The following is a 55,660-nucleotide window of genomic DNA, read 5'->3' as shown; positions in this document are numbered from 1 at the left end:
AGAAGGGGGAGGGGAGAGAAGGGGGGGGAGAGAGAAGGGGGGGTAGAGAAGGGGGAGGGGAGAGAAGGGGGGGGGGGGGAGAGAAAGGGGGGGGGGGGAGGAGAAGGGGGAGGGGGAGAGAAGGGGGGGGGTAGAGAAGGGGGGAGGGGAGGAGAAGGGGGGGGGGGAGAGAAGGGGGGGGGAGAGAAGGGGGAGGGGAGAGAAGGGGGGGAGAGAAGGGGAGGGAGAGAAGGGGGGGGAAGAGAAAGGGGGGGGGGAGAGAAGGGGGGGGGAAGAGCAGGGGGAGGGGCGAGAAGGGGGGGGAGAGAGAAGGGGGGGGGGGGATGAGAGAAGTGGGGGGGGGCAGGGAAAAGTGGACCCCGCAGCAGCATCCGGGTCACTGGAGTCAAGTGGTCCACCGCAGCAGCGCTGGAGAGATCGGCTGCAGGGGGGAGGAGAGAGAGGGGGGGAGTGTAGAACTTGCTTGTTTTAAGTTTTTTCGGTAAAGTCACGTAGGTAACATTTTTTAATAAAATTAATGAAAATAAAAGAAAATAAAAAGCACGACGTGACTTTACCGAAAAAAACCTAGAATATGAATCCTTGCAGTCACGAAAGCTTCAAATCTAGAATTTGCTTGTTTAAAAACAAACTGCTGCGATGGGACAGTATGAATCCGTGTTGACACAAATAAAACGATTATAGATTCATGGCGACTACCAAATGTTGTGGGTTTATTTTCAAGTGGAGAAATCAGACTCTGTGTAATTACATTATTGTTCAAAGCCTCACGGACAGTTCATACAGGTGAACAAAACTCTACCTGCTTATGTTTTACCTCGAAGGTGGACAGTACGGAGGAGCGAATCATCTCCCGACGATTCGATAAAAATTGTGGAAAAAAAATGTTTCACCGTTTTTGGCAATAAAACAGGAAGCGTTAGAAGGCTCAAACACAAAATATAAACCTTTTGGCAAGGGGTCAAGTACTGCTTTAACCACACGTGCTTTGTGGGTCAACATGCAAACACAAACATGCTCTGATAATATATGGGAATTGTCTTTGAAACTGATTGGCCTACACCGAAGACTTTTTCGGGCCTTGCCTCACCAGTGTCAGACTAGAGAACGTCAGAAGGCGTTCCCCACAAGGACTGTGTGTGGTTAATGCAGTTCTTGATTCCTTGAAAAATGTATCTATTTGGTGTTTGAACATCTTAACACCAGTTTTATTGCCAGAAAGGGTAACTTATTCTTTTTTTCATAAACTAACGCTTTACATCTTACCTTAGGGCCTGGTTTCACTATCAGGGCATTTATAGCTCGTGTGTTCTTCCTGGTTCAGCAGTTCCACTGCTGGATGATTTTGTTCCGCCTGAGGACGACCGCTTGTGTTGCGATCGAAACGTCGCGAGATATTATTTTATTTTTCTACCTACGTGACTTTACCAAAAGATCTCAAAGAGTATTTTAATAATTGCCTCCTCCTTACCGTCTCCTTTGTATTGTTTGTATTCTTTTTCTCTCTCTCTGCCGTTGACACAGTCTTGTTCGCTCCATTCGTGTCTACGTCGCATCCATCGAATGCACAATTTGCATGAGTTAAAATAAAACCCCGTCGTCGATTCGTGCTGTGCGTGCCCGCGATTCGGTGCGTGTACAGCGAGGGCAGTTATCCGTCGACAATGCACGCTACACGCAAAAGCGGAAATCAGGTGTGCGTGTGTGCACGACCAACACATATCCAGGTCGAAGGGGTAATTCTGACTGTTAAGGAAAGCACCGCGGGCTTGGGCAAAAGCTACGTCGTGGTGGTGGTGATTATCGATGGCCGATGGTCAAGGAGAGTGACAGTCGATTGGAGGGAGAACGCACATGAGGACCATTCGCTGTGGGGAGATGGCACAGTGGTGGTTAGGAGATGTAACTACCTCGCATCGTGTACAGGAGGTCGTGGGTTCGATCCCGACCTTGATGATGCCTGCTGTGTATTTGGAGTTTGTGTGTCACTCTCTCTCTCATCATCACGGTGACTAGGAGATGTTTAACTACCTCGCCTGGTATACAGGAGGTTGTGGGTTCGATCCCGACCTTGATGATGCCTGCTGTGTATTTGGAGTTTGTGTGTCACTCTTTCTCATCATCACCACAGTGGCTAGGAGATGTTAACTACCTCGCCTCGTGTACAGGAGGTCGTGGGTTCGATCCCGACCCTGATGATTGCCTGCTGTGTATTTGGAGTTTGCGTGTCTCTCTCTCATCATCATCATCACGGTGACTAGGAGATGTTAACTACCTCGCCTGGTATACAGGAGGGTCGTGGGTTCGATTCCGACCCTGACGACGCCTGCTGCTGTATATTTGGAGTTTGCGTGTCTCTCTCTCTCCCCGTGGTCGCATGGATTGTTCTCTGTGTCCTCCAGTTTCCCTCTCCAAATTTAGAAACGTGACTTTAGAGTACAGTGTCTGGTTGCTAAAAAATGTCCACATGATAAGCCACTTCGTTATCATCTATGGCCAGGTCGGCTTCTGAAAAAAGAGTTATATAAATTACTGGGCCTTACCTGGTAAAATATAAAAATATATTTTAGTTTTATTTCGCAGGTGTTCGTTCGGTGGATTGAAACGGCGAACGACTTGCGGAGGCCTTCATCGCATGGCGGCTGCTGTAGACGCAGAAACGAGAGCTCCTCCAAGTGCACGTGCACAGGTGGTCAAGCCAGACGACCGCGTCCAGAGTGTGTCGCTGGGATGTCTCTCCTTCGTATTTGTGGATCGAAAATTGCGTTGCCACGTGTTGGCATCGTCTGTTCTGGGTGGCCACAAGTCGCACCTTGAAGAGTTTTTATTTTATTTTCCGTTCATGCATCAGGTGTCCCCATCTCTCACGATTCGCACGGTTGAGGTGGATTGGGCATCGGTTGATGCTGATGATGATGACGATGAAACACAGCAGATGCACGTGTGTCGTACGTTTGTACTCTTTATTTTTATAAATAGTTACGACCTAAAGACATCTCGAAATGTTCCCGATGACGACGTCAATTATACACACACATATATATAGAACGCTAATTCGAAAGCGGAAAAAGCTGAAACAGATTTTATTTTTTTAACGGAATCCAAAAAAAAAATGTTACCAACCAAATTCTCATAGAACGTTTCATTAGTCTGCCGACGCGAAGTTGCAGAGAGAGCAATACTAAGTTGGCATCGTGTTAAAATAAAAAAAGCGTCGTAACCTTTATTAATAATTAAAATAAAACATCATACAACACCTGGCGGTAATATCGGATGGAAACAAATGTGCTCTACAAAGGAAGCTATGCTGCTATTGCTGTATCAATGATCCCCCCCACCCACCCATCCAACTGCCCGCCGTAAAATAGACCACGCCAAATAAATACAAAAGATTTGAGTTCCGCGCGTAATGGATTGCGAATGCAGAAGGCACACATACCCACACGAACTCTATTGTATATATATACACACACACATACCATATATACTGCTGTATATTATGTACAATACATGTCCGAGCATATTTTACAACGTTTTTTAAAATTTCATCTTTTATCGCAAATGCAGAAACCAACTTACTTAATGGGACGGAATTTTGTGAGATTGTCATAGAAATGCGAACAGTCAACTCTCGAACGGAAAACACGGATAATGCAATGCACGTTAAATTCGTCTGGAGCAAGTACCGTATGTATTGTTTGCGTAGAATGCTGGAGTGAACACGTAAAAGGCACCGTCTTGTGTATTTTATTGCGTCTTAGAAAGAATCAAAGAACAGTACTTGCCAACATGTTTCGCGACACCGTGTGGATGCAGAGTCACCGGCCCTCAACGAGTGAGCAGCAGCGGCGGCTACCGATCGCTACATCACCGAGCGCTTTTAAAATGTGCGAATAAACGCGGGTCATTCCACCAATTGTAATCATCCATCCACGGATAATCGAGAGTATACGTTTTAAATTCTCCGCGGAATGTACGAAGCTCCTAACTTCCAAGCATAGGCACATCCGTGGGGTGCTTTGAAAAGGCACATTCTTTCAACGTGTCAAGGCACTTTGCTGTCTTGCTGATGTGTGACGGGTGTGTGAACGCACTGTGAACATGTAGCCCACAACCTGACACCGTAGACCCACCGCGCGTCGCATTTAGTAAATGAGAACTATTAAGGCACGGGCTGCAAAGGTTCGTGGGGTTGTTGGCGACGATTTCTCGCGCCCTCTTGCGAATTAAAATGAATCGCCACAAAGCCACCGAGGAGCGATTCAATACAAAGCATCGATTGTTGTTTTAACAGTGTGATTTAATGCAGCGGCCCCTAGTGGCTGGAGGGATGGGCACGCGAACCGATTCGATTGTATGCAATATCGGCACGGTATAGGAATCCTAAAAAATAAAATCCCATCGATTATTCCGCATGCATGCATGTCACGTGAGTTTAAGAGTCGATATGAATCGATAATTAATCGTCCCCCCTTCCTATTATAAACGTCCCTTCTAAAGTATCGTGGTGACACTTTGTATCGGTATGTTTTAAATTATAATAATTTAAAGCGCTGTGTCAATCCACTTAGTTTGAGAAATAGGCGAGTCGCATCCACGCAAAATCGCACAAACCGAACCGGCATGGCGCGAGGGAAAGTCCGTAGAGTTATGAACTCTACGGCCCTTTTGTCAATCCACTGCTGGATGACAGCCACCCCACGCCGTGTCAGCCGCGAGGTTTGCTCGGCCATCCTTCGCCCTGCTGGTCAACTGCAGGTGGGTGAAAGAGGGGGGCCATATATCAAACACGTTTGGCTGCAAAATTAAATTCAGGTCGCCGGGTTTAATAACGGAGCAGTGCGCTAACCACTGCGCCACCGCTCCAACCCCACCACCAACCCCCCCCCCCCCAAATAATGTACTGCAATTGTACGGGATCGTAGAATAATCATGTTGGACCGCACCGCTATTGCACCTCTCATTCGCATGCACGAACAGCGTCTCATGTCCTGGACACACGAGGTTTGACATCGAGTCGCGCTGGCATGCTCCAAGGCACATACAAACATCGGCTGTACAATGCAAAGCTCTCGTAACACGTGCCCCTTACGACAACAACAACAACAACCCAGCGGTAATGATATCGGTTACCGTTTGAGATTTTAAAATCAACAACAAGAACGACGCAAAAAACATTTCAACAAAAAGTAAATACGTGCATTTCGATTTAAAGCTTTCGTGACTGCAGGGATTCATCTTCTTGGTTCTTTCGGTAAAGTCACGTAGAAGGTAAATAATAAAATAATACAAATAAAACATCGTGAGAATTATTTTATGATGTTTTATTTTTTTATTTTATTATTTCCCTTCTACGTGACTTTACCGGTCGCCACACGGCGAGTTATTTGTCCAGAAGAGAGCCTCACTACCGAGTCCAACGACTCCCTTCTTTTCGTTTGTTTCCAAGGAGGGTCACCCTGCGGTTGTTCTCAACGAATTAAACGCGTTATTTATATGCGCGGGAGGAAAAGCGGAGCACTCCGGAGGAAAAACCCAACGCTCGCGTCGAGGCAACAGTCTGAACCCCGTACAGATGGAAAGCCGAGACGAGTTTCACACTCGCTGCGCTGCCTTTCACAACGTGGCGTGCGGCGATCCACTAACACTCGCCTCCTGCACGGCGCTGGGTCGCGAAGGCCACGTGCATAGCCACCATCGCCTGGCGTGTACACGTGGGCCCACGTGAACACTCGTGCACGCCACATGTGAACACGTGGGTGGGCCCAGGCGGAGGGGCACTTTAGAGCGTAGCATGGCTTCATTCCAAATTGCTTACCGGCCCGATCTGTTGAGAGCTGGATTCACGCGTTTTTCGATTGGCCCCGTCCCCGTCGCAAGACCAACTGGCTTCGAGGCAGAAGTTTATCCGATTATCTCTGTAGTTAGCCAGGGTTCCCGGAAGGCACTTGAAGACCGAAGGCATTTTTTTTTTTATGTATCATATAAGGTTTTAGTGATCTTGCCAGTACTGCATTGGCGGTGTTGCCATAGACACAAATAACAAAATTCAACGCGTTCGTCAATAACACCGTGGCCTTAAAAATGTGAAAAAAATACATATTTGCATTAAGGGCCATTGCCCGAAACGTCGCCTTTTATACCTCTCCTTTTGGGGCAAGTGCTATTTCACGATTGTGTTCAGTTCCTTATTTTGTAATGCACAGTGTAGGCAGTGTGGTCCGTATATAGATACCCCACTAAAATAACGCAGATTTATCCACAAATATTTCAACGCATCCCACCAAACACATTACGGCTAGATATTTAATCTGTTATCTGATCTCCTCTGCTAAGCTACGGAGCCATCGCCTCCACACATGTTTAGTCGCCGGATCGAGATAAATACAGGGCCGTGAGGAATCTCATGGGTGGGGTATCTATAATTGGATCACGCTGTATGTATGCACAGGTGGTGCATCAGCCAGTCATCTCGGTCATCTCGATCAGTCGACCCGTGGCACCTGGGTCTGCCCCGTGACCTCCTGCCAGCGGGCGTTCGACACTTCACGTGGCCTCAAGGTGCACTTGGCCTGGCACAAGCGTCGTGGTGACGTCACCGCCACTTAGTGGCGAATGGCGGTTGTTGTTGTTGTTGTGTGTGTGCGGCAAAGGCACAGCGGGTTGGCACGGCAGGGGGCACGGGTGGTGGTGCATCGGCCCCTTATCTCAGTCAGGCGACCCGTGGCACCTGCCGGGTCTGCCCCGTGACCTCCTGCTGCCTGCCGGCGTTCGACCGCTTCGCGTGGCCTCAACGTGCACCTAGCCTGGCACAGGCGACGTGAACCGCCACTTAGTGGCGAGTGGCGGTTGTTGTTATTGTTGTGTATATTTATTCTGCACCCTCCCTCCCCCCACGATTGAACGTGGCTGATGGTGATGTCGGTGATGATGATGACCACGATGACCCATCGTTGACCGGGTGTGGATGCAACTGGAACACTTTCGAAAACTAAATTGAAAACTAATTTAGAAATGTGAGTTGGGGGGGTTGGGGGCGGGAAGTTCGGGGGGTGAGTTGGGGGGAGTTGTGGGGGTTGGGGGGGAGTTGGGGGGGGGGAATTGGTGGGGTGGGGGGGGGAGTTGGGGGGGGGGGTTGTGGGTGATTTTGGGGTGAGTTCGGGGGAGTTGTGGGGGTTTGGGGGGAGTTGGGGGGGGAATTGGGGGGGTAGGGGGGGGGGGAGTTGGGGGGGGGGGGTTGGGGGGTGAGTTGGGGGTGAGTTGGGGGGGAGATGGGGGGGGGGAATTGTGGGGTTGGGGGATCTTTGTCGTTGATGGCCACCCACCACCACCACCACAATCGGCCCCGGCCGCAGCGTGCAGTTCGTCGTCTTTGAACTCCTCGCCGCGCGACTCACGACTTGACGGATGAAGGAGTCGCTCGAAAACAGCGCGGGGGGGAGGGGCCCGCGGGGGGGGGTGGGGGGGGGGCGATGTCCGGAGCGAAGTCCGACGGTGCGGGCGCTGCCACCCTGGCGATGCGATGCGGGGAGATTGGTTCGTCTTCTTCCGTGCCGCGGGAGCTTCGGGCGGCAGCTCCTAACGCGGCGGCACCCGGCACTTGGAACGCAGCGACACAGCGGTGGGCAGAGCCCCGGGACACGCGGGGTGAGCCACGGCACACTCGTGGTGTTCCCCGACTCATCGTCAATGTGCGTGCGTGTGTGAGTGAGTGTGTGTGGGGAGCGTGCGTGTGTGAGTGAGTGTGTGTGGGGAGCGTGCGTGTGTGAGTGAGTGTGTGTGGGGAGCGGCTAAAGCACAGCAAGTCGGCACAGTAGGGGGCACAGGTGGTGCATCAGCCAGTCATCTCGGTCATCTCGGTCAGTCGACCCGTGGCACCTGGGTCTGCCCCGTGACCTCCTGCCAGCGGGCGTTCGACACTTCACGTGGCCTCAGGGTGCACATGGCCTGGCACAAGCGTCGTGGTGACGTCACCGCCACTTAGTGGCGAATGGCGGTTGTTGTTGTTGAGTGGGGAGCGGTGGTGTAGCGGTTAGCGCGCTGCGCTATGAACCTGGCGACCCGGGGTTCGATTCCCGTTCACGGCCAACACCGGTGACGATTATCTGAACCGGTCCTGGGCCTCCCCTAGGTCGACTCGGCCTCAAATGAGTACCTGGTGCGGGTGTGTAAACGTTGTCACGAGGGAGACAAAGGCGGCCGGGCGTGGTAATGGCCACCCCCACCACCTCGTGTTCATTGTCGGCCTTCATAGGTCCTTCACGAAATTTACTTGCCCCAACAGTCGGGTAAAGGCTATATGGGTTATCTTTATCTATTTTGTTATTTATGTGTGTGTGTGTATATATATATTACTATGCTACCTTCAAAATCCAGTCACTCGTCTCTGGAACAAAACGAGGCTGATCCAACTCGGCATGCGTCACGTCAAAGAGTCACTTGACAATGCGTCACCGTCAAGGGCGTCCGTAGTTCCATGTACACGCGATGTGCAAGCGTGCCCCAAGTGATTCACATCACAATGGTGATGATATAACAGCCCGTGGGGCTTGTTTGACCTCGCCTGTTTGACCTCGCTGGCCAGTGCGAGTTGGTGAAGGAAGGGGGTGGGTGGGCGAGGGGGTGCCCGTTTAGGAACCGGTTCTTGATACGTACTTTGTGCACGGGTTCGGTTGGTCACTTGGTCATGTTACGAGGCCTAACCCATAAACAAATACCCATCATTGCATTGGCTACGAACGCCTACGTTTTAAGTTTAAAACAAACAAAAAAACCTTGTCCCTTATATCGCTCGCCAATGATGTTGGCCGTGGCCGATAATTATAGATTATAATCTATAATTATCGATTATGATAGATAATGATCGATTATTATAATTCTCGATGATAATATGTAATTATCGATTATGATCGATAATTATAGATTATAATCGAACTCAGGTTGGCGGGTTCTTAACGCGTGTGCGCGCTCACAAATGCGCACCCGCCTCGTCACCCCACCCCCCTCCCCCACCCCCATCGTGTGATTTAGCCGCGTAGGCCATCGAGTGCCTTTATATAAGTGCGATATTTCAAAATTCCATACAAACACCGCGCGCGCGTGGACACGCACACACACACACACACTCTCTCTCTCTCTGTGTGTGTGTCTGCCAGCCAGTAGGGTGCCGTGGTTCGAGCATGAGCCCTGGCGCAAGGCGATGGCGTGGAGGGAGGCTCGCAGGACAATATCACTCCTCTTCACGGGCACCTCCCCCGGTGCGATGAACTTCTTCCGCACCGTAACGTAGCCCGCTGTGCTCTTCGGAGCCGCGCACCTCTGCTCTCGAATCATCCTCTCGCGTGCCCTACAGCTGCGCGTGGTCGTGGCCGCCACCACCACCACCACCACCACGGCCCTCTCGCACGCGAGGTTGCCAGTCGCGTCAAGCCGCCAGGCGCCGTTCAAAAGACGAGTCTCGGGTTGTGCGTCAGACTGTGCCGCCGCAGGTCACAGTTGCGTCGGAACACTTTGCCGCACTGTTCGCAGTTGTAGGGCTTGATGTCTGTGTGCGTTAGCAGGTGAGTCTTGAGGTTACTCCTCTGGTTGAAGGTCCGGCCGCAAGTCGGGCACTTGTGCGGCGACTCCTGGTGAGAGAGCGGGGGCCCCCCCTTCATCGGGTGCTTAAAGCTGCACACCGCAAACAACCACCGCGGCCCCCAACACCACAGCGCACGCGACCCGCTTTGGGCTATTCCTTGAACGGAAACCTCGCACGCTGCGCCGCGCAAAAAACCACCACCACCAACCAATCAACCACCACAAGCATAAAAACAACAAAAACCGGGTCCGCAACCCCGAGAGGCGATGAGTTGCGCAATCTAATCGCTCGACAATTCGCCCGCAACTCGCTCGTCGCCCGCGACCGATTTTTTGGCCACGTCTGAGCGAGTGGCTTGCGCAAGACGGCAATTGAACGGGCGTATTCGAGCGAGTATCGGGCCCACTAAAAACACACACACAAATCGTGCTTCGCAAACGTCCAGCTCGCGTGGCGACGTTGATTAAATCGGTCGCTGCAAATCGCCGAGCAGATCGACTGCTTGACGGCAGGGCTCCGTCTCTCACGCAGAGCGACCCAGACGACGCGCAACTTCTAAGCAACCGGTTGCAGAACGCGTCCACGTGTAAGCGAATCAGCTGCGTGCGTGCGAGCGAGCGAGTTGCGCAACTCATCGGAAGGGCGTGGGACCCGGCTTAGGAGCGGCAGAGTCACGGAGCGTGACGCTTCGCTTCACTTCATTCATGGGTCGCCTAGCCCCTCACTATGGACACTTAACATTTGACTCCTGGCACAGAGCGGGTGATGGTAACGGTCATTGAAGCGAGAATTTATCTCAATAGGGCTCTGTCCGGGTCATCGATCCCGCAAAATATTGGCCTTGCCCGGCACATCGTTAGCGCGGTTGGCTTACGTAGGGTGCGAAAGAAGTTCAACATACGCGTATCACATCCAGTAATGCCTCTCGCTATGGGCTGCGGCTGCTCGCCTACTGCAGGCAGGTTACCAGCTACCGCAGACAATATTCAATTAAGTCACGTCTACAATATATATATACTTTAGTGTTATAATACACACGAAGGAATTCATGTATGGATACATTTTTCACTGATAATTTTCCAGTCACGGCTACGCGAGAGTAGGCACGCGACTCGAAGCGACAGCCACAGCTTAGAGCGTTACTGGATGTGGTGTTCCGGGCGATGCAGTATACTTTACGGTGTCGTTAACCTGGACAAACAAGGCTAAAATAAGTAGCGTACATTACAGAATGTTACTTTCACGATATCATACAATACGCTTATCGATATTCGTTTTTTTGGGTGAGGCCACGTGAAAGCGTTATGCCAAAATGCTTTTTGAGACGTTAACTACCTCGCCTGGTATAGAGGCGTTCGTGGGTTAGATCCTGACCCTGACGTCTGCTGTAGATTTGGAGTTTGCGTGTCCTCTCTCCCCGTAGTCGCGTGGATTTTTCTCCGGGTCCTTCGATTTTTTCCCTCCACATTTAGAACCAACGTGCGTTTAGAGTATTGGATTGCCATAAATGTTTACACGATGAGCCACTTCAGTGAGCTATCATTTGTGATAACCAGGTCGCTTTTTAAAAGGAGCTACATCGCTCAATAGGCCTTACCTGGTAAAATAAAATGTTCGGTTTAGTTTGCCATAAACCTTCAACCACCCGACAAGATGATCACGTTGAGAATTATTGTCTGATTGTATAATAGTTACAATAACAGAATTAGATCATTGGAATGCATAACGATTCTCATGCAGGGTTGCCCAAACTCCAGTCCTTGCGACCCACCACACGATGTCTTTGCGCATTTACCAATTTACTTACCCCCCCCTCCTCCCCCCCAATTTAAATACAAATTAACGCGTGTCACGCTGCACACGTCAGATGATTGTTAAACACGCCCCAGCGGTGACGCGCTGTCAATTTGCTCAAATAAGTGTTGATGGTGAAAGCAGAACAATCGGACCATGTCGCACCTCGTGTAAGAACCGGTGATGGCTGTTTGCATCGCGCACACATGTGGCCGGGTTGCTGATCGTATGCACGTGTTTGTGCGTTTTGTTTGAAGGGGAGAACAAAAAGCGTGGTTTTCCCGTCTGCGCTATCATTGTTACGGTGATTGAGGTTATGGTGTCATTTACAGGTTTGATGTGTCAGTCTGTTGGAAGGGGACTGGCAAGCCGTTCGTGAACGAGGTTTATTTAATAAAATAAATCACGACGTTTCGGGCGCACAACACGCGTGCATGTTCAGGTGGGTAAGCACCTGATGATAGACGCTTGTGTTGCGCCCGAAACGTCGTGATTTATTTTATTTTATACCTACGTGACTTTACCGAAAGAACCAAAGAGTATGGATTCCTGCAGTCACGAAATCTTCCAATCAAGATTGAGGTTATTTAAGTTGAATTAGGTTGAAAGCGTCCACGCAGTTGTTTGTCCGTCCGTCCGTAACACGGGGTCATGTTGACTCTCATAACGATTTTCTTTTTGATGTTTATTTTACCAGGTAAGGCTCACTGAGCTATACAGCTCTTTTTTTTCAGAAGCGCCCTGGCCACAAATGATAGCTCAACGAAGTGTCTAATCATGTGTGAAGGTATAGCAGCCAAATAATTTTAAACGCGCAATGTCGATTCTAAATGTGGTGGGAAACACCGTAGGACCCGGAGAAAAGTCCACGCGACAACGCGGAGAGAGAGACACCCAAACTCCAAATATATATAGCAGGCGTCAGGGTCAGGATCGAACCCACGACGTCCTGTATACCGGGCGCGGTAATTAACATCTCCCAGCCACAGCGGCGCCTCCGATGATCCAGCAACGGACGAAAGTTGAGAGTGGAAAGTTGCGTTGCTGTTCGGGGCTTACCCCCACATTGCTCGAAGGTGCGGCCAAAATTTGGAGACATTTAACCATTTCAAAGTTGACTAACGGACAATCACGTTTGGCTACGTAACGTTGGTAAACAAATGTGGCCGTGGCATCACACCACGTGCTCATTGCCAGGGCCTCGGTGCACATTGTGGGGGGGGGGGGGGGGGGGACACTCCGGTATACTATACTAACAATTATATATATATGTATATAAATGAATTACTCTGTTACATAATAAACTTTTTTTTAAATGTGTCGTTCACTCCAGCCACCAAACCGATGAGACCAGCCAATTAGTAAGGTTTTGTAACGCACACAAAAGGTGTGAGTTGGTTGCTACTTCAGCACACCGCGTTGTTGTGTGTTGTGTTGGAGAGGAAACCCACAACATTTACAACCAGATTCATCGGGCGATTTTGCCGGAATTATTTTGGATAATATTGGTCGCGAAAGCCTACGTGTTAAGCGTACAGCTCCTTTGTCAATCCACTGCTGGATGAGGGTTTGCACATGCCAGCCATGCGAGACGTGGGGGTTGTGTGGCCATACTTCACCACGCTGGTCAGTGCGGGTTGGTGAGAGGGTGGGGTGAGGGGGGGAGGGTGGAAGGGGGGGGAGGGGTTGGATCAGTTCAGTGATTACTGATGTCAGACGTGGCCGGTAATCGAACGAACTCAGTTCGCAGCGCACTAGCGCTAATCACTGCGCCACCGTTCCACCCCGAGGGGATAGGGCATATATATATACACACACATTCGAGATTTGAAGCTTTCGTGACTGCAAGAATTCATACTCTTAGGTTTTTTCGGTAAAGTCACGTAGGTAAAAAAATAATATGAATAATAAAATAAAATAATAACAAATGAATAAATGAATTTAGTTATTTTTCATTTATTATTATTTTCCATTTATTATTATTATTATATATATTTTTTACCTACGTGACTTTACCGAAAAAACCTAAGAGTATACACACACACACACACCGCAATTTGTCTGGGGTTTGTGGAGTAATGGATGGTGAACATCTATTGTTATTCGTGCGTCACGTTCGCCAAGCCTGCTGCTGCTCAGACTGTCACGTGACACGGGACGGTGAGCACACTGCGCCTTGTGATCTCGGCCGTCTGAGTTCCCATTGTGAGCCACGATCAACGTGAGCGGCGAGCGACATCTGAAACGGTCCTAGACCCCTCTACCCCCCCCCCCATTCCCTCCAACCCCCATTCACAAGCCCGAACTGCCAGCGTGGTGAATTGTGGCCAAACAACCCCGTACCAACGACGCCCGCGTGCATGGGCCAGTGTTACGTGACGTCTCGACGGTCGATTGACAAAGGAGTGGTAAATGTGAATTTATATTACGTCTGAAAAGTGATTGCGAGCGAGGCTTCGAGCCGTCGTCAAGTTGAATAATAACAACAATAACTTTTCGATTTAAAGCTTTCGTGACTGCAGGGATTCATCTTCTTGGTTGTTTCGGTAAAGTCACGTAGAAGGGAAATAATAAAATAATAAAAATAAAACATAATAAAATAATATAAAAAAAATTATAAAATAATATCGTTGTTTTATTATATTGTTTTATATTATTTTATTTTATAATGTTTTATTTTTATTATTTTATTATTTCCCTTCTACGTGACTTTACCGAAAGAACCAAAAAGAAGAAAAAAAAGAACAACAATAACAACAATAACGGCGCGATTCGCCAGACTGGAAGATGTTGTATCCGTGTTCTTCACGCACGAAACGTGGGACCGAGTCCGTTTCGTTCAGATCAAGAGCTCACAAAGGTGGCTGCGTAATGTCGTACGATATGAAGAAAAAAATCAACTCAACAGCACGCGTGCACGCTTCGCTTGCGAACAAGAAGGTTGACACGAAACTGCACCAAACGTCTGTGCCAAAAAAATATTATCCCGGAGTTATTTTATGAAGAGCCCTTGTATAGGCGTAACGCGCGCGTATTAAATAAACTAAGAGAAACTATTTGTTTTATTTTTACCAAGTAGGGCTCACTGAGCTGCAGAGCTCTCTATCAAAAGCGACCTGTGGATCACAAATGATGGCTTCACGAAGCGGTCCATCACGTGGATATGTATTGCAGTAGCCAAATCATCTCAACGCAAGTTGATTCCAAATGCGGAGCTGGGGGGGGGGGGGGGGGGACCGGAGGACCCGGAGAAAATTCCACGTGGCCACGGGGAGAGAGAGAGAGAGAACACGCAAACTCCAAATATACAGCAGGCGTCAGGGTTCGGCATCGAACCGACGACCTCCTGTATACCGGGCGAGGCAGTCAACAACCTCGCCGCTGCGTTTTAAACTCGCCGCGGCATTCAGAAGCTTCGTGTCATCTGGGCCACGGCTTTACCTGCATGTGAAGGGTCTTGTGCACGGCCAGTGTCCTCGACTGACAGAAGCCCTTCCCGCACTCCTGGCACTTGAAGGGCTTCTCCTTCGAGTGGATGTACCTGCGCGCGCGGACGTCAAGGGGAGCGCGACGCGCACGATAAGTTACGTCCGCTGTCTCCGTCCGAGGCGTCTCAGCGTGCGGGGTGCTCCCCAAAGGTCGGGGACGCATACGTGCGGCGAGAAGGAAGTTCGCCATGCGTGCGCAACACACGCGCGCACACAGGGTTCCTTCGCTTAGTTTGACAGTGGCGTCACAGTGATATCACTCCTGGCGCGCTTGTCTGGCTTGGAGCACGTGAATGTGAAATGGTCGTCGAGTCAAGATCGGTGGTTGTGAACTCTGCGTCGATATCGGCAGCCATACGAAAGAAGAAGATGAAGAAGAAGATTACAAGTGTTTTTTTTTCTTCTTAAAGTTACTATTTTATCTACGAGCATTGTTAATATCGATGTTTGGTCATGTTCCTGTCGGGGTCACCTCGAATTGTTCATTTACAAAACTTGACCAAGAATCCCGAATGAATGAATAAATAAATGAATTGAGACGAAACGTAATTGTTGAATGTTCAAGGATGACACAACTGTGAACTTTACAACAACAACAACAAAACATCTTAAATTAATTTATAAAGATAATTCATGCATCACGAATGAATGTTGATGGAAATGAGCTCGAATATTAGAAAAAAATTAAATAACCGAATGTGATTTGTTCAAACAAATATAATTAAACTCGATTTGAAGCTTTCGTGACTGCAGGAATTACTCTTTAGTTCTTTCGGTAAAGTCACGTAGAAATAAAAGAAATAAAATAATAATGCAATGCAACGCAGAGAGTCGGCTAACACACAGTTAACGCATAGCCTGGTTGATGACGCTCTCTAAATGTAGAAGTTAATAGAATAACCCGATGTTCCAATGACTTTATGTTGCACGTGTGGCTAACTCTACAGCTGCGAATAACTCTATAAATGTACTCTGCGTGAGTGGTTGTTAAATAAAACTAATTATTATCATTTTAATAATGCTGCTTTAGTTTTCCAAGGAAAGCATCACTTGGGTCTCAAGACTCTTGTGATATTGGTCGCGAAAGCTGACGTGTTAAACTCTTTGAGGCGGGCTATGCATCGGGTTGTTTGTCCAGGAAAAAAAACATGCTCTATTAGATCTGAATGTGCTTAACTCTGACTACAATCAGCATTTACATTCATGCTGAAGCTAAACTATATTTAGTTTTATTTATTTTACCAGGTAAGGCCCATTGAGCTATTTCGCTCTTTTTAAAAAGCGACCTGGCTCTCACAAACGACAGCTCAACGAAGTGGCTTATCGCGTATAAATGTTTCGCAGCCAAATACTCGAAACGCACGATCCTAAATGTGGAGGGGAATACCGAAAGACCCGGAAAATAATCTACGCGACCACGGGAAGAGAGAGACGCAAACTCAAAATATACAGCAGCAGGCATTGTCAGGGTTGGGATCGAACCCACGTCCTCCTGTAGACCAGGCGAGGTAGTTAACATCTCCTAGCCACCGTGTTCATGATGAGAGAGAGACACGCAAACTTCAAATATACAGCAGGCGTCAGGGTCGAACCCACGACCTCCTGTATACCAGGCGAGATAGTTAACGTCTCGCCACCGTGATGATGATGAGAGAGAGAGACACGCAAACTCCAAATATACGGCAGGCATCGTCAGGGTCGCGATCGAACCCACGTCCTTCTGTATACCAGGCGAGGAAGTTAACATCTCCTAGCCACCCTTGCGCTCTGCACTCTAACTGCGCGACTGGAACTCAGTTCCTCATCTGCCTTGAGCGCCTCGCCTGACCCATAACATACCCTTACACCAGCAGGTAAGTACATACCAGGTCCACAAAACACACATCAACATGTTTTCCTTTCGTGCACATGCGCATTGACCAATCATTTGGTTACAAGTACTTATACTTATTTTTTTTAAACGCGTATTATTAAATAAATTAAGATCATCTTCAAAAAAGCACATTCGCCATATGTTACATGCGCCACTCGTCGTTATTTTTTTTTTCAAACGTATTAAACTATAAAAAGGCGCACTTTATGTTGACAGCGCCGTAAAATTGATTTCATATATCGAGTGTAATAACAACAACAACAGAGAAACAATTGTAGCCAGTGGTAGAATAATGCGCACACACACACATATATATATGTATATGCCGTGCGGGTAGTCACCCACGTCGAACATTTGAGGTTCGTGATTCATTCCACTCGACTCCTTCTCAATTCGAAGCCGTCATCCAACAGCAAAGGAACGTGCAACGCTGGGCTTTCAGCAGCAGCAGCAGCAGCAGCGCCACCAGTAACCCACTGCCGTATATGCCGTGTATGTTATATATTTTTATGAGCCTACCGGGATTTTCAATCCATCATTCAGGTTTATTATGGGTTCTTTGGGACCAATTTTCTTCCGTGCTACGCTCCCGTTTATATTCTCGTTACGCCCCTAATGGCGTTGTCAAGTGCGCTCTCGTTTCTAAACGTGGTTAGCGAGAGCGCGACTGAATGAATGTGCGCACAGCCATCGCGCACAGCGGCAGCAGCTGCTGCTGCTGTTGTTGTTGTTGCGTGCTCATTGTCAACAACAGCATGGGCCGCACCGCATGGCTTGGTTGAGCGTTGATCATAAATACGCCTATAGGGGATGACTCATGCATGATTAACGAAGGGGTTTTTAGACAGGCGTTTGAACAGCGTAATTGCAATGTTGGCAACACGTTAATCCCTACTCCTTGAATTTTTTGTTTGTTAATATATATTTAAAATAAAAAGTTCGAGTGATCGTCAACAGAACGGAACACAAGGGGGTTGGAAGCCCGAGATGTTAGCGGAACACAATGGCACACACTCTCAATCTCGACGCGGTGTGAGTCTGGCCAACTCCACGGCGGACACGTGCAAGGGTGAGAGGGATGAGAATCGGTGCTGTATTAGTATTGGTAGTAGTAACCCTGTATATAAATCACGCTGCCAAATGAAGTGTGCGTGAGTGGACTGGCGCGGTGGTTTGTGGGGAGCGGTGGTGCAGTGGTTGGCGCACTGCACTACGAACCCGGCGACTCGACTCCAACAACAGTGACGACAATTTGAGCTGGTTCTGGGCCTCACCTAGGTCGGCTCAGCCTCAAGTAAGTACCTGGTTACGGTGTGCTAAACATCACCACTAGGGATACAAAGTCGGTTGAGTATGATGTTGGCCACCCACCCCCTCGTGTGCCGTGCTGGCCTTCATATGGGCTCTCCAACAGCACTTGCCCCCGAAAGTGTGTTAGGGGCTATGCGGGTGATATTATCTCTTTAATTAACGCACAGACCATTGTCAATATACTGCTGTGTGAAGGGCAATGCCGTGACGTGATGAGGACTGTGGAACCATCAAAGGTGTACCTGCCGCGGTGTGTAAACATCGCCACTAGGGAGACAAAGGCGGCCGGGCGTGGTGTTGGCCACCCACCCCCTCGTGTGCCGTGCCGGCCTTCACATGCGCTCGCTAACAGCACTTGCCCCAACAGTCTGTCACAGGCTACACGGGGCATCTTTTGTCTTCGTGGGTGACACGCAGCGTTGGTGTAGGTGCTTGTAGGGGCGTGTAGGTGACAATCCACTCAGGTGTGTTTGTGTGTAGGTGAGCGCGCTGATGCAAGTGTAGGTGACAATCCACTCAGGTGTGTGTGTGTGTAGATGCAAGTGTAGGTGGCACGGCTTTCGAGAGTGCGCCTGTGAGCCGCGTTGTCCTACCTGTGGTCTCGCAGGTGGTCCTGCCTCCGGAACGCCTTGTGGCAGATGTCACACGTGTAGGGCCGCTCGTCCGTGTGCGTGCGCTCGTGGATCAGCAGGTTGTAGCTCTTGGTGAAGTGGCGGCAGCAGAACTTGCAGATGAACTCCTTCTTCGCCTTGGAGGGCGCTCGCCCGCGCGTCGCTTTGTGCCCCACTTTGTTCTGGATCGCTGGGACGCCGATCACCACGGTCGCCACTGCGGCTCCCCCTCCTCCTCCCCCTCCTCCCCCACCTCCTCCACCACCTCCTCCTCCTCCCCCACCTCCTCCTCCCCCTCCCGCAAGCGCGGCACTCTTGAGCCTCTTCTCCTCCTCGAGGTTTTCGCGTCGGGTCGCTGCCGCCGCGAGATTCGCGAAGTCGAACCTGGGCCGCTCCTTGCGCGCCAGCAGCGAGTGGCGTTTGTCGTCCGCGTGGAAGGAAGAGGAGGAGGATGAGGTGGAGATGGCGTGATGGTGATGGTGGTGGTGGGGCGACAGCGGCAGGAGCGGCAGAGGAAAGCGTCCTTCGAGCACCGCGCAATGCTCAGGAAGCACCGCTGCGGCCGCGGCCAGGCGCGGGTAGCCGAGGGTCCACTGCTGCAGGTGAAGGCCCTGCAAGGCTCCGAATCCGTAGAGCGCTTCGAGACCCGGAGGGAGGGCGCCCACCGCTTGCAGGAGGTTGTAGTTGACGGTGAAGGGCAGCGCCGGGTTGATGGGTATGGGGGCCGGCAGCGCTTTGCTCCCCATGGCCAAAGGGGTCGGCGGCGGCGTGGGTAGCTGGAAGCAGGTTCGCGCCGGCGAGCCTGTGTGTGTGTGCGTGAGTGTGTATGTAGGCACATGTCAGAATGTGTGTTAGCGCTGGAGGAATTCGATGAGCTGCGATGCGAGCTCTTTGTGTGTCCACGCGTGTGTTGCGGTCGTGTCATCTGCGGTGTCATTCGCAACGGTGTCAGTGGCATACATCAGCGGTAATAGTAATAATCATTAGTGAGGTCTCGCATCATCATTAGCATCATCATCATCATCAGGATTGTTGTCAGCTCATCAGCAGCAGCAGCATCAGACGTGGACAATCCACCGATGTATGAAGTCCACTCCCTCCCCCTTTCTTCCCCCCCCCCCCCCCCCCCACAAGCTATCATCGCATCTCACAGCCCTGTAATTGACGTACAGGTAACGTTTTAAGAAAAATAAAAAATAAACAATCCAATCAACTGCGGGGAACATTTCGTCGCTGCATCTCACACGGAGCGGCGCTTTGTGCAGAACACATCACGAGCATTGCACCTCGCAGTCCGCCTTCGATGGTTCGCTTCTGGGGCCACCAACCCTCTGAAGTTTCGATTTAAAGCTTTTGTGACTTCAGGGATTCATCTTCTTGGTTGCCGTGTTCCGAGTGGATCGCTCTGTGCGGAGACCAAATCACCGGAGATGCGCTTCATCTCGTCGCATATCGGGAAGGCACGCAGGTTCGAGGATGGATACAGCGCATTGCCACATCGATCGATCGATCGATATGCCACCAAGGAAGGGAACTATGAACTCGGTTCCAAACGTTGGGGGGGGGGGTCTCATCTGCAGAGTGTAATTCTCTCAAACAAATGCGACCGCTTTGCCACATCCACGTGTTATTGGCATGCGCACCCCATCAACGATCAACGCCACGAAGCACAGTTCAGCGTAGCGAAAGAAAACATCGAGTGCAGTGGGATTTTAATGCGATGGCGTTTGCACGTGAATGTGTCTGAATTTGTGATGGTTGTTTTACGCATTACGTCACAGGTATTTAGTCGTGTGGTTCGTGTTGTTATGGGGTTTTGTTTTGATTTCTCTATATTTTAGTTTGCCTTACATTTAGCATTTGTTGCTGTTGTAACAATGGCAGGCTGGTTGTCTTATTTATTTAATGGATCCCGTATTAAACGCGTTTGTTTTTGCATGGCGTTTTCATTTGACCCGTGTCTCCCCCCCCTCCCCCCGACTAATTTATCTTACATTAACGTCTCGTGCGTTAATGAACGCGCACAAAAGTAACAACCGACCCTTTGCCAATCCACTGCTGAGCGAGAGCCTCCCTAATGCTGTACGGACCGTGGGGCTTATTTTATTTTTTTCTGTAACCATACTTCAACAACGCTGTGTCAATGCGGTTTCGTTGAAGAATATTTTGTGAATGTAGTCCTGCCAATTCCGCCACTCGCCTCTTCCCCCCCCCCTCCTCCTCTTTTGCGTTTAACTTCCCAGCCTCGCTATAACCATAGCTGCAATGTTTGTTGGGGCTGTGTATTCGTGCGCCACATGCAGCTGTATATCTGCGGTGGTACGAGAAGCAGCGGCGGTGATAATCACGTCCTATCGAAGCTCCGCGTGTTACTTATCTTGGCATCAACAAATACCGCGTTTATTAATTCCTAATCCTGACCGATTGGGGACAGATAAAGACTCTTGACGTTCAGGACGCTTGCGACCACGTTGTGAGTTTATGTGGTATAAAAAGAAACGAAAATAGGTGAAGGGTTGACCGGTGACGCAGGGATGAGCGTACTCCGCTAAGACATCGGGCGGCCTGAGTTCTATTATTTGCCGTGGTTGATACCAGTGGCGAGTGGTGATTATCTGGACCGATTCTGTGCCTGCTACCCCCCCCCCCCCCCAAACAGAGTGGTGAAGTATGACCAGCAACCCTCATCTGTGGAGTTTGGTATACGAACATTTGTGTCTGCGTGGGAGTTCTACAGCCCTTAGTGAACCCACTGCTGTAAAAGCAGACAATGGGTTAAACTAAATTAGTAACCTCAAGTCTCCAAAAGGTGACGTGGACGTGGTGCTGTATATTCTCAAAACCGATTTTGTTTCGAACCTCGGACCGGCAATGAGTCATTGCGTGCGGAGGTTCGTTGAATCGAAATACGATATCCCGTTCCCAACACTTCAACAGTCACGCTGTTCAGACGATACGTTTGGCCAAATCCAGTTGATGGTGTTTTGTTGAAGAGTGTGACGCTAAAGCCCACAGAAAGCAGAGAAGAAGAATAACAACTGATGATACTATGTAGTATATACTTTAGTTGTTTACGTGGTGGTTTAGTTACTGCAGCTACATACTATTAACATTCCTTCCCTTTATTAATGCTACCCCTATCTCCTCCCTTTGATGCTGCTAATCCTGCATAATGGACGGGCATAATGACTTTAAACCCCTGGCCAAACCTCCTACGCATTTCACAAGTAGTACCAATCGCATATCTGCATTTCCCATAAATATGCTAAATTCCTCTTGATATGCAAATTATTTTGTCAAGGCGCCCTTCCCCCCTCCATCCCAGCTTAAATAGTCGCTCCAAGCCTGGAGTGTGTCATTCAGATGCTGTCTTTCCGACAGACCTGTTCTTCACCTGAGGACGGCTGCTTGCGTTGTGGCCGAAACGTCGTGAGAATTGTATTTTATTATGTTTTATTTTTATTATTTTATTATTTTCATTCTACTTGACTTTACCGAAAGAACCAGAAAGATGAACCCCGCCGCTGCCGATTAATAAACTATTACGAAACTTTTATTTTTATTTTACCAGTTAAGGCACACTGAGCTGTCTGGCTCTTTTTCAGAAGCGACCTGGCGATCGTGAATGATAGTTCAACGAAGTGGCTCATCACGTGGACAATTCGAGCAGACGAATACGCTAAACGCACGTTTCGAAATGTGGAGGGCAAAACCGGAGGACCCGGAAAAAAATTCACGCGACTGTTGGGAGAGAGACACGCAAACGCCAGATATACAGCAGGCGTCAGGGTCGAACCCACGATCTCCTGTATACCAGGCGAGGTAGTTAACATCTCCTAGCTACCGTGATGATGATGAGAGAGAGACACGCAACCTCCAAATATACAGCAGGTGTCAGGGTCGGGATCGAACCCACGATCTCCTGCATACCAGGCGAGGTAGCTAACATCTCCTAGCCACCATGATGATGAGAGAGAGAGAGAGAGACACGCAAACTCCAAATACACAGCAGGCATCAGGGTCGGGATCGAACCCACGAACTCCTGTACACCAGGCGAGGTAGTTAACATCTCATAGCCACCGTGATGATGATGAGAGCGAGAGACACGCAACCTCCATATATACAGCAGCAGGCGTCAGGGTCGGGATCGAACCCACGATCTCCTGCACACCAGACGAGGTAGTTAACATCTCATAGCCGCCGCGGCGCCATCAAGAGCATGCCACGTGCGCTGTGTGATGACTTCTGGCGCTTGTTGAAGGGCGCTGTCAAGCAGCAGGAAGCAAGCGCCCTTTAAGCGCTCTGTCGGTGCTTGGGATCGTGGAAGATTCCCATTGATCGTACTCAGGTTCAATTCCCGGGTGGTGATGGTGGTGGTGGTGGCTACGCTGCTGCGTGTGGTCGCTTGTAATCCAGCACTGTGGAGGCGACAGCGAGGGTTGTGGGATCACACGCACGGGGCACTGGCGGAGCCAGTGGGGGTGGGTGGGGTGGCACGTCCCCCCCCATTGATCCGATCGAAATCCCTACTTTCGATCGGATCATTGGGGTTTATTAGTAATAAATCGGTATTTTGCGACCCCCACTTCCACTGTGTAGCATATTATTACGTGCCAGGGACTGTATGAGATGATAGGACAATAATCAGAGTCCATAATTGGCAATAAGTAACAACAATGCAGCTATAAGTGACTCACATAATTGTGCGCAGTTGCGTATACAGCTCACGACTTCCCTGAAGGCATCATACAGCTCCAGCGAGCGCGATGCTGATCACACAACGCGGTTCAGATTCGACCCTCGATCGATGGCTGCGCCATCGCCGCACACGCGTCGAATAAAACGCAAGGAACAAGTTGTTACTTACTAACAACTCCTCTATAATTTTTCAATTCTGGAGGGGTTGCCACCCCTACCTGAAAATCCTGGCTCCGCCATTGCGCATGGCCACGGTGTGAGGCTACTCCCTCCCCATGGGAGTCGAGGAGGTGCCATATACAACTCTGGCAAATGAGGTTCCAATGGTGTAAATGCTTACCCCGAGCTCTCATACTCTGATGGTGCATTGTCTTTGAGTTGTGCGCCTTTCGGCGTCATCTGGTCCAACCCATGTGAGACTAGGCTCTAAAGAAAGCTGTCTCGGGTGTGGACCAATCAACTTCAAGGACAGTGCATACATTATCAGAGTTATGTTTTTTGTTTGCATTATGACTGCAAGTATTGTGGTCTATGCAAACATGACTCCTTGTAAAAAAGGTGTCAGTTTTGTTGCCAGATAGAAGGGTAAAAAACCAATTATCATATTTGTTACTGGCAAATGAGGTTCCAATGGTGTAAAAAATAAACCCGTAAAAACAAAGTTTTTCACTGTAAATCCTTTATATGCGTGACATCGGTTTTATTTTATTGTTAATTTCAGTTTTTCTTGAGTAAGAGTTTCATTTTTAGCACATTGGTATTTAAAATTAAATATGAAATTTTTTTTCCTAACAAGTGAAAAATTTGGAAAAAAATTTTGCACGAAAATAAATTGTCACGCACAACGAGTCTGTGTGCAAAATGTCAGCTCGATTGGATCACGGGAAGTGGGTGAAAAAACGACCGAAAGATTTGCACGGTCGTAAGCGTGCAAGCAAGTGAACTTAATATAAAGGATTTAAAAAAAAGAGGCACGACTGGGAAGTGGACGAGTTGCCGTCTGTGTCCATCTCTGCGGGGATAGAGCGTTTCCCCCTCGTGCAAGGCGTGGGTTTTCTGCGGGTGCTCTGGTTTCCCTCACACACGTGTATAATGATATAAACACAACTCGTCATTAGTTGGCTGCAAACTTGTTGACAATGAAAACCCAGTGCAGCATCAGGAACCTCCTGAAAAAGATTCGTGTACGACTCAGTGTGGCTCTCTTGGATAATCAAGTAAATTATTACTCTTACAACAACAACGAAGACGCCATTGGAACCTCATTTGCCAGTAGCAAAATATGATAATAGTTTTTTACCCTTTTATCTGGCAACAAAAAAAGGTGTCAGTTTTGTTGCCAGATAAAAGGGTAAAAAAACAATTATCAACAACGAAGACGGTCATTGCATGGCGCACTTTCAAAAACGCTTCTGCAGCCGTCTGGAACGCTCAAATCGAATTCCTTCCGATTTTAGGAAGCCATTGGAGCTGTACATTTGTAAATCTAAGTTGAAAGCGAATTTCTTTAGAACTGCTTTTGTTGTGTTTAGTTTGTTGTCCCCCCCCCTCCCCCAGCACCTCCGATTAGCACGGTTGCCCACGCACGGTGCGAAAGAAGTTTCAACGTGCGTACGAGACAACATCGGGAGAAAAGCGACGCTCACCAACAGCGAGAATGGGGGGGCGCCGGGCAGGTAAAGCATCGCAAAGGGGTGGCTCAGTGGGGAGCGCAGGTTGATGCACAAGGCAGCTTTGTCACTCGGCCAAGCTGACCCACGACACCCGGCGCTGTCGCAAGACCACGTGGCACCGAAGTGCGCAAGCCACGTGACCTGGAGGCAAGTTCCATGATCAGTGACGTGGCCAATGGCGGTGGTTGTTTGCGTGTCGTGTGTTGTTGTTGTTGTTGATTTTCTCGTGGTTTTACTGATCAACACCGACGCGCGCGTAAGTCACAAACTTTACTTACGGCGTTATATATGTGTGTGTGTGTATATATATGTGTGTCCAGTAATAACGCTGCCTCTCATCAACTAGCAAGGCAGTAAAATTGGCACGTGTAGAAAACAACAAAAATTCCCCTCCTCGGTAAAACGATTTAGTCGTGAATGTATCGCGTTAGTTTATCGAAAAAAAGAATAAGTTTTAATCTTTCTGGCAATAAAACTGGTGCTAAGATGTTCAAACGCCAATCAGATACCTTTTGCAAGGAATCAAGAACTGCATTAACCCGCGCGTGATCTCGTCCATGCGTCTGCTCGGTTCAGATACACGGCATAGATACACGTGCAGCGGTTCACGTACGAGTTCTCATCTAGTACAACTTTGTTAATGGTGCTGTCTGTTGCTGGCCGCTCGGCGTCCTTTTGGGCATTCGTGGCTGTGCTCAGCAACTGAGATTATAATTGTTTTTGTGGAAGTTTAGCCGCGGTCGAATAGAACTAAAGCGAGACGGAAATTCATCGTGCAGTGCGCTCGCTAACCACTGCGCCACCGCTCCCCACTTACGCACACACACATTGGACCCGTCTGTGCTCCCGTGTGCGCCTAAGGTGCAAGTGCTGCTAGCGAGTAGCACCTACGAAGGCGGGCACGGCCCACGAGTTTGTGGGTGGGTAGCCAGCACCACGCCCGACCGCCTTTGTCTCCCTAAGTGGCAATGTTTTTATACACTTCACCAGGTATTGATTTGAGGCTGAGCCGACCTACGGGAGGCGCAGAACCGATTCAGATGTACGTCACTGGTGTTGGCCGTAAGCGAGAATCGAACTCAGGTCGCCGGGTTACATACACACACATATACAAATACAAAAACCCCCCGTATAGCCTTAACAGACTGTTGGGGCAAGTGCTGTTAGCGAGCACCTACGAAGGCTGGCACGGCACACGAGGGGGTGGGTGGCCAGCACCACGCTTTACCGCCTTTGTCTTCCTAGATGTTTACACATCGCACCAGGAACTAATTTGAGGCTGAGTCGACCTAGGGGAGGCCCAGAACCGGTTCAGATATACGTCACTGGTGTTGGCCGGTTCCTAGCGCAGCGCGCTAACCACGACACTACCGCTCCCCACACACACACAAACAAACCCCCCGTTTAGCCTAACAGACTGTTGGGGCAAGTGCTGTTAACGAGCACCTATGAAGGCCGAAGCGGTACACGAGGGGGTGGGTGACCGGCATCCACCCCCTCGTGTACACAACAACAACAACAACAATCGCCATTCGCCACTAAGTGGCGGTGACGTCACCACGGCGCTTGTGCCAGGCTATGTGCACGTTGAGGCCACGTGAAATGCCGAACGCCCGCTGGCAGGAGGTCACGGGCAGACCCAGCAGGTGCCACGGGTCGACTGACTGAGACGACTGGCCGATGCACTACCTGTGTTCCCCTACTATGCCAACTTGCTGTGTTTTATCCGCCCGGCGCTCCGCTCGTTGTTGTGGGCGTCGCTCCTCCGTGTACACATATTCACACACACGCACAGACATAGTCCGGACTTACTGGTTCCGCGGCAACGCAAAACGAAACAGCGGAGTCAGTTGAGTCGTTTGTATTTTACGCGTTAAGTTTCGCTCCGGGTGGAGCGGAGTGGCGTTGTGGTTTAGCGCACTGCGCTCCTAAACTCGGCAAGACCCCGGGCCCGAATCCCGGCCGCAGCTTTTCACATCGGTGGCGAGTGATACGTGGACGTGTGCTTGTTAACGTCACCGCACTTCCAACCCCACCCGAATTGACCGAATCGATTCGAAGAGCCCAACGTTGGTTTGTCACCCAGCTAGAAAGTTCGCGAGGGAGATCCCTGGTGCGTTAACAGAACAACAGCAACAACATACAATGTTCACTTACAGAGGAATCAGGCAGCATGGTTAAGTATGATTAAACAAACCCCCAACGGGGTTGAAGACCCGTAATACAGTATACGAATCGGTGGATGATTACTGGCATTGAGAATGGCCCGAATTGTGGAAATAAATTCGCGGGAAACACGAAGCCGCATACACGCGCTGTGTGTTGCAAAACAAAAAATAAATGTGGTCACTCATTTTTTTGACGTGGATGGGGTGCCGGGTGGTGGTGGTTGTTGTTGTTGTTGGTGGTGGTGGTGGTGGCGTGTGCAGAAAATATCAGCACGCGCTGACGTGGTGAAACAAGTATGTGCCATGGCGTGTGCGCTGCTAGATGAAGGCTTCCTTCCCCGCGGTGCAGATAAATTACTCGCCACGAAATGTTGGCCACTTTAGCGGTTCGCGAGCTACGCAGCGCCGCGAAACCCGGCAAACCCACGTTCGATTCCTGCTCGCGGCCAACACCCGGTGACGATTTTGTGAACCGGTCACGGGGCCTCCCCTAGGTCGACCCAATCTCAAACGAGCACCCGGTGTGGTGTCTAAACATCACCACTGGGGAGACAAAGGCGGCCGGGAAATGGTGTTGGCCACCCATCCCCTCGTGTGCCGTGCCGGACTTCATAGGTGCTGCTCGCTAACAGCAACTTGCCCCAACAGTCTGTTGCCGCTGTGTTTGTCGACTGCCTCGCGAACTGCAGGCGAGCTCGGCCGAACGCACGTGCGTAGAAAACAAAAAGAACATTTAAGTTTAGTTTACTATCGTTATTTTACTTATATATGCTACAAACGAAAAGGGGGTCAATTTATAGCCTCCTTTGTCAATTCGCTGCTGGACGAAGGCTTCCTCCTCGAGGGTTGTTTGACCATACTTCACCACGCCGGTCGGTGCGGGGTGGTTGGTGATAGGTGTCGGACGCAGGTTCAAGATAATCGCGTGCAATTCGCCACTGATGGGAGCCGTCCCCGCTCAGATCGGGAATCGGATTCACCCGAAGGCAAGCGGATAGATAATCGATGACGTTACGCTTCGGTCAGAAATAAGAACACTTTAATTGTACAGCCCTTCCATCCGCTGCTGGATGGAAGGGCTCCCTCCCCCAAGGTCCAGATATATGTTCGAACTCGCCACTGGTGCTGGCCGTTTGGGCCCAAGATCGAAAGCTCGTAGCCCGGTGCGCTGACGGCTTCAGCCACCGTTCTTAGAGCGACCCACTATCACGACCTTTACACGACCATCGTATCTGGCCCACGCGTGACTGCACGTGCGTTTATCTAGTCTCATCGATGAAATATATATATACACAAAGATCCCCCGTATAGCCTTAACAGACTGTAGGGGCAGGTGTTGTTAGCGAGCACCTATGAAGGCCGGAACGGTACACGAGGGGGTGGGTGGCCAGCACCACGCCCGACCGCCTTTGTCTCCCTAGCGGCGATGTTTACACACCGCACTCATTTGAGGCTGAGTCGACCTAGGGGAGGCCCAGGATCGGTTCAGATTATCGTCACTGGTGTTTGCCGTGAGCGGGAATCGAACCCGGGTCGCCAGGTTCGTAGTGCAGCGCGCTAACCACTACACCACCGCTCCCCACACATACACACACACATACACACGCGCGCGCGCGCACCATCTGATGGCGTATGCCGCGCGTGCCCTGTCTTGCACAGGTCGGCGGACAGACTTTGAGAGGCATTCCCCAGGCAGCAGCAGCAGACCGACCACGTGCTTCGCCACGCTGGTCGGCGAGAAACCACTGGGGCAACGCACTTTGAAATCTTCGAGATTGAAAAAAACACATTTCTTTCGAACCGCTTTTTGCGTTTAGTTTATCGTCCCACCACACCCCACCCCACCCACCACCCCCCCGCACCTCCGATTATCACGAATGGCTACGTACGGTGCGAAAGAAGTTCAACATAGAGTGACGCACGAAACAGGCGTGGAGGCGCAACGCCGTCGCGATCGCGAACAGGGGAACCGTTCAAAGTCCATTTGCAGAGAAGCGCGCGGGTCAAAATCTCACGGCTGCCGCTCTCTGACGGGAGAGTCGCGGGGGGGAGGGGGGGGGCTGTCATTGCGTTGCGTCCGTTGCCTCTTGTGAACTCAGGTCTTGAGAAAACGAGAGACTGGTGGAAAAAACTAAAGTCTACCGATCCATCGATCAATCGCCAGCCCACCCTTGACCAACGTGGAGAAGGATGATAATCTCACCATCCCACGGTGAAAGGCGTATGGAGGAGAGGCGTTTGTGCGGTGTTTTCACAAAGGCGACACGCGTGATAAAAATGATAATCATCATTATTATTTTAATAAACCAATACGGCGCGTTGCGTTTTGAATGTCAAACGCATTGTACGCTGAATAGCAGTGTGTATTGATTTATGCATTGGACTCAAACAGTTTAGTATTACATTTAACAAACAAAGCTCAGTCGGTCGGATAATGTAATTATGAAGGTTTTTTTTAATTTTCCCGGCAGCTGAAATTGTTTTATTTATAAAGTGTAATTAGAGAGGTTAAGAATGTGTGTGTGTATATGTATATGGTATGGATGGAGAGGTGGGGAGCGGTAATGTAGCGGTTAGCGCGCTGCGCTACGAACCTGGCGACCCTGGTTCCATTCCCGCTCACGGCCAACACCCAGTGACGATTATCTGAACTGGTATTGGGCCTCCCCTAGGTCGACTCAGCCTCAAATGAGTACCTGGTGCGATGTGTAAACATCGCCGCTAGGGAGACAAAGGCGGCCGGGCGTGGTGTTGGCCACCCACCCACCCCCTCGTGTGCCATGCCGGCCTTTGAAGGTGCTCGCTAACAGCATTTGTCCCAGCAGTCTACTCAGGCTATATGGGGGACTTTTGTCTTGGCAATAGCACTCACCCCAACAACCTATACGGCTCCAGGATAGGAGGAGGAAGGGGGTTGTCTTTGTCTTGTACATAGTAGGCTTGTGCCTAGATGTAAAAACTCATTTCTTTAGAACAGCGTTTTGTGTCTCGTGTGTTGCCATTCCCCCCCTCCCCCCGCAACTGCGATTAGCGTGGTGGGCTACGTACGGTGCGAAAGAAGTTCAACATACATGCACGCATGGCTTGTAAAATGAAGGGTATTAAATGCGTAGCTTATATAACGTGTAATACGTCAGCACGCCGCGTTTTTCGCGGAAAAGTATGGTGGTATCACGTGCTATTTGTTTTCATAAACCTACACTTAGCCTTTAATGTTCGCTTAATTGAGCGGTAAATTGCAACGGGTAATATGAGTTAAAGATCAGCGAACCCCGCGAAATAAAAAGTATGAGACCAATTACAATCCTTCAAAAAAACACACACACAAAACCCCACACAGGCGCACTCCATCCACTGTGAGCATTATGCACGGAACCACATGGAACCCCTAAACGCACGAATCATCATCATCAGCAACAGCAGCAGCGGCAGCGGCTCGAGGGGTGACGTCTAAGATCGCTTTGTCGATTAAAGCAAAGCCGGGGCAATTAGCTTTGGTGGAATTCTGTTGTGCAATGTACCACGTGAGAACAACAAAAAAGGAACCCCCTCCAAATCTAATCGTATTTTATAGCGGAGCAGTCTTGCCAATAGCATCCGTAACGTTGGTTGTTGACACGAGCCGGCTTCGTGCAGCTGATGAGACGCAGCAGTGTTGAAACCGTTCCACCAGATCTTCTTGGTTCTTTCGGTAAAGTCACGTAGAATGGAAATAATAAAATAATAAAAACAAAACATAATTAAATAATTCAGACTCTGTCGTCTCGACAGACCTGTTCTTCACCTGAGGACGGCTGTTTGCGTTGTGGCCGAAACGTCGTGAGAATTATTTTATTACGTTTTATTTTTATTATTTTATTATTTCCATTCTACGTAACTTTACCGAAAGAACAGAGAAGATGAATCCCTGCAGTCACGAAAGCTTTAAATCGTTCCACCAGAGTTTGCGCGATACAAAAAAATAATAATTCCGCTGCTTTATAATGTCGATCAGGAAAGCCCCAATAGGCTGATGGACTTAGAACGCGATTGTATTTGTACGCGTATGTGTATGTGGAGACAGAATGGAGTTGTTGGCTTATATTTGCTTGGACGCTATAGAGTACGATCCATTTATAGATACCCCAGTGTTATCTAACTACGGTCTTGCATTTCTCACTCAACAGGTGATGGAATATGAAAATATTAAACTTAACTTTTATTTTTTTTGGTTCTTTCGGTAAAGTCACGTAGAAGGGAAATAATACAATAATAAAAAATTTACATAATAAAATACAATTATCACGACGTTTCGGCCACAACGCAAGCAGCCGTCCCCAGGTGAAGAACAGGTCTGTCGGAAAGACAGACCTGTTCTGAAAGACAGCGTCTGAAAACATTCAGACGCTGTCTTTCCGACAGACCTGTTCTTGATGAATCCCAGCAGTCACGTAAGCTTTAAATCGAAATTTAATTACCATGTAAGATTCCCTAAGCTATGTAGTTATTTTTTTAGAAGCGACCTGGACACTGCAAATGATAGCTCAACGATGTGGCTTATCACGTGAAAATGTCTGGCAGTCAAACACTCTCAACGCACGTGGGTTCTAAATGTGGAGGGGAAAAAAACCGAAGGACCCATAGAAAAATTCCTCGCGACCATGGGGAGAGAGACACGCAAACTCCAAATATACAGCAGGCGTCTGGGTCGAACCCACTACCTCCTGTATACCAGGCGAGGTAGTTAACATCTCGCTACTGTGATGATGATGAGAGAGAGCGACACACAAACTCCAAATATACAGCAGGAGTCAGGGTCGAACCCACGACCTCCTGTATACCAGGCGAGGTAGTTAACATCTCGCCACTGTGATGATGATGTGAGAGAGAGACGCAAACTTCAAATACACAGCAGGCGTCGTCAGGGTCGGGATCGAACCCACGACCTGCTGTACACCAGGCGAGGTAGTTAACATCTCGCTACTGTGATGATGATGATGAGAGAGAGAGAGACACGCAAACTCCAAATATACAGCAGGCATCAGGGTCGAACCCACGACCTGCTGTATACCAGGCGAGGTAGTTAACATCTCGCCACCGTGTTGATGATGAGAGAGCGACACGCAGACTCTAAATACACAGCAGGCGTCGTCAGGGTCGGGATCGAACCCACGACCTGCTGTACACCAGGCGAGGTAGTTAACATCTGACGCTCGCTCCGTAAATGACAGAAAGAACAGAGAGGTGCAGGGGAAGGCGGTTGATGGTGGTGGTTGGTGGTGATAGCAGGGATGGAGATAGGCAGACGCAGAGAAACGCATGCACGCTCAATCACAGACGGGGGGAGGTGGCGGTGTTCACACAACGTGTGAGGTGTTCACACAACGTGTGAAGGTGTTCACACAACGTGTGAAGGTGTTCACACAACGTGTGAAGGTGTTCACACAACGTGTGAAGGTGTTCACACCAACGTGTGAAGGTGTTCACACAACGTGTGGAGGTGTTCACACAACGTGTGAAGGTGTTCACACAACGTGTGAAGGTGTTCACACCAACGTGTGAAGGTGTTCACACCAACGTGTGAAGGTGTTCACACAACGTGTGGAGGTGTTCACACAACGTGTGAAGGTGTTCACACAACGTGTGAAGGTGTTCACACCAACGTGTGAAGGTGTTCACACCAACGTGTGAAGGTGTTCACACAACGTGTGGAGGTGTTCACACAACGTGTGAAGGTGTTCACACAAACGTGTGAAGGTGTTCACACAACGTGTGAAGGTGTTCACACCAACGTGTGAAGGTGTTCACACAACGTGTGAAGGTGTTCACACAACGTGTGAAGGTGTTCACACCAACGTGTGAACACCTCCACTTCTGTGAAACGTCCTCGACGAACGCCACGAAGACAAACCGAGCAAGCGAGGATCGAGGATCGCATCTCTAAATGTGTCGCCCAGTGCACTTTTCGTAACACGCTGCATCACCTCAATCGCCTCCTTCAAGAGACACTTAAAAACTCACCTCTACAACCACGTGCTTTGGAGCGACTCTGAGCTTGGCTCCGCGCCTCTGAGTTGCGGCGTTACAAATTGAACTATTATTATTATTATTTTAAATGCACTCGCTCGAGCGACATTCAATGTGACGATGACCGCAACACGTGTACGGCCAAGCGATGTGAATGCGACACAACGCGCGCACGTGTGCTGCCGATTCGTGAACAATCGTCACGCGACGTTTCGCTCGGCAGCGTGATCCATGTACAGAGACCCCCCCCCCCCACCGATGTCCCACCCAGCCCTCTCAACTGGCGACTGGACGTCGCGAGAGCCCACGTGGCCTCCGCGTGCTACGGAGCAAAGTGTTCAACGATGTAATGCAACACACGAGACGTGCAGAGAGAAGTTACGAAAGCAAATACGAGTTTCTATATATGTGTCACGTGTCGGTGTTATTTTAATGGGGTATCTATAAATGAACCGTCCTGTATTTATTTATAAATAAATCATATGCAAGGTCCAAACGGATAATTCAGGTACCAAGTAAATACAAAAAGAGTCTTAAATGTGTACAAGGGAATACTTACTCTTTAGTTCTTTCGGTAAAGTCACGTAGAGAGAAAAATACATATTTTTTTCCGCCTGACGACGACCGCTTGTGTTGCGATCGAAACGTCGTCATATATTAGTTTTTTTTATTAGATTTTTCTACCTCCGTGACTTTAACCGAAAGAACCAAAGAGTATGGGCTCCTGCAGTCGCGAAAGCTTCAAATCAAAGAGGGAATACTTGTATGAATGTATGTTGTATGTTGAACTTCTTTAGCGCCGTACGTAGCCAAGCGTGCTAATCGGACGTGCGGATGACTTCCTCTGCAGCTGAAGATCGATCACAACACAAATGGGCCGCCCATCGCCACCGTGAACGCGACCACACCGGGCGTTGGTGAGGTTCTGGGCGATTGCGAATCGATGAATTGAAAAAAAACATCGAGCACATCGATGGCCATCTAACTAAGGCGATCACTGCATCAGTTCGATGTCAGGTGCTGCTTCTGTGGCCGTCTGGAACGCTCTCTCTTCAGATATTGGGAAGTCGCAGGGAGCCGTGCACTTTTTAAAATGATCTCGATTGAAAACTCATTTCTTTAGAATTACGTTTGGTTCGTGGTCCTCCAATTAGCACGGTTGGCTACGAACTGTGCGACAGAAATTCAACGTACACACGTACAGAAACTTTAAGAATCATGCGGTCGTAACAAAACATTCGGTGTGGAAAACGTAAGATTCGTAGTTTACGTGCATCAGTTTTTGTTCTCTCTCTCTCCCATATATGTAAAAAAGTGTGTGTAGACAAAATATGTATGCAATAGGACTGGCCCCAGCGCGCGTCTATTTATCAATGTTATGAGCTTTGCCAAAACATTTATCAACGTTAGAAACCCCTCGCTAATATTGTGCTTAAACAAATTTACGAAATTAGATTTGGCGTTAACAGTGGCGTCCAAGCGCACTTCACAACGATCTCAACACACTCGTCAACACCACTGGAGTCTTAAAATATATAAAAACCCGCAACGTTTCGGACAATGGACCTTCTTCATGTGTAATATCACATGCGTGTGTGTTGACGAGTGAGTTAAGTTTGTACTACTATTATTATAAATATATATCATGCAATGATATGTTTTTTTAATCAATCAATTGCTTTTGTTTTTTGCATATCCACACGTCGATTATTATTTTTATTTTGCTGAGATACTTGTGCATAAAGTGATAGGAATATAAGGTGCACAATAGTAAATAGGATTATTAAGGGACGGGCGTTCCTTGCATTCTAGTGGTAGTGCCTTACGCCGATCTTCTCGACTACCAAGCCAGGAGCAGTCGCATCTATAGTAGATATCGATTCGGATAAAAAAAAAATGATCTAAGTAATCTGACATCGGACGATCGGTTCTGTGCAACGCGTAGTAGAAGGGCCTGCCAGTTCCGAAAGTAACATTGGGAGCGTAACGTGCACTGAATCGTAAACGAATCATCGATAGCCTGAACAGACTGTTGGGGCGAGTGATGTTAACGCGCACCTACCAAGGGGGGTGCTGGAACGGCACACGAAGCGGTGAGTGGGCCAGAACAACGCCCGGCCGCCTTTGTCTCCCTCGTGGCGAAGTTTAACACACCGCACCAGCTACTCACTTGAGGCCGAGTCGACCTAGCGGAGGCCCGGGACAGGTTCAGATAATCGTCGCTACTTCACTCCTCTCTCTCTCTCTTCTTTTTTGTTACGATCAGAGGAAACAAGAAGATGATCGGTGTGTAGTCGGCACTTTGCTTCGTTCAACATTTATTTTTTTGTGTTTTTTGTAATGCTTTGCTTTATGTGCCCCCCCCCTTTTAAATGAAAGATTTCACGCTCTGCTCTCCTCCCTTCTTACCCCCCCTTTCTCTCTCTACCCCCTCTCTCTACCCCCTCTCTCTACCCCCTCTCTCTACCCCCTCTCTCTACCCTGTCTCTACCCACTCTCTCTACCCCCTCTCTCTACCCCCCCTCTCTCTCTACCCCCTCTCTCTACCCCCTCTCTCTACCCCCTCTCTCTACCCCCCTCTTTCTACCCCCCCTCTCTCTCTACCCCCTCTCTCTACCCCCTCTCTCTACCCCCCCTCTCTACCCCCTCTCTCTACCCCCCCTCTCTCTCTCTACTCCCTCTCTCTACCCCCCTCTCTCTCTACCCCCCTCTCTCTACCCCCTCTATCTACCCCCCTCTCTCTCTACCCCCCTCTCTCTAACCCCCTCTCTCTCTAACCCCCTCTCTCTCTACCCCCCTCTCTCTCTACCCCCCCTCTCTCTACCTCCCCCCTCTCTCTACCCCCCTCTCTCTCTACCCCCTCTCTCTACCCCCTCTCTCTACTCCCCTCTCTCTCTACCCCTTCTCTCTCTACCCCATATCTCTACCCCCCTCTCTCTACCCCCCTCTCTCTCTACCCCCCTCTCTCTACCCCCTCTCTCTACCCCCCCTCTCTACCCCCTCTCTCTACCCCCCTCTCTCTCTCTACTCCCTCTCTCTACCCCCCTCTCTCTCTACCCCCCTCTCTCTACCCCCTCTATCTACCCCCCTCTCTCTCTACCCCCCTCTCTCTAACCCCCTCTCTCTCTAACCCCCTCTCTCTCTACCCCCCTCTCTCTCTACCCCCTCTCTCTACCTCCCCCCTCTCTCTACCCCCCTCTCTCTCTACCCCCTCTCTCTACCCCCCTCTCTCTACTCCCCTCTCTCTCTACCCCTTCTCTCTCTACCCCATATCTCTACCCCCTCTCTCTACCCCCCCTCTCTCTCTACCCCCTCTCTCTAACCCCCTCTCTCTCTAACCCCCTCTCTCTCTACCCCCCTCTCTCTCTACCCCCTCTCTCTACCCCCCCTCTCTCTACCCCCCCTCTCTCTCTACCCCCCTCTCTCTACCCCCTCTCTCTACTCCCCTCTCTCTCTAACCCCTCTCTCTACCCCCCTCTCTCTACCCCCTCTCTCTACCCCCCCTCTCTCTCGACCCCCCTCTCTCCCTACTCTATGTCTATGTTCCCCCTGTTTTCTATGTAATATTTTTCATGTTTTTCTCTCTCTCTCTTACGTTTCCGCTGCCAAACGTTTCGAGTCGTGCGAACGCTGTCATCGTGGACGTATAAAGCATGCGCCGTCACGTACAGCTGCAGTCTGTATATAGCCTGTATATATAGACTGTATATATACTGTATATATAGACTGTATATAGACTGTATATATAATCACGGGTGATTGCTGCGATGTTAAGTTGGCGACGGCGCGTGTCCAAGACTCGCCGTGTATCGGCGGAGACCGTCGTCACGATAGCATCTCGTGCCCCACATCGACCCGGTTTAGCGATACTCTTCTCGACGCATTGCGCACATCGGCCGCTTCACGTATATATATAAGTACACAAAGACAAAGGTGCCCCGTATAGCCTGAGCAGACTGTTGGGGCAAGTGCTGTTAGCGAGCACTTATTGAAGACCGGAACGGTACACGAGAGGGGTGGGAAGGCCAGCACCACGCCCGACCGCCTTTGTCTTTCCACCGACGATATTTACACACTGCACCAGGAACTCATTTGAGGCTGAGTCGACCTAGGGGAGGCCCAGGACCGGTTCAGAAAATCGTCACTGGTGTTGGCCGTGAAAAATAAACACACACACGTATATACGGACACTTTTCATAATCAGAATTTGTTTTATTTATTCTGGATTAATCCGATAAGCTGTGACGCTTTTTTTCAACAGATGTCCTTATACCGTATTGCTGAAGGAACGGGGGCTTTACCAGAGAAAGCACGCGTCGAAAAAAACACACAGCACGTGCTATGAGTCATAGCATAACATATACATATATATATGAATACATCTTTCAGTAATTTAGAAGAAAAAAAAACTCGACCAATTGAACGTGCCCTTACCTGCATCTGAATACACTGGCGTTCACTGGTATATGGCAACTCGTGTTGACACACTATGCAACGTGAGTGCCGGTTGCATACAGCACGTGTATGTATTTTAAACGTATTTCCAACCTTACGAACTCAACCTTACGTACTCAACCGCGCTAATCGGAGGTTGCGGATATCTTTAACTGCCCCTTTCATCCCCCTTGCCAAACAATTGCTGGACGAAGCCTCCATACATCGTGTCGGTCATAGAGGTGGTGGGGGGGGGGGTTGCTTGACCATACTTCACCACTTTGGTCAGTGCGTTTTTTTAAAGTTCATGTTATTGGGGGGGGGGGGGGGGGGGGGGCGAGGAACCGCTTCGGATAACGCGCGCCACTGATATTCGTCGTTGTGTTCCGTAATCGAACTCGGGACCCCGTGGGTTTACAGCGGCAGTGCCGCGCTAAGCACTGCACCACCGCTCGACTCATTGTAACTCGTGACCCAGTGGATAAGCAGCAAGCCTCCCCCCACACACACACATCTCAGCTCGACAAATTCATCAGCGTTCGCGTCCGTTGTGCACGCGTACACGCAGGCCCTCCTGCACGAACGTGGCGAGCAAAACGAGACGGGTTACGGTACAGAATCAGAATATGTATTTTTAGTCGAGGAATCCGATGAGCTATGAAGCTCTTTTTAATGTTTAAAACCGGATGTCCAGTAGATTGAAGAGACAAGGGAGGGCCGTTGAAGGGACAGGCAGTAACAATGGCCCCACGATCAAAATCGATTCAAATTGCCGATGTGAATTCAAGCCTGCACTCGACTCCGCTAAACGTTAACATCCCCTTAGTTTAATCCGACCACCGTCGTCATCAGCATCAGCCATTATTAATCCACTGCTGGATGTCGTCCGTAAACACCCTGCAGTCGAAATCAATCGTGTGTACACACGTAAATGATATTATGTAACTGGTAACCCAAACACCTACATTGTGGATGGTAAACGAGCTTTGGACGCTTTCTGTCGGCTTCACCGTCATACTCCGCGGGGGGCGAATGATTCGATCCGCCTAGACTTACATCGCTGTTGACTTTTAGTGGTGCTCCTGCCCTCGAAGTGAAACCAATCCGACTTCGCGACGAGTTTTGTTTACGAGGGATAGGGGAGGGTAGTGTGGGTGGGATGGAGGAGAAATTAGTGCAGTTAAAGCAACTTTTTGCACGTAAATATATTTGTGCCCAAATTTCAGCTTTTCTCAAATCCTTCTAGAACATCACTGGAAATGCCATCAATCTCTCGCGACAATCGCGATTGTCATTTGAACAACAAAATTGTGCGCGTGTAATCGAACCTAGCGGCGATGGCATTGGAGGCGGATGCAATGATACGAATAATAATCGATACATCTGAATTGTAGCTTCGTCCCCAAAATGCGTAAATAGCGATGCAACTTTGTCGAACGCAAAGTCTACGGAGTTGATCGCCGCGTCAAAAAGCGCCGTGCTACGCGATGCACATCCACGGGGTAAACACAGTTGGTAACACCGGACGAAACGCACGTGCGCTTTAAAACGGTTGTAAACTTTTAAAAGTCCGCTGTTTTTTACAAAACAGCTGCTGCTACTGCTGCTGCTACATTCTCGTTACACGCAGATAGATGTTTTGTTGTTCGCGTAAAATAAAACGAATTAAAACGTGAGCGCGTTCCGTCGTTCGGCGAAATTATTCCGTGGCGGGGACATCACAACGGCGTTTGTGCCAGCCTAGGTGCACTTTGAGGCCACGTGAAGTGTCGAAGGCTCGCTGGCAAGGTGGTCACGGGACAAACCCAGGTGCTGTGGGTTGACTGCGATGACCGGCAGATGCACCGCCAATGCCCCCTACTGTGTCTATACATATACACACTCTCATACGTATATACATACACACACAGTCTATATACGAATACGCACTATTATACATATACATACACACACTCCAAACGCATTCGCGTGAAGTTTTGAAGGTTCGCTGCTACAGGAGGTCGCGGGACAGACCCAGGTGGCAGAGGTTGACTGAACGAGATGATTGGCACACACACACGCACACATACACGTATGCGCTCCATATATCCATACACACTCACACGTGAAGACTCAGAGCACATGTGCACCTATGGGCTAAGTGTTTGTGATGAAGTCATCGTTTATTCTGGATATGCATCGCTCTGCTGCTGTTGTTGTTGTTTTTGTTTATCTCGCTCGCTCGCGTTTATTATCATTCAACTTTGCACCGCGGCGGTGTGGAGGAGGTGACAGCTGCACATTGACTCGGCTTCGCTTCGTCTGTCACCTCCCCCCCTCCCCTGCCTCCTCCTCCTCCTCCTCCCCTCCATTCTCTCCTTCTCGCTCACTCCACCTTCCTGCGCTGGTCCCGGTGTCCGAGTCGTCCCGAGGGCCACGACTCAAAGTCGGCCTTGAGTGAGCGTGACCTCTCCTCGTCTGTGCAGCAGCCTGCCACGGGGATCGGAAGGCTTCGCAATCGTTAAGCAAATTTTAAGTTGCATCTAAACACTCGCCTTTTTTAAAACTTGCTTTTACTTAAGATTATTTTATAGTGTTTGTTTGTTTTTTAATAGGCCTTCGACAGCAATTAATTATAATGCGATTTACTTTTGTATGGAAATTGATTTTATTCTTCTTGCGATTTAGTCCGTAAACAATGTTTATTATCTTTCAATGGCATCCTTTGCACAAAATAGTGCTATTGAAATAAAGACTCGATTGATTGACTGATGACATCTACACATTTTGATATAGAAGACAATTATCCACGCACGTGCTACGTGTATGCAGGGGTAGCATTTCCTCACTCCAGATTTTTTTGGAACGCTCAACAAGGATGCCTCGGAGTGGAGATGCTCGGCGTAAGGCACGAGCACGAGAGTGCAAGGCACGTCTCGACATCGTCATCCCGCATTAGTGTAGCTTATACTGCGAAGTGCTCTCCTGAAGGACAGTCCTTATGGTAAACCTAAGCACTGTTGACGCGTGTTGCTTTTGCACACTATCGCCGCACGTACACACACACACACGCGCCACCGCACGTACACACACGCACCACGGCACGTACACACACACACCACCGCACTTACACGCACACCACACGTACACACACATACACCACTGCACGTACACACACTCACACCACCACACACACACCACGACACGTACACACACATACACCACCGCACGTACACACACACCACCACACACACACATACACACCACCGAACGTACACACACACCACTGCACGTACACACACACCACCACACGTACACACACATCACACACACACATACACCACCGCACACACACTACCACACGTACACACACACACACCACCACACGTACACACACACACACACCACGCGTACACACACCACCACTGCACGTACACACACACACCACGACACGTACACACACACACACCACCGCACGTACACACACATCACACACACACATACACCACCGCACACACACTACCACACGTACACACACACACACCACGACACGTACACACACACACACCACCGCACGTACACACACCACCACTGCACGTACACACACACACCACGACACGTACACACACACACACCACCGCACGTACACACACACCACCGCACGTACACACACCACCACTGCACGTACACACACACACACCACCACACACACATACACCACCGCACGTACACACACACACCACCGCACGTACACACACCACCACTGCACGTACACACACACACACACCACGACACGTACACACACACACACCACCGCACGTACACACACACCACTGCACGTACACACACACACACCACGACACGTACACACACACACACCACCGCACGTACACACACACCACTGCACGTACACACACACACACCACGACACGTACACACACACACACCACCGCACGTACACACACACACCACCGCACGTACACACACACACACCACCGCACGTACACACACACCACTGCACGTACACACACACACACCACGACACGTACACACACACACACCACCGCACGTACACACACACACCACCGCACGTACACACACACCACTGCACGTACACACACACACACCACGACACGTACACACACACACACCACCGCACGTACACACACACACCACTGCACGTACACACACACACACCACCGCACGTACACACACACCACTGCACGTACACACACACACACCACGACACGTACACACACACACACCACCGCACGTACACACACACACCACCGCACGTACACACACACCACTGCACGTACACACACACACACCACGACACGTACACACACACACACCACCGCACGTACACACACACACCACCGCACGTACACACACACCACTGCACGTACACACACACACACCACCGCACGTACACACACACACCACCGAACGTACACACACACACCACCGCACGTACACACACACCACTGCACGTACACACACACACACCACCGCACGTACACACACACACCACCGAACGTACACACACACACCACCGCACGTACACACACACCACTGCACGTACACACACACACACCACCGCACGTACACACACACACCACCGAACGTACACACACACACCACCGCACGTACACACACACCACTGCACGTACACACACTCACACCACCACACACACACCACCGCACGTACACACACATACACCACTGCACGTACACACACATACACCACCGCACCTACACACACACACCACCGCACGCACACACACAACACAAGGCGAGATGGAGACGGCTTCGCCCTAACAAACCCGCCACGGTGTCTCGCATCGTGTCCGTCTGCAGCGAAGCCCCCCCGGCGTCCAGGCGCGCACGCGACACGAGCACGTCACGGGAGATATTTCGCACCTTGAACTCTCGAATATTGAGAACTCGGTTTCTTTTAGGACCGCTTTTGTTGTTTGCGTTCTGTTTGTTATCCTTCCCCCCCCCCCATCCCAGCCCCGCACCTCCGGCTCCGTACGGTGCAAAAGAAGTCCACGACGTGCCATGCACACAAAGTTCGACCTGCCGCTCGTTACAACGCACGGCTCCCCCCCACGGCTGCCGTTTGCATCGAACGAGCCGGAGTGGGAACGTCCGCCGCGGAGATGGAGCGATGGGATCGGCTCGCTTGTAGACAGCTCAGGGGCAAGACGAATCACGCTCGCATCGCGAGACTGCGAGACGTGGCAACGGCGTGGGGGGGGAGGGGGGTGGAGGGATGATTCATCCAGCAGTGGAGTAACCGTGGCTAGTGCTGCTGCTGCTCTCTGCACAGTGATCGTTACATAGATGCGGTGTAAGTTGGTTCGGGAGCGACGTAGGGATGAGTGGAGGGGAGTCGCAAGGCGTGTGTGTAGTGTGTGTCTGCGTGTGTGTAGTGTGTGTAGTGTAGTGTGTGTGTAGTGTGTGTGTGTATGTGTGTGTGTAGTGTGTGTAGTGTGTGTGTCGTGTGTGTGTAGTATGTGTGTGTGTAGTGTGTGTGTAGTGTGTGTGTATGTGTGTAGTGTGTGCGTGTGTCTAGTGTGTGTGTGTATGTGTGTGTAGTGTGTGTGTCGTGTGTGTGTGTAGTGTGTGCGTGTGTGTAGTGTCTGTGTAGTGTGTGTATGGTGTGTAGTGTGTGTATGTCTGTACGTGTGAGTGTGTACGTGTGTATGTACGTGTGTGTGTGCGTGTGTGTACGTGTGTGTGCACGTGTGTATGTGTAGTGTGTGTGTGTGTATGTGTGTAGTGTGTGTGTGTAGTGTGTGTGTGTGGTGTGTGTATGTGTAGTGTGTGTGTGTACGTGTGTGTAGTGTGCACGTGTGTGTATGTGTGTAGTGTGTGTGTGTGGTGTGTGTGTGTGTACGTGTGTGTGGTGTGTGTGTGTACGTGTGTGTGTGTGTGTGTACGTTGAACTTTGTGGGGAGCGGTAGTGTAGCGGTCAGTGCGCTGCGCTACGAACCCGGAGACCCAAGTTCGATTCCCGTTCACGTCCAACACCCAGTGACGATTATCTGAACCTGTCCTGGGCCGCCCCTAGGTCGACTCAGCCTCAAAATTAGTACCTGCTGCGGTGTGTAAACATCGTCACTGGGGAGACAAAGGTGGCCGGGCGTGGTGTTGGCCACCCACCCCCTCGTGTGCCGCGCCGGCCTTCATAGGTGCTCGCTAACAGCACTTGCCCCAACAGTCTGCTAAGGCTATACAGGGGATCTTTGTCTTTGTGTGTGGAACTTCTTTCGCACCGAATGTAGCCAACCCGTGCGAATCGGAGGTGCGGTGGAAGGACGACACAAAACGAAACAACCAAAAGCAGCTCCTAAAGGAGCACTCGATCTGTTTGAGCTTGCATAGACTCCGCGAGATACAGATATGACACGAGCAGGTCACAGACCAATATGTCATCTGTGTAAGTATATTTCACCTGTATGGGTATAAGTCACCTGTACAATTGGCTGTCAGAGTTTTAACGTTTACCGATCGCAGTCTGCCATTGAGGCATTACGCACAACGCAGCCTGCAATACATCATGCCCGCTGCGTGCTACATGCATGTTACATGCGTGGGGAAATTCCCACTTCGAAAACAAGTGGCGATTACAGTACGACCATCGTTGCGTGATGGATATTCACTCCGCGCCCGATTTGAACAAGAACGCGCGGCTTACGGTAACATGCCAACGACATGCGTGTGAGCTCGTCAGTATCACGATTCGCAGCCACATGTCAACATGCGCGTTGCGCGAATTCTCCCGGAGATCGTCGTGGGTATTAGGGGGGGGGGCAGACAAGGCACTTACAACACGTTTTCCATCGACGCGTAACCCCCCCCCCCCACTCCTCCTCCTCCCACGATAGGGTTACTTGATATGCGGGTGGTATCGTCAAAACGCCGACGCGTCCCCTGTAACGCTGCACGTCCGCGCGCGCGTGCCGAACTTCTTTCGCGCCGTACGTACGCCGGTCGTGCTAATCGGAGGTGCGGGGGAAGGACTTCTCGAACCAATCGCTAAATAGCGTTTCTTCAAGCAACGAGTTTCCCCCGTCCTGATTATCGGAAGGGAAGAGGCGATCCGGACGGGACGCAGAAGCTTCATCTGAAAGCGGCGACGCGATGCGGTGACCGCCGGATTTGTTCGACGTTTGAACACGCGCATCGACCGACGATCCCCTCCTTCTAGCGAATATGAGCACAAGACGAAGGCGCTCTTGACGATTACGGATTTGTACAACCAAGCAGATCCTCTGGTTTGTGCGATTATTGAAGCGTGATGACGATACGCTCGTCGGCTTATCTGATACCGCAAGCAGTAATAATGGTCGTCACGATACACGGCTCCTTGTCAATCCACTGCTGGATGAATGTCGGTCGCCGGGGGGGGGGGGCGGGGGGGTTCATCCATACTTCACCACTCTTGCTCAGTGCGAGTAGATATGAAATAGTCGGGGGGGGGGGGGGGGCTAGGAGCGGCGAGATGGACTCGGGAGAAGTTCTGACATCGGTCGGCCACTGAAGTTAACCCTTGCCGATAATCGATCTCGTTGCCCGGAATCGAACTCGGGCTCGCCGGAGTGTTGCGGTGCAGAGCGCACTACCCACCGCCCTCCCTAGTTAATAGACCAACTTTGAGTCACACATTCAACGAACAGCTCTCTACACATCTCCCGGCAGGTAAGAGGTCCCCCCGTGTGTACGCATGTTTATGCGTATACTTGTATATATATGTGTGTATATGTGTGTGTGTGTAATATCCTAATAGGTACACGATAGCAGCAATTGCTCCCAACAGTCTGTGTAAGGCTGTGGGGGAATGTTTTGCCTCTGTGTGTATGCGTGTGCCTAATGTGGATACACTGGTGCGGCACGGGCTCGAGAAGAGACGGAGCTGACGCGGCACTAGAGGACGTGGAGCTGAGTGGACTTGCCGTTGACCGGTATCAGCGGTGTCAAGATCGGCCTCTGTGGAGGAGGAGGCTCGTGAACGACGCTACTACTGGGCAGTTGGAGGCAGTCGCCCTCCAGCAACAACGGAGGGCAGAGGAGCGACGCTCACAACAACGAGCGCAGCGCGGGAGACTAAAACGCTGCAGGTTGTCACAGTCGGGGGCACAGGTGGTGCATCGGCCACTCATCTCAGCCAGTCTACCCATGGCACCCTGGGTCCGTTCCGTGACGCCAGTAAGTGTTCGACACTTCACGTGGCGAACTGCGGCTGCTGCTGCTGTTGCTGCTGCTGATGTTGCTGCTGCTGTTGCTGCTGCTGATGTTGCTGCTGCTGTTGCTGCTGCTGCTGTTGCTGCTGCTGCTGTTGCGAACGCGCGAATCGCGTGAACTCGACCGCGCGCGCGCGCGTTACGCACGCTGCCCGGCCGCTCGCAATGCGCGTTACCTGTGTGCAGAGTCGTAACGGAGCCGTCCCCGGAGCTCTTGAAGCACGACACGGCCGCCGAGACGCACGCCGCCCGCCGCTGCGCCACCACCAGCGGCTGGGACATGATCCTACCTCGGCGCGGCCCGTCTCTGCGCGGCGGGGCCCTGATCCGATCAGTCGGGGCCGAAGCGCAATGGGAGGCAAGCGGCATCCAGACAGAGAGAGGGAGAGCGAGCGGGCGGGCGAGAGCGGGCTGAGCGACCAACGCCACGGAAGCGCTGAGACTGAGAGACGAGGTGGGTAGTGTTGCCCAGCCATTATCAGCCAAGCGTTGACCCCCCCCCCACGCCTATTCTCGACCCCTCCCGCTCTACACACCCCGCCCTTCGCCACCCCCCTCCTCTCCTCCACCGGCTCCTCCCGCCCCCACGGTCTCACTGAACCCTCCCCCATCCACGGCAACCTCCCTGCCATCCTCCTCTCTCGCTCTCTCGCTCACTCCCTGCGCTCATTGCGCCGTGTAAACTCCGACCCCCTCGCCGCCCAAGCGGGCGTCACTGCCCGTGCGTGACCCCCCCTCCCCCGCAGCCCCGCCCCCTCCCTCCCCTCCAAACCCACCCCTCCAAACCCACCCATCAACCCTCCCCCAAACCACCACCACTACCCACTCACCCACTCACCCCCGCCACCGCAGCCGCACGATCATTTTCATTGTATGTTCTGCGGTTCCAACAATACCCGCGACTGCTAGGCAATACGCTCCGCGGTTGATCCGCTGCTGGATGAAGGCCGGCAACCCCGAGCCGCCGTCGCCTTCTCACGATCGCGCGCTTTCAGACGCGTTTCTGCGGCCGTCTGGAACGCTCTTCCTGCCGATATTAGGAAACCGCTGGAACAATGGACTTTTAAAAGAATCCAGATTGAAAACGAATTTCTTTCGAACTGCTTTTTTGCGTGTATTAGTATGTTGTCCTTACCCCTTCCCGCGCCCCGCACCTCCGATTAGCACGTACGGTGCGAAAGAAGTTCAACGCGCGTAAAGTGTGAGAGTTTTATTTTAGCCGGTTGTTGCGTCGTCGACGATTTGACTTCGCGCAGCGAGCGGCCTTCCCTCCCCGCGTGCAGCTGTGTCGCGAAATCACCTCGCAGCGTCCGATTGCGTAAAATAGGCGCTGCTGGGAATCTGTTATAAATCAGAGTTCTTTACGCGCGAACAACTTGGATCTTTTATTTAATTTTTTTTTCACAAATAAAAACCGTTGCAGAAATTTAACGGCGTCGAATAAACATCATTGCTTAACGGAACAGAATTGCGTGCGGAGATATTTCTGAAGGAGTAAGTTAAATAGGCTCCTCTCAATTACCCGGCACAGATAAATACATTGCGCGTGGCGAGATGTTAACTCCCTCGCCTGATATGCAGGAGGTCATGGCTTCGATCCCTACCCCGATGATGCCTGCTGTATATTTGGAGCTTGCATGTTCTCTCTCTCTCTCTCCCCGTGGTCGCGTAGATTTTTCTCCGGGTCCTCCACTGTTTCTCCTCTCCCCCCACATTTAGAATAAACTTCGCGCGTTTAGAGGATTTGGCCGCTGTAAATCTACGCACGATCCTGCCATGTAATTCGTCACCTATCGCCTTGCACATGCGATGATTTCATCGCTCCACCTCTTTCGTTGGACGTCCTATTCGGTTGCCACCCCATTCATCATTCTGGACCATCGGTCACCATCACATCTAGCGACGCGTCCGGCCCAAATGCCCCACTTATTTTTAAAAAAATTAGTTTTATGAATGGGTTGAGTTGATTGCAAATTGCTCGGTGGGAGGCACATTTAGACGGTGAGGGAGCGAGCGCATTGACAGCCCCCGTATAACGGAGTACGGGGCCTCTCTCCTTCGCTCTATGCGGTAGTGGATGCGTTCCAAAAAAAAAGGGACGCCCAAAGTGAGGCCGCACATGAAGACAGCGGCCTGCCGAGCATGTCTGTATGTTGAACTTCTTTCGCACCGTACGTAGCCAACCGTGCCAATTGGAGGTGCAGTGTTGAGTCTACTGGTAGTGTTAGTCTATGGGCAGTATGTAAGTACGTTGAACTTCTTTAGCTCCGTACGTAGCCATCCGTGCCAATCGCAGCCCATACAGTACAACAACAGTGCTCACTCACACACACACCGTTGTCCCACGTCCGACCGCGTAGCCGCGTGTAGAGTGAATTCAACCCGCAAAGTGTGCCCGCATGTTGGGTAGAAACAGTTCAGACGCACGCACAGCGCGGCAACCGCACAAAGCGAACCCTGCAGTGTTGTCACGCGGACGCAGCTACGCCGCGAGCAGCTATTGACAGAGTCGCCGACGAACGAAGCCAGCGATCCCATCGCACGCATGAATGCGCACGCGTTCGGTATGTGCTTCGTGACACGCGGATGCACGCGGGCAGGCGAGCGAACGAACGTGGTAAGACTATTTGCGGATGCTCATTTTGTGTTTGTGAACATGTAAAATACTTACATTGATGATGATGATGATGATAAAAATACAAAGCAGTGTCTTTTAAACGTGAGGTTGTGTTTTGTTTTTGTATGATACTGGTCGTCGCGTGGATGATATTATCCGTGACGGTACAACACAGCGCTCGTGTCATACGATATTGTGTTTGCCCATGCTGACAGGTCGCCCTGTGGTTTCGAGGGTGAGCTCTTACCAATAGCATCTGTCAAACGAAGACAATCGCCAGTGTTTGTTTCAATACACAGAGAGCGCGACTGCCCCTCGACTGCCCCTCGCTCACGGCCAACACCAGCGATGATTGTCTGAACCGGTCCGTCATCATTTTATATCTCAAGATGTCTTCAGAGATGACCATAGATTCACATCGGGGTGGATTGTTACAACCCCAGAGACGTGGGGGATTGTTGTGTGTGTGTGTACGCTGAACTTCTATCGCACCGCACGTAGCCTACTGTGCTAATCGGAGGCGCGGGGCTTGATGGAGGAGGAGGGGGGGGGTTCATCGAGCAGTGGACAGATGTTGACTCTTGTGTTGCCGCTGGCAATGAGATTACGGGATTAGATTGAGTTAAAATATGATAAACTTCATATCCATTATTATTATTATTATAGTATGGGGGTAGAGGGGGGGGTGTTTGACCATACTTCACCACTCTGGTCAGGGCGCATTGCACGTATAATCGTAATAGGTGCTTTTAGGAAACTCGATTTTTAAATAATGCGTTCTTAAAAAACGCGGCGGAGATATTATTGTGAATTAGATTTGTATTTATCAGCGATGCGCAAACACAAATAACAACAACAACTTAACAGCATTCGTCAATAACACTGCGGCCCTAAAAGGGTAAACCACGCACAATGGGCGACGTTTCGGGCATTGGCCCATGTCGTACACGAGAAAGGGTCATTGCCCGAAACGTCGCATATTGCACATGTTCTTCTACGATTCAGGCGGTGTTACTGACAATGGAGAGCGCGTTTTCGATTGTTTTTAAACAACGCAGACCACAACGGAGCGACCGACGCATGCGCTCAACGTACGGAACGCGATTGAACGCGGGAACATTTGGGTAAGAGCGAACATTGATCACTTTTTTGTTATGTACATAGCATCATCATCATCATTATTATTATCTATGGCGCACGTATTTGCACCGGTTCATACCGAGGTAAGTAACCGGTGTACGATGGCATTAAATTGATCGAGACAATATTTAACACCGAAGCCGTTTAATCCTCAGCGGTGTCGGATGCTAGCGGTGATATTCAACTTGACGATCGGGCTCTCGTGTTATTGATACAACATATGTCGCGTGAGCAAATGGTTTAATGACAAATAAATAAAGCCATCAATGGCTTGCCGCTCGTCAAATAGAGAACTTCACGCGCAATGTAATTTAAAGATATGTTTGTATAAGAATACTAATTAAAGACAGGAATTAATCGAAACGGGAAGGAGCGACGGTGTAGCGGTGAGCGCAACTTCGCTCTCTGTACACCGGAGTTGGAGTGCATCACTCTGAGTAAAATGTTGTCGCCTGTATAGAACAACAGCAACAACAACGGCAACACTTCTCTTTGTCGACCTACTGATGCGCGACTGCCTCCCTCTGCCGTTGTCAGCCACGGAGGGTTTGTGGCCACCACGACTTCGCCACGGCCGACGCAGCGCGCGTTCGCTGACAGTGCGGTGGGAGTGTTGAACAATGTGAGTGTTTTACAATGGGAGTGTTGCACAATGGGAGTGTTGTACAATGGGAGTGTTGCACAATGGGAGTGTTGCACAATGGGAGTGTTGCACAATGGGAGTGTTGCACAATGGGAGTGTTGTACAATGGGAGTGTTGTACAATTCGAGTGTTGCACAATGGGAGTGTTGTACAATGGGAGTGTTGTACAATGGGAGTGTTGCACAATGGGAGTGTTGTACAATGGGAGTGTTGCACAATGGGAGTGTTGTACAATTGGAGTGTTGCACAATGGGAGTGTTGTACAATGGGAGTGTTGTACAATTGGAGTGTTGCACAATGGGAGTGTTGTACAATGGGAGTGTTGTACAATTGGAGTGTTGCACAATGGGAGTGTTGTACAATGGGAGTGTTGTACAATGGGAGTGTTGCACAATGGGAGTGTTGTACAATTGGAGTGTTGCACAATGGGAGTGTTGTACAATGGGAGTGTTGCACAATGGGAGTGTTGCACAATGGGAGTGTTGCACAATGGGAGTGTTGCACAATGGGAGTGTTGTACAATGGGAGTGTTGTACAATTGGAGTGTTGCACAATGGGAGTGTTGTACAATGGGAGTGTTGTACAATAGGAGTGTTGCACAATGGGAGTGTTGTACAATGGGAGTGTTGTACAATGTGAGTGTTGTACAATGGGAGTGTTGTACAATGGGAGTATTGCACAATGGGAGTGTTGTACAATGGGAGTGTTGCACAATGGGAGTGTTGCACAATGGGAGTGTTGCACAATGGGAGTGTTGCACAATGGGAGTGTTGTACAATGGGAGTGTTGTACAATGGGAGTGTTGCACAATGGGAGTGTTGTACAATGGGAGTGTTGCACAATGTGAGTGTTGCACAATGCGAGTGTTGTACAATGGGAGTGTTGCACAATGGGAGTGTTGTACAATGGGAGTGTTGCACAATGGGAGTGTTGCACAATGGGAGTGTTGTACAATGGGAGTGTTGCACAATGGGAGTGTTGTACAATGTGAGTGTTGCACAATGCGAGTGTTGTACAATGGGAGTGTTGTACAATGGGAGTGTTGTACAATGTGAGTGTTGCACAATGGGAGTGTTGCACAATGTGAGTGTTGTACAATGGGAGTGTTGTACAATGTGAGTGTTGTACAATGTGAGTGTTGCACAATGCGAGTGTTGTACAATGGGAGTGTTGCACAATGTGAGTGTTGTACAATGGGAGTGTTGTACAATGGGAGTGTTGCACAATGTGAGTGTTGCACAATGCGAGTGTTGTACAATGGGAGTGTTGTACAATGGGAGTGTTGTACAATGGGAGTATTGCACAATGGGAGTGTTGCACAATGGGAGTGTTGTACAATGGGAGTGTTGCACAATGGGAGTGTTGCACAATGGGAGTGTTGTACAATGGGAGTGTTGCACAATGGGAGTGTTGTACAATGTGACTGTTGTACAATGGGAGTGTTGCACAATGTGAGTGTTGCACAATGCGAGTGTTGTACAATGGGAGTGTTGTACAATGGGAGTGTTGTACAATGGGAGTGTTGTACAATGTGAGTGTTGCACAATGGGAGTGTTGCACAATGTGAGTGTTGTACAATGGGAGTGTTGCACAATAGGAGTGTTGTACAATGTGAGTGTTGCACAATGGGAGTGTTGTACAATGGGAGTGTTGTACAATGGGAGTGTTGCACAATAGGAGTGTTGTACAATGTGAGTGTTGCACAATGCGAGTGTTGTACAATGGGAGTGTTGTACAATGGGAGTGTTGTACAATGTGAGTGTTGCACAATGGGAGTGTTGTACAATGGGAGTGTTGCACAATGCGAGTGTTGTACAATGGGAGTGTTGCACAATGGGAGTGTTGTACAAAGTGAGTGTTGCACAATGTGAGTGTGGCACAATGGGAGTGTTGTACAATGTGAGTGTTGTACAAAGTGAGTGTTGCACAATGTGAGTGTGGCACAATGGGAGTGTTGCACAATGGGAGTGTTGTACAATGTGAGTGTTGCACAATGTGAGTGTTGCACAATGGGAGTGTGGCACAATGGGAGTGTTGTACAATGTGAGTGTTGTACAATGGGAGTGTTGTACAAAGTGAGTGTTGCACAATGTGAGTGTTGCACAATGTGAGTGTTGTACAATGGGGGTGTTGTACAATGTGAGTGTTGTACAATGGGAGTGTTGTACAATGTGAGTGTTGTACAATGGGAGTGTTGTACAATGCGAGTGTTGTACAATGGGAGTGTTGTACAATGGGAGTGTTGCACAATGAGAGTGTTGTACAATGTGAGTGTTGTACAATGGGAGTGTTGTACAATGTGAGTGTTGTACAATGGGAGTGTTGTACAATGGGAGTGTTGTACAATGTGAGTGTTGTACAATGGGAGTGTTGTACAATGTGAGTGTTGCACAATGGGAGTGTTGTACAATGGGAGTGTTGTACAATGGGGGTGTTGTACAATGGGGGTGTTGCACAATGGGGGTGTTGCACAATGGGAGTGTTGTACAATGGGAGTGTTGTACAATGGGGGTGTTGCACAATGGGGGTGTTGCACAATGGGGGTGTTGTACAATGGGAGTGTTGTACAATGGGAGTGTTGTACAATGGGAGTGTTGTACAATGGGAGTGTTGTACAATGGGAGTGTTGCACAATGGGGGTGTTGCACAATGGGGGTGTTGTACAATGTGAGTGTTGTACAATGGGAGTGTTGTACAATGGGAGTGTTGTACAATGGGAATGTGGTACAATGGGAGTGTTGTACAATGGGAGTGTTGCACAATGTGAGTGTTGTACAATGGGAGTGTTGTACAATGGGAGTGTTGTACAATGTGAGTGTTGTACAATGGGAGTGTTGTACAATGGGAGTGTTGTACAATGGGAATGTGGTACAATGGGAGTGTTGTACAATGGGAGTGTTGTACAATGTGAGTGTTGTACAATGGGAGTGTTGTACAATGGGAGTGTTGTACAATGTGAGTGTTGTACAATGGGAGTGTTGTACAATGGGAGTGTTGTACAATGGGAATGTGGTACAATGGGAGTGTTGTACAATGGGAGTGTTGCACAATGAGAGTGTTTTATAATGGGAGTGTTGTACAATGGGATAACAATGGGAGTGTGGTACAATGGGAGTGTTGTACAATGGGAGTGTTGTACAATGGGAGTGTTGCACAATGGGAGTGTTGCACAATGGGAGTGTTGCACAATGGGAGTGTTGCACAATGGGGGTGTTGTACAATGGGATAACAATGGGAGTGTTGTACAATGGGAGTGTTGTACAATGGGAGTGTTGCACAATGGGAGTGTTGCACAATGGGAGTGTTGTACAATGAGAGTGTGGTACAATGGGAGTGTTGTACAATGGGAGTGTTGTACAATGGGAGTGTTGCACAATGGGGGTGTTGTACAATGGGAGTGTGGTACAATGGGAGTGTTGTACAATGGGAGTGTTGTACAATGGGAGTGTTGCACAATGGGAGTGTTGTACAATGGGAGTGTGGTACAATGGGAGTGTTGTACAATGGGAGTGTTGCACAATGAGAGTGTTTTACAATGGGAGTGTTGTACAATGGGATAACAATGGGAGTGTGGTACAATGGGAGTGTTGTACAATGGGAGTGTTGTACAATGGGAGTGTTGCACAATGGGAGTGTTGCACAATGGGAGTGTTGCACAATGGGAGTGTTGCACAATGGGAGTGTTGCACAATGGGAGTGTTGCACAATGGGGGTGTTGTACAATGGGATAACAATGGGAGTGTTGTACAATAGGAGTGTTGTACAATGGGAGTGTTGCACAATGGGAGTGTTGCACAATGGGAGTGTTGTACAATGGGAGTGTGGTACAATGGGAGTGTTGTACAATGGGAGTGTTGTACAATGGGAGTGTTGCACAATGGGGGTGTTGTACAATGGGATAACAATGGGAGTGTTGTACAATGGGAGTGTTGAACAATGGGAGTGTTGCTCAATGGGAGTGTTGTACAATGGGAGTGTTGTACAATGGGAGTGTTGAACAATGGGATAACAATGGGAGTGTGGTACAATGGGAGTGTTGTACAATGGAAGTGTTGTACAATGGGAGTGTTGTACAATGGGAGTGTTGTACAATGGGAGTGTTGTACAATGGGAGTGTTGTACAATGGGAGTGTTGTACAATGGGAGTGTTGTACAATGCGAGTGTTGCACAATAGGAGTGTTGTACAATGGGAGTGTTGTACAATGGGGGTGTTGTACAATAGGAGTGTTGTACAATGGGAGTGTTGTACAATGCGAGTGTTGCACAATAGGAGTGTTGCACAATGGGAGTGTTGTACAATGGGGGTGTTGTACAATGGGAGTGTTGTACAATGGGAGTGTTGTACAATGGGAGTGTTGTACAATGGGAGTTATGGGAGCCTTGACCAGGTTCACAGTGGCAGTGCGCTCACCACTGCACCACCGACACACGCATCTGCATGTGCGTTGTGTATCTATGTTGAACTTCTTTCGCACCGTACGTGGCCAACCGTGCTGAGGGGGGGGGGGGGTGGTGCCATTAGTGTGAGAGCGAATATCCTGACAGTGCCACTGAGTTAGAGAGTTAAAGTTGGATTCACTCCTCGCGGGATAAAAAAAAGAAAATGACCGTGCGTGAATCAGCAAAGTTTGCCATCTGCTATTTTGAGGACGTTAAAGATCCCGATTGTCAATACAAAATGTATCACGTACAATGCATCGCCGCTACATTTGTGACTTAGCTCAACTGATAACATGTGTCTGTCCATGAAAGCCAGCAAATTACATAAATAAAGTACTACATATACTGTACGTAGTATTAGATATACACAACGATTTAGGTGAACTGCATCTAGCCTTGTAAAAGTCAGACTCTTTTGAAAATATCTTTATATATATATCTTTGAATTTTAGAAAATGAAAAACTCCCATTTCTTGCATGCTCAGTATTGCATAGCGCTAAACTTTTCGAGGCTGGGGGGGGCTCTGAATTAACAACGTACATGTGTCCAATTGAAGATGTTACATTGTGATTACTTACGATACAATGCGATCATTGTCAAACACATTCTCAAATGCTAATGTTTACGAATGTGTGTGTTATACATGCATTGTCAAGCAAGCACAGTACTTTTATACATATAGATATGTGTGTGTGTGCGCGTGCTATGTGTATAACCGTAGGCTATTCATATTCATAAATGGTTTACAGATGTAACGGGCATATACGAAATATAGATTTAGTGATTTTGCAAAGTAAAATACACGACTGTGATGTGCATCACACCGAGCCGAACGAGAGGGAGTTAAATAGGGACACGTGTGTGTGTGTAGAGGTACAAGAACGAATAACAGGCAATTTAAAGCTGTTCGTTACTACGTTATAACTTGATCATCAACAGCCAGCATCAAT

General features: G+C 49.8%; 1 protein-coding gene across 1 annotated transcript; it reads right to left on the bottom strand.

Annotated features, from left to right (window-relative positions):
• Nucleotides 1-7,794: 7,794 nt before the first annotated feature.
• On the bottom strand, nucleotides 7,795-46,333 carry LOC144741119 (uncharacterized). Its single transcript, XM_078623754.1, has 5 exons — nucleotides 46,045-46,333; nucleotides 18,971-19,459; nucleotides 18,640-18,913; nucleotides 14,816-14,915; nucleotides 7,795-9,626 (listed from the first exon to the last, which is right to left on the bottom strand). Exons 1-5 carry the CDS (start codon nucleotides 46,235-46,237, stop codon nucleotides 9,444-9,446), a joined length of 1,239 nt encoding a protein of 412 aa, XP_078479880.1. The 5' UTR covers nucleotides 46,238-46,333; the 3' UTR covers nucleotides 7,795-9,443.
• Nucleotides 46,334-55,660: the final 9,327 nt, after the last annotated feature.

Source organism: Lampetra planeri, unplaced genomic scaffold, assembly GCF_965212315.1.
Source record: "Lampetra planeri unplaced genomic scaffold, kcLamPlan1.2.h2 scaffold_427, whole genome shotgun sequence".
NCBI lineage: Eukaryota > Metazoa > Chordata > Hyperoartia > Petromyzontiformes > Petromyzontidae > Lampetra > Lampetra planeri.
Note: the sequence above shows the minus strand (reverse complement) of the source record. Positions and strands in the feature narration are given on the sequence as shown.

Coding starts and splice junctions, on each gene's coding strand:
- LOC144741119 (XM_078623754.1), bottom strand. CDS start 46,237: ATGCCGCTTGCCTCCCATTGCGCTTCGGCCCCGACTGATCGGATCAGG. Junction 18,914..18,970: donor GGAGGAGAAGAGGCTCAAGA/GTGCCGCGCTTG, acceptor GAGGTGGTGGAG/GAGGTGGGGGAGGAGGGGGA. Junction 9,627..14,815: donor ACAAGACCCTTCACATGCAG/GTAAAGCCGTGG, acceptor CTCTCTCACCAG/GAGTCGCCGCACAAGTGCCC.